Source organism: Saccostrea echinata, unplaced genomic scaffold (genome assembly GCF_033153115.1).
Source record: "Saccostrea echinata isolate AGI-Se365-2 ecotype Australia unplaced genomic scaffold, CSIRO_AGI_Sech_v1 ptg000025l, whole genome shotgun sequence".
NCBI lineage: Eukaryota > Metazoa > Mollusca > Bivalvia > Ostreida > Ostreidae > Saccostrea > Saccostrea echinata.
In genome coordinates, this window is record NW_026889774.1 from 20,969,452 (window position 1) to 21,041,540 (window position 72,089).

Below are 72,089 nucleotides of genomic sequence, written 5' to 3' on the forward strand. Positions count from 1 at the left end.
TACAATCAGAATGTTTTTTAACAAAATAATTTTGCAAATGACCAATGACAAGGTAAGTATATTTACGAGTTCCATTTTTATTGAAAAAGCAGCTGTCAATGATATCAAAAAGCCTGGACTTTAATTTATCGTGGGGAATGGTTGTGTATAAAGTTGAAAAGTCGTAAGTTTTAAAGCTGTTGATTTTGGTAAAATCTTGTGATTTCAAATTTTCCAAAAGTTCCTTGGAATTTTTAAGTATCCACATCTGATTTACACCACTTCTCGAATATATTGTTGCACAGTACTCTTGAAGTTTCTCCTTCACCACTGTTAATATCTTAGTGAGGAGTAAAGATAGAGGCTTGGTTGAACATATACTTGAACCCGCTATGTATCTTTCTTTGTAAGAATTTTTATGAAGTTTCGGAATCCAATATAAATATGGTAATTCGAATTCATTTTGGTTGTTTGGAATATTAAAAATATTCAAAACTGACATATGATTTTGAAGAAGTTCTTCCTTAAGAAAGGGAACTATGAGTATAAGTTGGATTACCACTTGTAGAATTAAATCCAAGTTCCTCTAAAATACATTTAATATAATGAGTCTTACAAACAAAGACAATATTGTTACCTGCTTTGTCAGCAGGGACCAGTACGTACTGATCATGTAATCTATCTTTGTATTACATATCTTTGCAACAAATGCATCAATCAAAATGATAAAAACATACTTAGAACTCTTAGAAGACTCTCGATTAACCCTGTAAATCCAAGAGAAAAATATTGAAAAACAAAAAAGTTACAAATTTAACATTTTTTAATTCACTTCCGTTTGCGACCAGAAGTACGAACGATGGAAAATAATGGTCGATCAACATATCTACATTTGATGCTCTATCACCTCAGCAAGTTTCATATTCATATCTTATCATATATATCGAAAGACCTTAATAATAACAAGTAAACTAATTGTTCAGAGAACAATTGGAGGCCTTTCCACCTTTTTAAGTGTTTTCGTGTCGCTTAGGCCGAAAAAAAGAAAAATGCCAAAAAAAAAAGCAAAAAAATCCAAAAAAAAAAAAAAAAAAAAAAATATCCTCCTCTAGATGGGATCGAACTCAAAACCCTTGGTTTGATAGGCAGGTGCTCTAACCACTGCGCTACACATTCCGATAAAATTGAGCAAGTTAATTGTTTAAGACTATAGAATAAATACAAGCGTATTTTTAGAATCGGTAGGGGAAAGAAGTTCCGTAAAAGGAAATAGTTCCTGAACTTGCAAGCAGTATATAAAATAACAAGGGACGGGTGTGCGTGAGAAAACGCTAACACTGTTCCCTAATGAAAATGTATTAATGGACTGTAGCCCGATTCATCGATATTGTGAGCATGCTGAATTTTTTGAAAATAGCTTTGTTGTAAGCTTAAAAGATCGGGTTCGGATTTTAACATTTCTGACTGAATATCCTGAAATAAATATGAAACATTTAAATAAGCATTTCTTTGGGTTAAATTAAATATGTGTAGCACAAATTAAACTCCCAACATGCATTTTTAGAAGGGAAACACGACAACGAAAGCGAGAATTGTTTTTAATATACCGAAAATCGCTATTTCTGGAAACTGATTAATTCTAAATTAAAATCAAATAAATTCCAAATGTAAAAGAAAGAGAGAATGCTTGGTATTAAAATGTCGTATCATATCAGGAAAATCGAATGCTACTAACGACATCTGAAGAAATAGCCGATAAAAGGTTTAGATCATTTCTTCGTTCACCTGCACTTTAATTTCAAACACAACAGAACTTGTAGTTTTTGCCGTGAAACTTCATGACTTCTATAAACTTATAAGACTCATCGTAAAACTCTCAAGAAAGTTTCTCTGAGGTCTATACTACAAATGTACCAAATATGTTGTCGATCCGAGGTCTGGTTTGAATTTTACAGAAATATTCTACGTTGTTGTTGATGTGATTTTTTCTAAGAAGGGGGGGGGGGAATGAATTATTTATTTTATGCCTCTTTTAAACTAAGAATTGTAACTACTTTCACATCTTTAAGCCTGATTGTGACCTTTGGGTCAAGATCAAAGGTCAAGGTCAAAGGTCAAGGCCATTTCAAAAAAAAAAAAAAAACAAAAAAAAAAAAAAAAAAACAAAACAAAACAAGGAAATCTTTACTTTCTATGTTTTTTACCTGATACTGGAGCTGGATGCATGTCCTTACTTTTGATTTGACCCAATGTCAAGGCCAAAGGTCAAGGTCAAAGTTCAAGGTCATTTGGTGAATTGCTATATTTCACACATATATAAGGAATTTCTTATGTTTTTAAATGACTTTGACCTTGACCTATATTTCAAGGTCAAAGTCAAACATGCCGATGCAGTTGGTCCCATGTCTCTAGGATACACCGTTTTAAAAAAGGTTCATTAAATGTAAGCAGCATAAACTTTCAGGGGCAGTAACTCATACAAGGGACCAAAGAATGCTTTTGCAATGATAGAATGAAGAGAGTATTAAATGAGTCGAAGACACTGCTGAAGGCTTGGAATCTCTACGTTTTACGGTTTCGGAGGAGTAGCGATAACAAGGTTTTATTGCAAAAGGGGTGACAACTTTTGAATGGGTCAAGCTTTGGGGACAAGAATGAAATCTTAAAATAGTTTTAGAAGGACATATCATAGATGCAAAGATATTCAGTATATGTCGAAAGGTTTTCTACAGAATCTCTGACAAAAAAGCTTTTAAAAATCAGCAAAAACTACCATACATGTTTTTAAAGAGAGAGAAGTCATTAGCAACTGAAAAAAAGAGAAAAACAAAGAAAAAAAAATTAACTACCTCCAGCAGGATTCGAACCCCAGACAGTGGGACAAAGTTTGGATCAGTCATATCTTTGCAATAAATGCACGCATCAAAATATTGAATACATATTTAGAATTCTTGTAAAACACTCTATAAACCCTGTAAATCCTAAAGAAAAATATTGAAAAACAAAAAAATTGAAAAATTGGATTTTTTGAATTCACTTCCGTTTGCGACCGGAAGTGCCGACGACGAAAAATAAAGGTCGTTCCCCATATTGGAATTTGATGTTCTATTTATTCATTGAGTTTCAATTTCATATCTTTAGCCGTTGTCGAGAAAAATTCTGGACAAAATGCTATTTAAAAAATACAAAGAAGAAGGTATGGTTTTAGCTTTATTGTGCCCTAAAAATTTAATGTTTTCAAAAAGTTTTGAAACTGGCTTAAATATTAGTTGAGTATATGACTGTAATAAATCAGGAAAGAATATAGCATGATAGAGTACCATTCTGGATATATGATGTCATTAATTTGATGCATTTCTCTATTTTAAACAGAAAAAGCCTCAAAATGACCCATTTCAAGGGTTATTTTCCTTAAGAAAATAGTGTCCACAGCCGTCGCCCACGTTAATTTTTAGATATGTTGTGTAAAATTCTTTGAAAAATCACATATCTCAAAATTTTTGTGGGCGATGCCTGTGGACAATATTATCTGAAAGAAAATTCCATTGAAAATTGATGTCTTCTGCAACTTTTTAAGAGAATACGGGAAAATGCACAAGTTTATGACGTCACAATTAGCATTTGGAAGGTCATGTGAGAAAAAAGATTTGTATGATCTTTCTGCATGGAATTTCAATAATTCAAAAAGCATGAGTTTAAATTTTTAACATCACTTTTATTTTTAAAGAAAAACACAGGGCAAGATTTGTATTGAAACCGTACCTTGTTCTTTCCCCAAAAATCGCGAACGGAAGTGATTTTTGAAAAAATGAAAAACACGTCTGGAGATATTTACATGATGCATCTTCCGCGAAAAAATCTCTGAAATCTGCTCACTCACAGCTGAGATATCGCCATAACTATGAAAAAAAGAATAATAATAATAACTAGAAACTCATTACTAGTAATGAGAAGGTCTTCCGTTATACTACTTCCTGTTTGCATCAACATGTCTTTTCCAACGTCGGTATTAGCCTAAAATTTATGTAGAAACAAAATAACTTAAAAAAATACTTTTTTGCTTCGTTTTCTGTCACGAACGGAAGTAATGACGACACACGATCTTTACACGATGCAAATGAACTGATGACTGACTATAAGTCCTGAAAGTTTTAGACTTCAGTCTATTATTGTTGCCGAACAAATGTGAAAACAAATTCTAATTTTGAGGACAGGAAAACACACGACCGGAAGTGAACTGAATAAAAATCTCTGAATTTTCTCTTGACTTTTGCAGTATCTACAACATATGTAAAAAACATTTCAAATACTTATATATAAGTGATATTTATGAGAAAGTTAAACCACGAAATAACGTAGTTTATCTCTAAAAACCGGAAGTTTAAAGTTTTTGTTTCCGATAGAATCTAACATATTTTAAAACAGCGAAAGAGAAGCAATAAAGTGATGCAAGTTTTAATTTTAAAAAGAAAAGTTGAAAATTTTGATTTCTTTGATCACTTCCTGTGACGACCGGAAGTGACGGCTTACGCGTTTAACCCTATATGTTTTGCCTACTCACCAAGGTTTATTACTCCTTTAAGTTTAGTGTCTTAATTTTATGTCGTTTCCGAGATCTTTCTGAAATAAGTTTTCATTTTGAGGACAAGAAAACACGCGACCGGAAGTGAATTTTACTAAAATATTTCACGTCACTCTAGACATCTGCAGTCTCAATAACATATATAAAAATCATTTAAAGAACTCTATCTATAGGCGATATGTATGGGAAAATTAAATACCCTTTTATGTAGTTTTTCTCTAATAACCGGAAGTTGTCGTTTTTTGTTTCCGGTGGGACCAACACATATCGTAACTGTGAAAAAGATACAATTATATGATGCAAGTCTTATTCCAAAAGAGAAAAGTTGAATTTTTTTATTTCTTTGATCACTTCCAGTGACGACCGGAAGTGACGACTGACGCTCTTAACCCAAATTCTTTTGTCTACTCCTCAAGGTCTAATACTCCTATAAGATTGGTGTCTTAATCTATTAGCGTTTCTGAGATCTCACTCGGACAAGTTCTCATTTTGCGGACATTCAAACGCGCGACCGGAAGTAAAATTTTACAAAGATATTTGACGTTACTCTAGACATTTGCAGTCTTGATAACATATTCAAAAATCACTTCAAATACATTATCTATAAAAAATATTTATGGGAAAGTAAAATACTCAAATTATGCAGTTTTTTGCTTATAGCCGGAAGTTGACGTTTTTGTTTCCGGTGGGACCAACATATTTCGAATCTACAAATAAGATGCAACAATGTGATGAAAGAAAAAAATCAAAAAAGAAAAGTTGAAAATTTCGATTTCTTTGATCACTTCCTGTGACGACCAGAAGTGACGGCTGACGCTCTTAACCCAAATGGTTTTGCCTACTCCTCAAGACCTATTAACCCTATAAGTTTGGTGTCTTAATTTCTTACCGTTTCTGAGATATGACTGGGACAAAATATTTTTGAAAAAAACGGAAATCGGACATATCTGACGACCGGAAGTGAATTTTGAGAAAATGAAAAAAACGCCTGGGGATATTTTCATTCTCTGTCATCCCTGAAAATTTCAAGAAAATCCGTCCAGTCATCTCTGAGAAATCGCCCAGAAAAGAAAAGGGGAAAAAAAAATAATAATAAAAAGAAGAAACAGTAGAATCACTATAAGGTCTTCCGTCTAAAACGGAAGGCCTTAATAATAATAGAAAACAGACGGAAAACAATAAGGTCTTCCGAAGGAAGTCGGAAGACCTTAATAATAATAATAATAAGAAACCGAGTAAAAACAATATGTTCCCAAACTTCGTTTGGGGAACATAATAAGAAGAAGAAGAAACAGAGTAAAAACAATATGTTCCCAAACTTCGTTTGGGGAACATAATTAGGATATTGGCAAGCTCGTGCATTGTACTGCTAACTCGTGCCAATACTCAACATATAAGTTCAATAACCCTATATTATCATATACTTAGTAGCTCTATTAGATTTTTTTTAAAAATGTCATAAACATGCACGAAACATTCTTAAATGCCCTCAGGCTGATATGGGGCCACTCGGGCTGATATGACATATGATATGGATTTTACTCTGTAATATTCTCTATTTAAGATATTGAACGCTATTAAAATTCTCTAGACTTTTAGTAGTTTTTTTTTATTATAGACTATGTATTAGCTAGAAAATAAAGATAGTTATTGAGTTCTAACGCAACAACAAGATATTGCTATCCATCTACTTACACTCGAAGGTTTTTTGGGGTTTATAAAGTTTTTAGGTGGCAAGGGAAAGTTTTTTTTAATGCCAAACATATGCCAAGGGGTAGGCATATAGATGAGGGCAATAAAAACATATATGTTGAGACAGTTTTGGGGGTATTATATGCACTTCATATCCCCATAGCTCAAAATATATGTCAACTTATAGCATGTAATCTACATATTACCTGTGTACCGAAAATGCACTTTGGGGCATCCCCAAATTTTGGCTTGTTTTTCCAAGATTTGAGCCTCATTCGCACCCATACAGCCCATACCAGTCCCTAGCGAGGTGGATGAAACTCCCAGCATCTTGTACCTCAATGCATGTCCTGATGAAAATTCAACAATTGATCTGGGCCCATTCACCTTCCCTCTGAGATACAGACCTTCTTCTTAGACCTACTGCTTTCCAGCTTAATTTCTTTGGCAACTGGCAGCAAATGTCTTAGTTTTGGATTTACAGCTCTGTATATGCCAAGATCATAGTGACACCTACATGTTGCACATCATTTTCTCGATAAGCACTCTGCTACACTGCACCTGTATCCTATAATTGTGTCATAGTGCGGAACTTTTTCTATTGATGTTAGTCATACTTTAAATCAAGTAGAACTCCAACGTACTATAACTTCTAGGGGGCGGAATTTAGCCGTACAGTAACTTTCAATGTACAGTACAATAACTTCCAAACTCTGTGAACATATACAACATATACAGAGGAAACATGAAAAACCTCATAAAATTCACACACACACACACACACACACACACACACACACCCTACACCCTGAAAATCTATACATGAAAACCCTTTTCTAGAGCAATACATGTAAACTCATTAGTAAACTTAAAATTTTAAACAGAATTTCATGAAATATTCGAAGTAAAACAGATAATCTTAATTGAGATCTGACAATATTGCAAACACGCCCACTTTCGATGATTCTTTAATAGCACCTGCTTTCTAGGTTCCTTGAGTTGCATGCAAAAGGATGCATGTTCGTATATACTATTTCCATTCCATAATTTGGACACCTGCGGTAGTACTTGACTCGGATTTCCGACAATGATGCAAGCGTATCCCCTGTAACAGTATTTTTACAACAACGTAGCGAGTCAAAGTACGGGTGGATCCAGGACTAAATCACCTTTTTCCAGCATTGTGCCTGTTTATGTTATGGTTTTTGAAATACTCATACTTAATCCATCAAATACAATCGCACACTCGTTTAAGGACATATGCAACGTAGTTTGAACTTTATTGTCTTTTTCACTGGAGTTGAAGAGTTCCAATACTTAAAGTAACTGTGTGCTACATTTTATTGTCTATATATGCTGTTGTACACTTCTTCTAAAACAAGTTTGGATAAACAAAACATCTAAAATATATGTTTGGTAATTTTTGTATATTTTTCTTTGAATTATACAAGATTTTTCATCAATTCATATCTTTTTAAAACCCCTGGTATTGCATGCTGATTTTTTGTCTACAAACATCTGATGGCACTTTAATCTTAAATTAAGAATATCTTGAAAAATTATCAGAAGGTAAAGTACGTTGCGTATGTCCTTAACACCACTTGATTTTTCAATGCAACCACCTCCTTCTTACTATCTGCTGTGTTTGAACACCATGTGGAATTACGATGGACCTAGGCCTGTGACGTAGTAATATCGCTTGCAGTTTGGCGCTGAAGGAGTGACTATGCAATCGACCATGAAACAAGACATTTACAGACACTCTGTTTCGTTTGTAAGGGATTTATCGCACAGGGAGACGTGACAGTCTCGTCGCTTCGCGACTCGACTGCCACGCCTCTCTGTACAATAAATCCCTTACAAACGAAAAAAGTACTGTAAATATAACTTATTCTATTCATTTTTCCACATAAAATATCAACAGAGGATATCTCAGTTTTTAAAGAAATTTGACCGGTACTTTAGTACGAGCTATCCCCAGCCACCTTATCTTTAGTACTGTAAATGAATGTAGGCATGTTTCTATGAATACAGCATTTCTAGGATCCCAGTTAGTATTAGTGTCAATGTATCAATGAAGATCGCCACAATACGATCAAAGTCGTGTTAATTCTTCAAAAAATACTGAGTAAAAATCGAAGTTGGATGCAGCCTTCTCTTTATCTTACGATATCGTACAAATCTACAATTCTATTTCAAATATTTTTAAAGATTTTAATTCATTTGAAGTACATGTAATCGATATTAGTAAAAAAAAAAATTTAATTAAAAATTTAAGAGAACATATGATTTTGTGTCATAATCTTATGTATTTCAATACACACCCGAACATACCCATACACCGACATTTAAAGGCAAGATATGATTATGTATTACTTATTTTATTACACACGCAACCAAAATTTTCAATATAAAGAATTGAAGAAAATTTGTATTTCTTCGCATAATAAGACATGTCTATTCCACTTTACATAAAAATAAGTAATAGATAAATTATTGAACACACTTTGAACTACAGTAAAATGACAAACATGTGATAAACGTTCCTAGTTCATGGGAAGTATGATTAGTTTTTAAAGTGCCTTAGCAATAATGTACCAAGTTTCAATATGAGGTGTTTTAAAAGAGAGAGAAAGAGGGAACTTCAAGTCAAGCCATGCTTGCTTAAATAGTACTCAATCAATTCTTTCTTTTCCAGTCAGCAAATGAGAAAAAAACCGATCCATTACACATTCATAGGAATATTTACCAATTTGTTTGTTTTCTTTCTACGCTTCAGCACAGGAAATCTCATTTTTAATATACAGAAGTCTATTCTAACAATTGTACCAAATTAGATATTCAGGATAGGACTGATTCCTATCATAAACAACAAACTCTCGATCCGAAAAGGCTCCACCATTCGCCACTACACTGTCATGAATTTCCTGATGAGTCACACATACAGGGTTTGTACATATTTTGCATGGTGGCCTCTTATAATTTCCACCAGAATTGGTCAGATAAATGTCACCAAGACTCATTCTAACCAAAAACATTGGATAACGGTTTTGGTTGTCACATCCTAAAAAAAGAAAAATAATTCATATATCAAACTTCAAATATCAACAAATGGTAAAAGAATTCTTTAAACTATTATAATAAGAATTTTTACTGTTTTATGGACAACTGTTTCGGAATAGATATGTATTAAACATCCCTTAAAACAAAAGTAAATTATTTTTTTCTTTGCTTCTTTGTGTTTCTTTTTTCATAATGCTTAATAAGAAAAGACAAGACATCCTCACAACGTCAGGGATCCTGAGTCAACTCGTTACTGTTGGACCAAGGACAAATTTCATTCGATACTCTACGAGGCCTGCTTCTCGTTGAGAAGCATAATTCAGATCGGGGCTTTCATCAGTTGATAGAAAACGTAAACTAAACGTAAGCAGTTGACAACTCAATGCACGTGTTACACGTTTTTTTTTTCACTGAAAGGGTTAATGTGATTGGTCGAGAGATAAGAAAAACAATCAAGATTTGTATTTTACCCGAAAGACACGCCGCACTCAGCCCGTTGAATATTGAATAAAATTTGTCAGGGGTCCAATGGCAACTTGTTGACTCAGGATCTCTGGCGTTGTGAGGGTTGTGAGGGAGAACTACCTGCATATTGATGTGACTTAGAGGCTACCTCAGCACCATACACTCCCGCTCCGAGTCTTCCACTCGCTGCAAGCCGACTGTCCAACCCTTGACTGCAAATGACGTCAACATATTGAGACTTCGTAGCATGAAAAAAATAATACTCGTTAATTTCGGAGTGAGTATGTTTCGTCATGGAGGGATCCAATGAACCCATTACTTTTACAGGCCCACGTGACTGTGGAATTTTATCCAATGTCGTAAAATTTCCCTCTACGCTTGCTTTTCGGAATAGCCTCTGGCATTCTTCTCCATACTTAAGAAACAACTCGACATTTTCTAGTCTCTGAATACTAACAATTTGTGCATTTCCTAAAGTCCTTTTTAGCGCATTTCCAATGGATCTGTGAGTTACCTGGTCAATATTTTCCAAATGGAACTTCCCCGATTTTACCTGCAAATTCCACCCCTTAAGTTTTTTGTCGGAGGTATATTTGGTCCAGTAGGGTGGTGTTCTGAGCGCTTCTCGATATTTATAATCAAGGTAAGCTTTTGTGCCTCGTTGTGGAATAGATTGTACGTTCCTTGGTCTGTTTGGGGCTGAAGGGACAGGGGAACTTTTACCTTTAATAGCATAGAGATAAATGGATTATATGAGGAATTTTACCATAATTATAAATATACGGAAAGGAAAAAGAAACGCAGGGTAACATAATACGCGAAAATTTTTTATCTGTATAACCGAAAATTATGAAATTTGGTCAGAGGGATATCTTGGTTACTGTGCATTAAAATCAGTGTTCAGAACTAATCAACCGTGAAATGTATGACGTCACATAAGGAAAGTGGTAAAAAGCCGAAAACACGTGCATATTGATGACAACATGTTTTCAACACATCTCGTTGTACCATTTGCTGCACTTAAATTATACACATTATTTTCGATATTTACAGTCGATTTGCATTTCTTGAAATCAAAGTACGGTTGACGGAAGTACCATGGGGTCTGGCTATTGCATTGCCTAAGTAAAAGATAATGGCAATGACAGGTTTTTGTGCAGTTTGTTGTGAATTTTTAAACAATACAACGTCTTACCCGCTCTCAGAGAGGGCGTAGAAAGGTTTCCAACCAACCGTGATGATGACGTTGACGCGTAACAGCGCCACGTCAAGGTCGGGCAAATCATCCTGCCACCTGTATAATCACCATCACATTACCCTAAAATTGCTATTAATACAGCAGTCTATCATAATCGTTACATTCACCCCAAAACTTAAGAAAATCGATAGCGCGATTTTGGTTTGTGAGCTCGTCAACTTAACGTTAGTGTTCCTCTAACTCGCGCATGCGCGCGTCGTTTGCCTATTTTTTGGGGCATGTTAACCCCCCTCCCAATGCTGGCAGGGCTTGTCAAGATTTTCTCACAATCACATTTATCCACTTGATTGGTCTCCATCAAGTCCATCTTTTTCGCATCAAACGTCTGTGGGACTACGTGGACGATAGGGTTTAAATGTCTTAGCTGGTCTCAATCAACTAAGGGCTGCCTTCTCGGAAGGGTTGAATAATATCCCTATTAGAAGGAAAAACACACCGAAGAACTTCATGCATAGGAAAATCAAGGCTGTGACAGATGCGCGAGGGAGACATGTGAGATAATGAGAATTTTCATTTTTCACTTTTGGGGGGTACTGTCATTTTCAATAACTCACAAATTATTGGGGAAAATCAAATGAGATTTTGGTTACAATTTTATTAAAGATGATTTTAAATATTAGATAGGAAAACTGGAAAATACGTCAGAAATATATAATCTTGTTTCACCTAAAAAGTTTACCCTGCGTTTCTTTTTCCTTTCAGTATATAAATGGAATAAATGGAGTAATACTGATCGGTAAAGCCTTTACTATGCATTTCTTATTTGTTCAATATATCATGATATACCTGAGGAATTAGCCTGATTTATTTCGTCTTTGAACGCCTGTCAATATATAAGTAAAGATATATAGAATTTAACAAAAATTAATAGATTATTTCATTATAATCATTAATTATTAAAGTAACGGATGGGGTCAAAAATGTGACCTAAATACAGATTAACTATTATGATGCTAAATATAAGGTACCGGTATTATTATTTTACAAAAATGAAAACTTACCATTTCTAGTTTAGGTAAATCACTACTCCCCCCATACAGTACAACTCGTATATCTGAGATACTCTGTTGCTGGCGTTGCTTAGAAAACTTTTCTATTGACGATACTATGTTAGCGGCCGCCACATCTGCAGGAAATTTATGAAATCCAGTCCCAAGGGCAGGAAGGGCTATAGACGTGTAACCACTTTTATTTGCTTTCTCCAGACAACCCAAGACAAAGTCCTCCAACAACTACATGTGTACAATATAGAATCATGATAATTAGAGATTCTACTAGTTTATGCTTTTTTGACATCTGCGGTCGAAGTTACAAGCAATAAAAATTCAATAATTAATTATATCATTTTGTTTTTGTTTGTAATGCTTTTTCAAATTTATTTCAGTTTTTTTTATTTATCTATATATATTTTTGCTTGCCTTATGGGGAAGTTTGGTACTTCCGGAACGTTTTGAATACCATGGTAACAAAGTTCCATGATAAACTTCATTGCAACTCAGATTGTATCCCTTGGATACAGCAATGTCGCCATGATTAATTCCTTGGGGATAATTTTGAGCCAGTTCTTGAGATAGACCGGGCCCAGCTGCTGTGCCTATTGCCCCAGATGTTCCTGACGTCATTCCAAGATCATTAGCAACGCTGTTAACAATCACGTTCACCTATTTTAAAAAAAAATCATAGAAATTTTGACTCAAATTATTTAAAATTTCAACAAATTTCCACCGAAATATATATAAATTAAAACATGTTAAAAATTTATGGTTATCTGTTAAAATATCTCATCAAGCTCTTTAGTAAATAAATCATTATTTGAATGAAATCGATCAAATGAAAACATTATGAGGTTCACCTTTTGTTCAACAAGACTCCCAACCAAAACAATGACAGGAATACCCCCAACCTGACCAGAATATGACTGTCGGGACACAGTACTTGTGGCTTAAATAATGCAAAATTACAACTTGAAACAAATATCAGCAGGTTTTAAAACCTAAGATTCATTTAGCACATTTAGTAAGTATAACAACAACACCAATGCACGAAACTTACATTCAAAACTAAGTGGAGGAATTTTATATGAAACTCTTGTTCAAACCAGGAAAAAACCTTGTCCTGTCCTGTGTTTTTTAGTACCGATTTATTTAAAAAGTTACTCATGTTACACAAACCTGAAGTCCCTGGAACAAAAGTGGCTCCCGATGAACCTCCTTTTAATTCTTTCATAAACTCCTAAAGGAAGAAAAAATATAAAAATCAAACAAACAAATTCTAATATGTCTCCATTCATTTAATTTCTAGCAATGTGCAATCTAAAGTAAGTGTAGAAAATTAGACAATTTATTCAGATGTATCAAATTAAAAAGACTTTTGTTTTGTTAATTGCTACTCTAGATTTTTGTGGTGACCTATAATGTAAGAAAACATAATTTATTTTCAAATAATGATTGCTTTGTGTGATTTTGATATAACAAAAAAAGCTCATTAAACTCTTAGGATTGTTGACTGATTGTTGATTTACGTCCCTTGCGAGAATTTTTCACTTATATGAGACTTTAACAAAAACCGATGAAGGGCTTCAAATTTAGACCTATACTCGAAACTTAGGGTCATTGAGCAGTGAGGGTTCTTTATCGTACCAACGCCTAACGTGACATGGGACCTACATTTTTAAAGTCATATTTGAAAGACTTCTAATGTCGGGTGCTCGGCGAAGGTACTTAACTCTTAGAAGAATATTGCAAAATACAGAAAATATAGTCAATTGAATTTCAAAAATAAATTTTATATGAAAATCATATTTTATGACTTCATATTTTGTACCACCGAGCTTCCCGCGAAAAGCACTGCTATTCATTCAAAATCTTGACCCACATACCCGTTTATAAAGCGAACTTAATTTTAAGCGTCGACGTCTTGACTACCCAAAGAAACATAGATTTTTCTTTGTTGCAAGAAGAAATACTTTGAATTAAAAAAGAAAACAAACAACAGAAATAAATGTCTCAACTCTTACATTCTGAACAGTGGACCAGTCATTGCTTCCACTATACACTACAATGATAATTTTCCTGATATTCATACGAGAATGTTTTGTACTAAAGTCTCGTATTGTTTTAACCATCAATTTTGCTGTTTGATCACTAGGATAATGTAAAGACCCAACTCCGAGCGTGGGAAAAGCAATGGATCTTGTAGAATGATTATTTGCTGTTTCCAGACACTTCTCCATGAATTTCTCCAACGTCTATAAATGCCAAAATAATATCATGAATATAAATTGAACGAAAGCAATATACCACAGAAAAAGTGTCCGTAAAATATAACCAAAAGTTCAACTGCGTTTGTCATTATGTTTAAATTATAAATTAAAAAAAATTATGATATTAGACTCACTGATGATGGATCAGGTTGACTGGTCCCCCATTTTGGCAGAGCCCCGTGGTACACAAATTTGCATTGAAGTCGATGACCTCCACTGACTGCAATGTCTCCATATTCAACGCCATTTGAATAATTCTGGTTTAATTCATCTTGCATTTCTCGTCCAGCAACTCTCAACAAAGCTTCAGACAATCCTCCATTACTGAGTTGCAAGTCTTTTGGTCCACTACACACTAACACGTCTGCCTAGATCATTAAACAAAGCATTTTATCACATCAAAGGAAGTTCTTTCATTTTGATTAAAATTTGTATATAAAGGGTTGAAAGCCCCAAGAGCGTTTTAATTCAAGATAGGAGCTCATTTATGTAAGTTCTTTTGAACCATTAAGATTCTGAACTTCTATGCATACTTACGTGAACATTATGCAGAGCGCCCACAATGACCTCAACGTCTGCTTTCCCAATTTTTGCACTATTTTGTGTCACTTCTTCGAAACAGGTGGCTGAACGTTAGGTGTATGAACCTCTGAATTACAAAAAAAAAATCAAATTAAAATTGTGAAATATCACACGTAAATCTAAACTCAGAAACTAACAGATTCTATCGTATAACTCTACATGTGCATAAATATGATATTTCGATTTTATTTTACTTCCACAACTGAATATCAGCTTACCTGACTGTGAAGATGTATATTTTTTAGCTTCTGTCAAAAATGTCTGCATGATAAATAAATAAAATAAGTACCCGGAAAAAATGTTCAAATAAATAAATTGGAAATAAACGGGTTCTAAAAACTGTCCTCTCACTCCAAAAAAAAACATCAAATGAATCAGTCTCGAAGTACTAAATAATTTAAGCGTTTAGCAATGTTTCATTCAGACTCATTTAATCCCTTTCTAAAGGTTTAAAAAAAAATTTTGAATTTGTTTTAGTTATCAAAGCTTAAGTATTAAAAAGCTTACATAATCTCTTATGCCCATCTAACTATATTATGAAAGGTATCAATAATATCTGTAACTAACATTTGATAACACTATACTCAAAAGATGTTTCTAGGAAAGCAATGTCGTCAGGAAATTAATGGAGAAACGATAAATGTTACATTGTCCCGAAAAAGCTCGTTATCTTCATAACAAAAAATCTTAGTAGAATTATTTGATGTTCAATTCAAAACCAAAACATCCAAAATTTTTAATATTTTCAAAGAAGATGCTTTTTGTATTAACTAAAGGAATTTATATTGTTGAGAATTTCCAAATTTACCTTGAAAAGATCGTTATCCTTCTTGAAGATCACAATGAGGACTTCTTGGAGTGATTGTGGTGTAATATTATTTATACAAGTTAACAGGATTTCTGCAACACTAGTGGCAGGATATCCAAGCCTCCCGGCACCAAGCGCGGGAAAAGCGATCGTCTGATGACCATCTGATTCTGCTTGTTTCAGTGAGGCATCGATAAGATTTTGAAGTGTCTAAAAGGAAGTAGGTGTAGATTTAATATTCAATGAAGGAAGCCATGAAATATCTTTAAACAAAATTTATGCTAATAAATGTAAATTGTTAAGAAAATTTCTATTTGTCGTATTAAGATCAGAATGGATTTGAATACTGAAAATTATAAACCTGTTCATCTTGTGTTGAAGAATACTTTGACAGCGCCCCATGGTAAATCGCCTGGCAGGAAAGCTGTCCCCCAGAGGTAATTGCAATTTCTCCGTCCTGTATCCCATTAGGATAATTCTGTTGACATTCCACCTGAATTCCGAAACCAGCAGCACTTAACAAAGCCTTGGAGGCACGACCTTTACTCAAGTCAAGGTCAGAGCCATTGCTATTCACGATAACATCAACCTTGATTTAAAGAAAAAAAAAAGACAAGGCTTCAAAACAAACAATGATTTTACACTTAATCTTATGAAATAAAAGAAAATTATATTGAAGTATTTTCAAGATATGCCTATCTCATCCCTATTTCTAGACAGTAAACATTTTAATACCCCCTCCCTTTTATTTTAGAATAGAAGAGAACAATCAATCAAATATGAAATTTTAGTTTATTTTGTTACATTTTATCTCTGTTTGGTAAACCTTAATTCATTTTCAATTTCCCTTTAGATTAATGCTGTGACTGGTTTAAGTTATTATTCAGAAAAAAGCCCGTGTTGAAATAATTGTACAAATTGTAATCCCAAGATAATATGGTCAACAACTAGTGATGGAGATGAGTTAAAATATCTTCTGCACGATTAAATAGAGGTTTCAATGGATTGAGCATAATTACTGCCTGTCATCTTCATATTTAATGATAGTAATGGTGTTTACCTGTTGGTCAGAAAGGTTTCCTTTAATAACACGCACTCTAAGATTCCCCACTGTAACGAACCTGTTACCGCCATCTGTAGCCATTATTTTATAGTTTCAGGAAATTTTTCTTTCACAGAGATACTGCAGTTAACTGATACTGGCCTGGAATTTTGAAAAAGGAAGGAAATTTCATGTATGTGAATCGTTGATATAGCGTTTAAATATTATTTTGATAAATATTAAATAAGAGGCCCATTGTTCTTAAGACACATTTGAGTATCACGCTTCAATTTTTTTTCCTCGAAGATATAAATCTTTAAATAAAACAACTTGTCATAAAGTTAACATATTTTAATATTGACTTTTAAAGCTTCCATAACTTGTCTTTTTCTGTTATAAACATATGACATTTTAAAACAAATCTTCCTAATCTCTCTCAGCTAAACCTTATCAAAAGATCCATGAATTATATGTAAGTCCCCAGATCGTTGTTGATGATATGATTTTGCGAATTAAAAACTTGAAATTTGTCCCTACAAAGATAAATTGCACGGTCCAGTTGATGTTCTATCTACCAAGGATCTGTCTTTACTCTTCACAAAAATATAAACTGCTATATGAAGGAGAGACTTCAGACATACCGTGCTATAACGTATTCTAGAAATCGTGTAATCAAATGTGGATTCTCAAAAAACTATAAAGAACTTTTGAAAACAAAAATATATTTTAAAAATCAATGATATCACAATGATGCCTTTCATTTTATATAACCATTTCTCATGATAAATTTAAGACCATTCCTTTTACATCAAAGATAATTGCTTCTTCAATAAAAATAGAATTCGGAAATTCCAAAACTCAGAATTATTCTGATACACACAAGTACTCTTAAGCTGAATTTAAAAAATAATATTCTGGAATTCCTCATTATCAATATCTACGTAGTCTTTTGAAACCAGGTCTTCCAACAATATGTTGCAATTCCGATGGGTACTAATTGAGTTCTTTCATTAGGTGACCTATTGATATTCTTTTGATGCAAAATTTATTTTAAAAACTTCTACATGAGAAGGAGATGACTCTTGTTGTGGCTTTCAATTCGACATTTAGATATATTGACGACGTTTCAAAAAAACGATACAACTGTATTTTCATTCATATGTAGACAAGACATAACCTAGTGAACTCAAGATAAATAAAAACACCACAGGGTCTGCCGCATTTGCTTCTTATTTGTATGTTTTACTACTTATAGACATTAGTGGCCAACTAACAACTAAGCTTTACAACAAACAGGATTGCATCATCTTTTTCATCGTAATTTTTCCCTGTGAACAGAGTATCATTCCACTATTACCTGCATATTATGTTTACGCCACCAAACTGATTCAGTACTTAACACCATATTTTGAGTATCAGGTTTTAGTACGGGCAAAATTACCACGCCAGCACCTGACATCATACATGCAAGATGCAACATACATGAATTCATGTTTACATGCTACTGATTCATGTCAACATACAACATTATTAAGTGTATGTTGTCTTTAGCTTGCGATTTATTTTTGTCGACTTGAAACATTTTAATGTCAACATTTAACATAATTATTTTGACATGTGAATTATCAATGTCAACATGCAAGAAAATTATGCTGACATGCGGCTTATTAGTGTCAATATGTAGATAATTAATTTAACTTGCACATACTTAATTATTCACACACTTATTTCAAAATGCAAATTAATTAGGTAGACTTATTAATGTCATCATGCAAGATAATTAAATTGATGTGCATCTTATCCATGTCAACATGCAAGTTTTTGCAAGTTGAGATAAATATGTCGCATGCCAATATGATTTCCTAGCATGCCGACGTTAAATAAGTTGTATTTAAAACTTTTATCCCTATTGCAGCATCCCAATCCCGGATTTAATTTAACTTTTTATCTACACAACCTGTTGAAACTTACATTTTAATATGATTAATCATGGCATTGTTGTTTTAGAGAAGATGTTTTTAAAGATTTTTCTTAAAATGTTACAATGAAATAGATGGAGATAACGGACAGTATTCAAGCTCAAAAGTCCATTCAAAAATACAAATCAGGAGCAGAGCAAACACGGACCTCTTAAACATTAGAGGTGGAATCAGGTGCCATGGAGGAGTGAGCATCCCCTGCCGACCGGTCACACCCGCCGTGTGCTCCTTATCATGATCGGAAAATAACGGAAAATCCGTTGACAATTCAGTGTGTAAATAATGGCTTTAACAATTAGTATGAAAAACGTCAGTCAGCATTGACTTAGTGATATATTGTAATGTAAAGCAATTAATTCAGATTGTGACCCCACTCTACATAACGGGGATTATTTAAATAAATCCGAGTTGGCCCTACCTGAAAATGCTTGCATATTGATATGATAATCATAGCTCTACTGCTCCTGAGAAGATTTTTTTAAATTCCCATATTAAAACTATCATACCCTATTTTGATCCTATGGTTTTAAATTGAAATATATTTTTAAGATTGAAATTTGAAATGAATCTTGTTAAGAATTAAAGGACCATGATTACTTAGTCATATAAATATGTATATAACATCAGTTATGTTCAAATCATGGTTCTTGGGGAACAATAGGGGATTGTGAAGTTCACATTCTTTGTCTTTCAAACAGTCCTCGGAAGTTAGGTCACAACAGATGATCGAATTTTTAACATGGGAATGTAAAGGAAAATTATTTCAAAATCTTTCCCTTAAAACAGCGGGTCTATGATAAGTCATATTAATATACAAGCATGCTCAGGTACTACAGATTTAATTTGTTCAAATCATGGCCCCGAAGTAGTCGTAGGTAAATAAGAAAATATAGGTACATGTAGGTAATATAAAATAAAATGTTTACAAGGGAATATATAAAGAAGAATCAAAATCAATCAGAATTCAAATCAAGGCCCCCGTTGATACGGGTAGGGTGAGGTCACAATAGAAGATCAAATTTTTACGAAATTTTTAAAATTTTATGATGGAAAAAATCATAAATTTTTTTCTCAAAACGGCGTGTCTATGATTTATTATAATGATATACAAGCATCCTCTGGTGGTGCAGAATCTAGTTTGTTCAAATCATGGCCCCAGAAGTAGTTAAATAAGGGATCAAACTTTTACAATATATAAAGAAGGATCATTAAAATCTTCTCATCAAGAACAGAGAGCCACGACCAATCATGTTAATATACAAGCATCCCCCAGGTAACACAGAATCCAGTTTGTTCCAACCATGTTCCCATGGGTCTTTCGGACCACAATAAGGAATCTGGGTTTTACAGGGGAATGTGTACGAAATAAAAAATCTTTTTCAGACATACCAACTTTACATTTGCAAACATTCGTGTACAAGTGATAATTTCTATTTCAAATTATGCAAGCCCGGTCGTAGGAAGTAATTTAGTGGGCACTACAAGCAAAAAAATCCTTGACAAACAAAAAAATGGGGGGGATCATCAGACGTAATTATTGATGAGGCACATTCATAAAGTACAATGTAGCTTTGTTTTCTATAGTATACCATATATCTGCAAAATTTAAGGGTAACCCACCCCCATGTCCCTTCCCCAGTTGCTTTGATCATGTTATGGACCCTCTTATATATATGGCAAGTCTTCTTTTCCAGAAAACACGATCATGTTCGTCATTCTCCTTGGTGCCACAAAATTTAGACAAATATTTTTTAAATAAAAACGGGGGAAATTTTAAAGAACAACAGGGTCTCAAAATATAGGATTATATATTGATTTTTTTTTTAAATTCTGGTTTCTGTTTAAACAGAGTCTCTGTATGCACGCCAACCATGTGTTTACAAGCAATGCAAATACCTTAAAGGGACTTTCGGTTTATAAACCCAAGAAAACGTTGGTAACAATTCCCCTTAATTTCTTTTTAACATTTGAATTCAGGGTTAAAGTCATATCATAGTAGCTTAAATTTTATTTTTAATTTTCAAAGCATATGAAATCTTACCCGTTTGTCATTTAAGTTCTGCTGTCAAACCGAACAAGCCAAACCGAAAGTAATATTCCTAAATCGGATATAATATCTAAATTTCCAGAATGAATTTTAGTGATAGGTGAAGGAAGTTTTTCTTTCCAAATCCAGATTAATCAAAGCAACACAAAAAATAATATAGAATATGATATTTAAAAATAACTTTTGTTTTACAAATTGGTCCGTAAATTACACGAGCTAAAAAAAAAGAAAAAGAGAATCGTGCTATTTTTTCCTTATATCGGAAGTTAATCAAAAGAGTTAGAAAAAAAACCCAGAACTTGTATTTGCTATCTTCAAATTCAACAAGTTATAATGCTATTAATATTTAATGAAAAAATAAAAATTATCATATTTTTAAGTTTGATATTGAGAGGCATAAAAGCATAATAAAAAAACAAATTTTAAACAAGATGCTTAAGGGCCTTAACGGTCACCTGAGTACGAGTATAATACAGCATTGTAAAGGATCGACAGAGGTATGAAATAAAACAAAAAATAAGCTGAGATATGATCAAAGCTATGTTGTCTAAAAGCAAGATAAATCAGATGATCAAGGGTCAACAAAATAGTTAGTCTATTACTCAGTAACAAATGATAAAGCAGATCTATTTACTTGTCTGTATCTGTCCCCATTTGTCCTTATTTTCTTAATATAGAGGGGAAGAGAAAACAATTGTAAAAGAATTTATGCATTTTCACTACATGATCATTAAAGCCCCGCCCTAACACCAGAAAACCCCTGACCATCGGGCCACAAATTTCAAAATTTGAAAGAGGCACCCTTGCTCATGATAAACATGCACCTAGTTAATTTTCTTAACATACAGGGGTAGAGAAGAAGATTTTTAAAGAATTTATGCATTTTCACTATATGATCATTAGAGCCCCGCCCTAACTCTAGAACCCTGGGGCCATGAATTTCACAATTTTGGTAAAGGGCTCAACGCTTATTACAATCATGCCAACAGTTTGATTGCTTGCTGTCCAGGAGTAAAAAAGATTTTTAAAGATAGCACCAATTTTGACGGTTTTAGCCCCACCCTTCAGGCCCCAAGGGAACGGAAAATTAACAATGAAATTACCAATTATAGTACCCCATCACCCATAGATACTATATGCCAAAATCGGTTGAAATTGGTTCAGCGGTTCAGGAGAAGAAACTGAAAATGTTTCAAAATTTATGACCGACGCACACGGACAAAATCAGATAGCAATAGGTCATCCGAGTGACTCGGGTGACCTAAAAATCCAAAACTTCAAATGCTATATTTTATTCAGCAGGATGCAAACATTAAACTCTCTTGAAATGTTGTACAGAAAATATTTAGATTTTTACGTTTGTTTTTTTTTTTTACCATTAGAAATAATCCGTATCATATGTATAAAAAGAAACACAAGTATAAAACATATTTCAATCCACAAAAAAGACAAAAATAATTTTAAAAAACTAAATTGAATTTCCGTGATGTGATCCGACTGTAAGGAAATTCCGCTCTCTATATCCATCACATGCAGAGCAGGAACATCCCCAAGTCCTACTTAAGGGATAATTTACAGAGGAAAATCAATTATGTAAACTTAGGAGTGTTTCTTTATTTGAAGTGTACTAAAGTTGATTTCGGCTAAATATACGAGGGCTTGTAATTGTGTAAAGTAAATTCAACATACGTAAAATGACTCACTTTTTATAATATACTTGTCAATATTTTCGTTAAAATAGAAATGGAAATCAAAAGTTTTCATTATTTTTAAATTGTTATTTTAATTTTAATCATAACACAAAGCTAATTATAGCTTACAAAAACATTGTTCACGCAGACACGTTCAGCCATTATCACAGACAAATATATCATGCTTAATATCAATACAATGATATTTATCCCAATTGTTTGCTGAATATCACAGTCAGAATATAGTTTATTTATACCATATGAGATATTCTGGGTATGATTGGCATCTGTCATATACAACAAACTCGCGATAAGAGAAGCTTGCCACCACACTGTCGTATATTTCCTGGTGACTGGTACATACCATACGACCGCATTTTTTACAAGGGGGTCTCTTGAAACCCCCCTTTTGAGTTGTCATGTAAATATCACCAAGACACATTCTCATCAGAAACATTGGACGACATCCATTTATATCAGCTCCTGAAAAAGATAATATTCATATTAAAGCTTTAGTTCTTGTACTTTCATTTCAAAATCTTCTTCAGAATAAGATTTAAATAGAACAAGAACATAACTTGGAACAATTTATAGCAATCAATTACGAACACAGTCTAATTTGAATCAGATAAAAATATGTTTTTCTTTTTTGAGAAAAAAAATAAATTTCTTAAGGGGCTTAGACACAGATTTGAAGTTAATATTTTCTAAACTTTCTGGTATATTATCATGACTTATATGTTCTTAGAGCATTTCACACCATAATATTAAAGTTTTTAGAAGCATCCTTTTTCTGAAAATAATTAAAACTACGATTTTGCGCGTTTGATTGACACATATCCTTGCACTTCACGAAGTAAACTTTATCCATAGTACTTAAGAAAAGTAGAAATTCTGTTATGTATTAATGAAAAATATTAAAACTATAATCCAGGAAATTCAGAGTGAAAATTGAGAAAGCAAAACCAATTCACCAGTATTGTCTGTCCGTGCTCAGTGATGTGTGCAAAGTGAACAAATTCAACACACCCAGTAAAACGTAAACATAAACAATAACAGAGCTCGTACATTGTTTGCAAACACAGATGTTTGACGTGATGTTATGAAAAATGTCGTTTTCATTGAATTCCTAAGAATATTCATGTAAGTTCAATTCATTAAACTGAAGTTATTTTTTCTAAAAATAGAAATTTAAAATTGTAAACAATGCAACCGTGTCCAGTCCTCTTTAAAATCTTTTAATTAATTACCTGTGTATCCGTCGGATTTTGCTGAATCTTCTGCACCATAAACACCCGTTCCAAGTAATCCTCCTGTATAAGCTAATCGGTTGTCCAGTCCTTGACCAGTGATTACTGCAACATAGTCCGGCTTTGTTCCATGAAAGAAGTAATACTCGTTGATTTCGTGATGTGTGTGTTTGGTCATTGCTGTGTCCAGATGACCCATTGTCTTAACCGGGCCCCTGGAACCACTGACCTTGTCCAATGGAACAAATTCTCCTTCAGCTATTGCTTTTCGAAATAGTCTTTGACATTCATCTGAGTATTTCAAGAAAAGTTCCACATTTTCGATTCGTTGAATACTGACTATTTGTGCATTACTTAATGTACTTTTGAAAGCTTTTTCTATGCTTTGAAACGTATTTTGATCTACATTTTCCAAATGTGATGCTCCAGACTTCACAGCTAAATTCCATTCTTTGAGTTTCTTCTTGTTTGTGAATTTTGTCCAGTACGATGGAGTGCATCCTTCCTCTTGGTATTTCCAGATCAGATAATTCTTTGTTCCACGTTGTGGAATCACTTTCGGGCCTCGTCTTTGGATGTGTCTGTGGTGAGTTTTGTGTGCTGAAAAATGAACGAACACGAAAGTATGTTAATCAAGGTCATTTAAAAAATGACCTGATTTTAGTCAAAAGACAATTAATGTAACGCCGTTTCTTATTTGAAATTTTTACTCTCGTCTTCTATATTATCTATATTTATCTAAGCATAAAATGAATGAAAGAATTTTGTTTGAATTTTTCAAATTATTTAAATGTCATATACGATTTATTTGTAAGCGAGTGCATAATTACCCTTTCCTCCATTTGCTCCAGAATCTTTAGACAATTCATTTGTCATATGACTCAATTCACTCTGGAAAGCCTGTAGTGTTTCATGAAAATCACATAAGCCATTAATTAAAATAATTTGCTTTGAACTTCGCTCTTTATTGTAATATTTACTAGGTATTTTATGATCTTTTAAATTGTAATGATCCATTGCTATTGCAATGTCCGTATGCGTAATTTATAAAGTATACCGCATGGATTTGACTCTTGATCAACAAGTATAAAGATTTTTAAAAAAAAAATGTAAAAAAGGACTAAACCTTTTCCAAATATTGAAGATCACTAGAACCTCCAAATAATACTACTTGAATTTCGGAAATAGTTTTATTCGGTGTTGTTTTACAAAATTTCTCAAACGCTAAAACCATACTGGAAGCTGCAATATCTGCTGGAAATTTATGATATCCGGTTCCGAGGGCAGGAAAAGATATCGATTTGTGGCCAGAAGAGTTTGCTTTCTTTAGACAATTCAAGACAAATTCCTCCAAAATCTAATAAAAAATACAATAAATGAGTATATTATTGAAATCAATGTGTCTGTCCTCAACCCAGTATAGGATAAAATTAGACAAATTACATGAATTTACACCTGATACATGTACAGTTAAAATATTTTTAAAAATCACAGAAAATGTGTAGATAATAACGAATAAAAATCTTGTCAGTATTAGAAAATCGCACATAAATTTTTTTTAATTCATAAAATAATTTTGATTAAATATAGGAAATTCTCTGTTGCTAAGATAAAAATACGACAGCTACGGAAGCCCATTTTGGACCCATCAAAAATATTTTTGAATTTGATATAACAAATTCTCGAATTTGTTAAACGAATTTCATTCGTTATAACATTTTTTTTTGAATTCTTATAATGAATTTTATTTGTTATAACAGATTTGATGAATTTAATTTGTTATAACAAGTTTCAGAATTTGTTATTACGAATTTAATTCGTTATAACAAATTTTTAAATTCGTTATAACAAATTCTACAATTCGTTATATCGAATTCGAAAATATTTTTTGATAGGTCCTAAATGGGCTTCCGTAAACTTCCATTGAGAATAATATCCAATGAAACCTATTTAATAACATAATGTACCCAAAGCATTTTTTAAAATGATGTTTCAAAACAGTTCACGGGATCACCGAATGTCTTTTCACGGGAAGGCACTAAAGACAAATCTCCAGGAAAACAGTAATAATTTACACAACTTGACATAATTTAGTTTCTTTGTTCTTATTTTAACATTTTTAAATATTTCTTCACATATTTAAAAGCAATATTTGAACACAACGAAGTCCAATGTATTTGTTATTTATCATTTTTTCGTAAACGATTGTAACTATGCAGGAAAAATAAGCATTTTTGTGCTATAGTTGTAAATGTTAATACCCGTATTAACAAATAAAGAAAAATATATTGTTAAATATTAATTATTTTTATTAAGTGGGTGAATTTATAAAACCGGTTCAAATTAGTTTAAGGTTAATCAAGTGATTAATTAGCGGAATCGGTTTTTTATAGGAATAAAAGGAGAAAATTATCAGTGTATGTAAATATATGAGAATGGATAGACATTAAAAAGAAAGAATGAACAGATAATTTTTTTTTCCAATTGTAGCTTCGGTACCTCAGCAGGGGGTTTTGTCGATCCTGACCGTTTTGAATACCACGGCAGAAGAGCACCATGATATATTTCTTTGACGGACGTCATCTCATGGCCGGTAGTAACAGCAATGTCGCCATGCTGAATTCCCTTTGGGTAATTCTGGGTAAGTTCGTTAGTCATTCCGACACCGGCTGCTGTGGCTAGGGCCGCAGCAGTTCCCGCTGTCATTCCTAAATCTGGAGTGACACTATTTACAAGAACGTCCACCTAAAACATCAAAAACCATAATAAATCACATATCGTGTTTATGTCAAAGATATGAGGTGGTCGCAAAAAGATGTGGCCTTTTTCATATTAATTAACTTAAAGCGCCACAAAAGTAGTAAATTACTTGAACCGCAATTCAAATGCTTCATAATCTTCAACTTTTTTTGATAATGAAAACTTGCCTTTTCTTCCGTAAGATTTCCAACTTTGACATTCACTGAAATTCTGTCAATTTTACCAGTGTATACCGTCTTCGAAACAGTTGCAGCTAGTGAAGAAATTCATTAAAACACAAAAAAAAATCAATAAAAGTTCAAATTACATTTACATTTACACTGCAATGAGGGAAATGAAAGGATTATTTACCAAACATCTGGCCTTTCAGTTCCTTTAGCATTTTCTGCAAAAGACATGCAATAACTTATGTGCTTTTAAATAAAGCATCGTGTACAAGTGTTACATGAATATTTTGTTCACCGATCACCCGCCGGTTAAAATTAAAACGAGTTATTAGTAACACAGGCACGCGGACTAATTTTCCAATATGGACAAAATAACTTACAGATTGTAGTAGTGACCAGTCTTTGTCTTTATTATACACAACAATAATGACTTTGTCAATAGTTATGCTTATTTGACGATGCTTCATATTAAAGTCACGGAGACACTGCACCATGAGCTTAGCTGTCTGGTCCACAGGAAAATGTAGTGCTCCAAGACCAAGGGTCGGAAACGCTATTGACTTCGTTGAATGTTTGTTTGCTTCCTCTAAACACTCAGACATGAATTTCTTTAGAATCTAAGTGAAAACAAATAAAAACAAGAATACAAATACTAGTAAATGATAAAAATAAATACAACACAGAAAAAAAAATTCTTACATAAGAAGGATCTGGTGTGTTGGTTCCCCATTTTGGTAAGGCACCATGATAAACATACTTGCAATTCAGATTATAACCTTCGCTCACAGCACATTCGCCAAAGTCGATGCCATTTGGAAAACTGCTGTCGAGTTCTTCTTGCATTTCTTCTCCAGCCACTTCTAGAAGCGATTGTGATAAGCCACCATTACTTAGCTGTAAGTCTTTTGGTCCACTGCATACTAAAACATCTGCCTATGATTGAAAAGTCTACTAGGGTTGAGCATTCCCGAGAGTTTTAAAACACTAGCTTTTGGCTTTAGTTAGTTATCTATAAGGGAGTTTCGGCGTATTAAAACAGATGTTATAAAACATAGTATCTTTAATTTCGACAATATGGTTTGGATAAAAAACAACAACAACGAAACATTTCAAAATATTCATTCGCTGAAGCTACAAAAATCGTGTTGTGGAGAATTCTGCAGCACGGTAGGCAATTGTAAAAGTAAAACAAATCAATGTTTCACCATTTCAGACATTACCAAAACATTGCTAATATTTATTGCATTTATCACCATATTGTGATAAATGCTTTTAATACCAGTGCAAGAGCGATAACTCGTGCGTTCTTGGTAGTGGTTAAACATTATTGAGACCATGAGTTTTAAATAGAGGACGCAATATAATCAAGCACCTTATGACCCCGATTTTCATAGTCTACCGAAAAAGCTAGAAGGGCAGACATGTTGCAAAATTTCACCCACCCACCCTTCCCTAAAATATGTGTACAGATTTTTGCTGCTTTCTCTTCTGTAATTTCAGTGACAGAAGCCTATTCTTACATGGAAAGAGATGTGTATGTGGAACACCCTAGCGGTTGGAATCATTAGCAAAGAAAGGATGTGGTCATTATGTATATGGTTGGACCATTTGGTGTCAATTGGGCATTTTCTGTTGAAATCAATATAAATGATTCAATCCTGAGTTTTATTTGGACATTTCTATGGTGTGATACATAATCAGTATTTCAGTGAAATTGGTGATCATTGATGATTCTGTGTTTACGTACAGTATTACTGTACAGTGTTACTTTTAATAAGTATTGCAAGCAAGTATAGCTTGTAAATATATATATTGAGAATTTTCTAGCTTTGGGATTATGGTAAAGTTTCTTAAGTCACAATCTGGGATGGGGGCGGCGGAATTCGGGGATTACCACGAATGAGGAATTCTCTCATGTCTGGCTCAAAACTCTGGGTAATCTATCCTCAGTACTGGGGAGGATTAATTTGGGGTTACCTCAGCGGTACCTGAGGGACCAGCTTGATCTTTGTGGGTACCAAAGGCAAGTTTTGGGGCCTACCCCTGGGGGTATTATCCCCATGTTGTTGTTGTATTCCAGGGAAGGCAGGTATAGAGTTAGGGCCCGAGTCAGAACTTGAATTCATTCATTTGATGTGGCACTCACTCTTGTTGGTACCAAGAGGTCTGTTCCCACCACAGTCACCTGTGGGGGCGCTATCGCGCCAAGGATCTAGGGAGGTCATCCCGGTAGGCAGGTAGTGATTCCCTGGGTTCCGCCGGGGTATTTAAATCTATGTATAAATAGATTGTGACAAATAGTCGCCACAAAATGTAATCATTGTTTCACAATAAATGTGTAAAATTAATATTTGTTACTATTCATTGCATCTGGGATTAAAAGAAAGTTTATTGATGTCAACGCCCCAGTACTTTGGCTCAGCACAGCCAATAAAACCCAGTGCTTACATGAATAGAACTTAGTGTGTCCACCACTACTTCAACAGTCATTTTCCCTATTTTATGACTGTGGGACTTTGCCTTTGTTTGATTTCCTTGACCTTAATAAGTAAAATACAAATCATTTATTATTGATATCTAAGAACAAGATCAAAAACATACGGAGGTGCTCTTTAATTTGAGTTTGGAACCTAATTGTTTAATCGTTCAAAAAAATTCTACTTTACAATTTTTGTGTTCACAGTACAAAATCAAAGGAATAAAAAGCACAGAAATAAAAAAAAATGTTTATAATTTTAGAACATATCAGATTGTAAACTGATATTCTTAATAATATGTATCTGGAATATTCAATGTATTTACCTTTGTGAAGAAACTTCTTCGCTTCCGTCAAAAATACCTATTTGCATTAAAAACATGTGACGTTAACATTAGTATGATATATAAGATGTACAGTTGCTAATAGTTTAATATATACTTGCGTGCATTTTGTTTCCAGGCATTTTTTTTAAAATTCTAACATGCAGTAACAAGAACTTAAAGAAATAATTTTTTAATTTATGCAATAAAGTCTTTCTTCAAGTAACATATAGAGTTACAAATACTTTAACATAAAGCAGTCATCTAAAAAAGAATACAATGGAAAATTGGTTACCTTGAAAATGTCTTTTTCTGTTGGAAATATAACGATCCGAACCTCACTTAAGGACTGGGGTGTAAAGTTTTGTATGCAGTCGAACATGATCCGAGCCACAGCGGGCACTGGAAAAGAAAGAAAACCAGTCCCAAGGGCAGGAATCGCCATCGTCTCGTATCCATCTGTATTCGCCTGATCCAAACAGGTTTGGATAAGTTTTTCAAGAATCTGAAATTGGTACAAATAATACAGCTGAAAATGTCTGGTTTCATTTTTAAAAAATTGGTTGCTTTTCTTCTGTTTTCCGCTTACAAAAATTTGGTTTTAAATACTATATATATTTCATCCATTCATCATACCTTTTCATCTTGTGTTGAGGAATATTTTGACAGGGCCCCATGGTAAATGGCCTCACATGACAACTGTCCCCCGGATGTGATTGCTATTTCCCCGTCTTGTATGCCGTGGGTGTAATTTTGCTGAATCTCCGTCTGAATTTCTTCACCAGCAGCCGATAACAAAGCATTAGATGCTCGGCCTTTACTCAGGTCAAGGTCAGGTCTACTGCTGTTTACAATGACGTCAACCTTAAAACACAATATCTCCAGTTTATGGTAAAAATGTTAAAATTAGATTCATATAATAATAATATCGGTCATTTGTTGTTATTGTTCTTGATGATGAAGATGATGATTAGATTTTGCTGATAAGGATGAGGAAAAAGTAGATGTACCTTTTGGTCTTTTATGTCCCCCTTGATGACTCGGACTTTCAAATTCCCAACGGTAACAAATTTGCTATCAGTAGACATGTCAGTATAGACATATCCTGATTTTAATTCTTTGTTACTCATCTAAGAAATAATACAGAAAAGGTATCAATATGGGGTGATTTCTTTAAAAGGTAAATAGTTTGTAACCAACCAATTATGTCTGAGAGATCAATCAATCAATGCTCATAAAGTTTGTAATCAACCAATTATGTCTGAGAGATCAATCAATCAATGCTCAATTGGCTAATGGTGAAAACAAAAGAGAGAGAGAAATGTAATACATGTAGCAATTATATAATTCATATTTAGAAAATTAAAATACAAATGAATACAAACATGAATACAAACACACACTATATAAAGATAAATTCAAGAAAAGAGAGAGAAGCGAATTAGATTTATGTTAAGTATTACGTGAATGTCATATTGCCCAATGGTTTCCTAAAAGGAAATAATACTATAAATTTTCTTGTTGTTGTTATGGGTATACATGCACAATGTATATTATTACAAATTCTGTTTAGGCGCAACATACCAGTATGGCATTTCCAATTTTCTGTAATATTAAACTCCCTTGAGTAATGTTGTTTATTTTTCGATTCTTAATCGTAAAACGTGAAACTAATGTTAAATGTTAAAACAAATTATAGCGTTGCATTTTCAATAGTTAGTTTTAGGTATGTTTTTCTTGTCATTTGTACTTTCTTTTTGAGTCGTTAAAGTTAACATTTAAATATAATCGTGTGGAATTGAATTTTTTAGTTTAAGATTTATTTATCTAAATAGCTTTTGATTTGATATATATACTTTTTTATCATAAATTATAAATAAATTACCAGTTTCTTTGTAAACAGTAGAAAGAACCTCAAACACCAAACTGAAAGTTGTACCGCAATTCTGGCTTTCCTTTCTCAGAACTGCGCATGTTCTCTTCCTTGTCCGTGTTTAAAGGCCAGGCCTATACGTAGGTATAAAAATGCAAAATGGATAGATCGATACCCAGTGTTGAGTTTTAAATTGTACCCGTTCAGCCATACCCGTGTAGACAGTTCAATTTTTATAACGATTTCATTCATCTGGAAATTCCAGTGGCAACTTTTTATTCTAGGGCAGCTATGAAAAAGAGTATTTTGTCTTTAATCATTAAAATATACATATATTATATTAATTATTAGTTTTATTTTAGACTGTTGACAGATACATTGCCGGGTCCAGCAAATGCTCTATCAAGCCCCTATCTTTACTTTTCAATAAAAATATTAACTGATGTAAAGGAGAAATTTCAGACGCAGTTTTAGTTTGTTTGTTGTTTTACGCCCTTCTCGAGAATTTTTCACTCATGGAGACGCCACTGCACTTGCCGGTGGAGGACTGCAAATTTAGACAGGACTATTGAGCAGTAAGGGATAATTTTCGTGCCAGCACCTACTGCGACACGGGACCTCGGTTTATATGGTCTTATCCAAAGGACCATGCAGTCTCCATGTCCCGCAGTGGGATTCGAACCCGCGACGTAAGGATCATCTCCTTTCTCCGCGACTCTAGAGCAGACACTCTAACCGCTGCGCAACGAGGGCTCAGACGTTATGTGCTTCAGCATATTCTAGAAGCTGTGTAAATCAGATGTGGATTCTCAAAAACTCAAAAGAACATTTGGAAAATTTAAAATCACCAAATTCTTTAAAGTCAGTAACATCAAAACGTACGACCTTTTCTATACTTTATACAACCATTCCTCACGATAAATTAAAATTAGGTTTTTTTTATATCATAGGCAACTTTTTTTTTAATAAAAAAAAAATAATATCCTGTGATTGGTCATCAACAAAATTACTTTGTTAAAAATCACTTTGTAAAAATCACAATTTCCATGGGTACCAATTGCGCCCGTTATTAGCAGACCTATTTTTGTATTCATATGAAGCAGAATTTGTTCAAAACCTTATACGTGAAAAGAAGAAAACACTTGCTGTGGCCTTCAACTTGACATTTAGATATATCGACGACGTATTGTTAATTAACAATGGTTATTTCCATTCTTATGTCGATACGATATATCCCAGTGAACTTGAAATAAAAGATACTACAGAGTCTGACAAACTTTTTCATATTTGGATATTTTACTAGAAAAAGACGTTAATGGTAATCTAACAACCAAGCTTTATGATAATCGTGATGACTTTGACTTTTCAATCCTCAACTTCTCTTACTTATGCAGCAATAAACCTTCATCACCTGCATACGGGGTTTATATCTCTCAGTTGATTCGATATGCAAGAGCATGCTCTATGTATGAACAATTTCTAAAACGAGGTAAGTTATTGACAAACAAGTTGATGAAACAAGAATATCACCAGTCTCGTTTAAAGTCGTCATTTCGTAAGTTCTATGGTCGATACAATGACCTTGTCAGCAAATACAATTTATCATTAAGTCAAATGCTCACTGACGTTTTTCATACTAATTGTTAGGCCATTATTTGCACATTGAATTGTGGATGGATTTTTCCGTTATTTTCCGATCATGACAATTAAGGAGCACACGGCGGGTGTGACCGGTCTGTAGGGGGATGCTCACTCCTCCATGGCTGACCTATTTTCATATTCCTATGAAGACTTATTTATTCAAAAACTTTTTATGAGAAGAAGAAAACACTTGTTGTGCCCTTCAACTCGACATTCAGATGTATTGACGACGTCTTATCATTTTTCAATGGTTACTCATATGTCGACTCGGTATATCCCAGTGAACTCGAAATAAAAAATACCAAGATAGCACAGTCTGTCTCATCTGTTTCATATTTGGATGTTTAACTGACTAAAAACGATAAGGGCCAACTAACACCTAAATTGTATGACAAACGAGATGACTTCAGCTTTTCCATCATCAATTTTCCTAACATATGTAGTAATATTCAGCTATCACCTGCATACGGCATTAACGTTTTACAACATATTAGATCCCCAAGAGCTTGATCTGAGTACGATCTAATTTTAAACCGAGGCAGACTAATGACAGATAAGTCGATGTTTTAGGGATTTCAATAACCTCGTATAAAGTCGGCATTTCGTAAATTCTATGACCATGTCCTCGTTAGCAAGTATCACCTTTCAGTAGTCGTATTTTGACTGACGAGTTTCATACCAATTGCTTTTTCCCTAAATTTGACTACGGAATATTCCGTCTACTTGATAAATACATAGAGCTTACGGCAATCGTGACCAGTCGACAAGGTACGCTTACTCCTATAATTTCCGGGGGTCCGTGTTTTATGCCTTGTTCATAGATTTGTACTGTTTATAGATTTTTTTTAGATTGAACACTGTTTGAAATCTTCACCTTTTTCATCGTTTATTAATATGACTATTTACGGCCCTGCTATTCTTGATAAGAAGATTTTAAAGGATTTTTTCCCTATACTTTAACATGTCCCACCAGGTCCCCGGGGGCCTTTATTTGAATTAACTTTAAACTACACTAAATCAGAAAGCTTTCGCATCAGTTTCGTTATTTCTGGCTAAGACCTTTGAATACCCCGCCAATTTTAACTATCTCTAAATTATCTCTCCATTAAAAAGCGTGGCCCTTTTTTGAACAAATTGAATCCCCTTAACACAAGGATGCTTTGTGACAAGAGAATTGTTGAATTTAGCCCAGTGGTTCTGGAAGAGAAGTCGAAAATGTGAAAATTTTACAAATGTTAGAAGCAAGACAGGCGCCGGACATTGTTTGAATAGAAAAGCTTTGTTGAATCTTCAGCTCAGGTGAAATAAAAAAAAAAAAGAAATTCGTATGGTTCATGTTTCATTGAAACTACTTCATATACTCAATTTTCTTAATTTTCCCACTTGTAAATTGAGCTACATATAGACTGTCATCTTTGTCAACACATATACCATATGGATGACATAAATCACAGTTATCTATAGAACGAAGGAACTGGCCATACTGGTCTAATATATGGATACAATGGTTATCACTGTCTGCTGTCAGGATCTGACCCTGGCTGTCTGTGGTGATCCCATGAGGTTTGAAAGGATTCTTTTTGGCAACAGATGTCTGACTTGTGTATCTGTATCTCAATTTCCCTGACTGACTGACCACCACTACTGCCCCAGCACCGCAATCAGCGACGCAGATATCCAGATTTCTGTTCTCACTAACGTGTTTAACTATATTGTTCACGGAATAGAGAGGTTTCCCCTCGTCATCAAATTGAATCGTTTGTTTCATTGTGGAACCAGAGTAACGGACAAGTTTGCATTGTGTTATATCAACATTGTACATGGTAACCAAGATGTCGCCATGGAAAGTAACACAGAGATTTTGAGGAACCCAATCCTGCAATTGGATTAACTCCTCTGTTTGGCCATTCCTCACAATATTAACAGTTCCTGTATTTGTGTCAGTATAGAGAAGATCATTTGTATTCGTTAATGCAAGATCCATGGCACTTTTTCCTGATTTTGTGGAAATGCTGTTCAGCAATGAGCCACTAACATTAAAGCATTTTATTTCACTGGTCAAGTTACCTATCCAGATTTCTTCATCATTCAAACAGGTAACATTATTCAGCGATATGTATCCAGTATAAATGCTGGTTATAAGAGCTGGTTCATCAAGCAGCTGTTTCAGTGGCGAAGAGGGTGCAGAATCCGGTATCATCTTACTGTAACCTTGTGTTGTTATGGAGATTGGTGTTAGAGAACCAAACAATTTGGAGAGCTGTCTTGGAGAACTGTGTGGAACAAACGCCGGTAGCTTAACATCAGCCCAGGGTGGATCTTTTTGGAAGTCCTCAGTGCATATTTCAAAAGACAAACATTTCAATACATCGTTTGATTTCAGAATTTCCTTGATTTGAGATAGAGTAATTTCAATGCCTGATGTCAATTTTTTGATAAAGTTTAAATTCCTTAGCATAATATCTGAGTGTCTTTGTTTCACCTGATTAATTTCATCTTTCAATGCTTTAACGACCACATCAATTTCTCTGTGCCATTCTTCTCCTTGTTTGTTTACAGCGCATGTAAGTTTTCCATATTCCTCATTTAGGCCATTTAAATGGGTTTTTATATCAACTGAAGCATCTGCATACTTTGGATAAATACTATTCCTAATTCTGCTCTCTTCTTTTTCCAGAAATTCTTTCTTTGAGTTGAGCATATCTTGTATACATCTGAAACAATGTCTCTCGTGTGTAATTGATGTGACACAGTGTGGACAAACAGGAGTGTTGCAGTCTACACAGTACATCTCACACTGCTCCTTCCGGTGAATGTCACACCGCGGGAAATTGAATTTTGATTTTCTCAAATAAAAGTCCACTATATCATGTTTTTGTAAGTTGTTAGATAAATGTTCCCCGACACACTTTTTACAGAGGTTTGTGAGACATGGAGAACAGTACATCTGTACTGTGTGTTCCCTACAGAGATCACATCTTATAGCATCCTGGGGGTGTATTCCAGGTTCCATATTATTCTTGGCTATGTATAATTGTAAAAGATAAAGTTATTTTGAAATGCAGTTACTGTTCTTGGTAACTCTCCATTGATTTTTGCAATCGCTAATAAAGTATCAAGATTATACTGATGTTTCGATCATGCACGTTCAAAGACGCGTTATCATTATGCATTATACCAGCGGTGGGGTGTTATAACTGTTTCTCTTTCCTGAGTGACCTTTCTTTTGTAGAAATCCTACAACGCAGTTCTTGTTTGTGACACAGCACGTGCATAATATTAGGAATCTGGTCAAAAAAGAACAAATGACTTAATCTGATTTTATATTATGTTTGCTGTCCAGCTAACAGAATATGTACATGAAGATTACGAAAAGTTCTCCGTTTATCTTTAAAAAGTTATATTCATCTGATATTGTTTACTGAATTCTGCATTACCTTGTATCATGGCGTCTATCTACTCACAAACTTCCTGCTCTAACTGGGTTTACTAATACTAATGTATTTTAACTAGTATTTAAAGTATTTATAGTTAGGAACAGTTCGCATGGGTCTCTTTTGTCTATAGTTTGTTATGGCTTCAATAAATTTAACAATTTCTAGCTTTAAGGCAAAGTCTTTTTTTACAATGCACATTTGCAAATAAATAGGTAAGAAGAAAGGGGGAGTTTCGATAAGGCCGCTTATCGGCCCACTTATTTTCATAAAAATAAAATTCGTTTATTTTTTCAAAATTGGTTTAGAATTCAAGATATATATGTTAATTTTTGTTATTTATATTTCAAAAGTTTATATGAGATAAATTCACGCCATAGTTGGCACATTCTTAGATGTACCCTCAAATGCTTTAACATTAGGCTAATGGGAAAATATAAGAGGGTGGTATTTATAAATCGATGGTTAGAATATGAAGTGCATGAGGGACACTCACCTAGTTTTGTTCAGTAATTAGATATACTCTGCACACTAATATCTTAAAATATGATAAGTGTCGCGTGTGCACTTCATATCCAAAAATTGAAAATTGTCTAAAATTTGCATATCTAAAATTAAAAGCTCCTGGTTACTTGATCTGACGCCGTGTAAAAATACAAAGCCAAAAGTAGCATATTTTTTCTAAACCAAAGAGAACTCTCGAAAATATTGACATAAGAAAACAAAATCGTATCCTATCGTTATTTCCATACTTATTTCGTCGCCCGCGTATAACGTTAACGTCATATATTTAGCTCACCTACACGAAGTTGGGGGAGCTTCTGTAATACTATCGTTATAGGCGTATAGGCTATTAAAAGTTTTTAATCAATTTTTTCATATCATCAGAGTCGCCTGATCTAGTGTGTTTTCATGCCATCTGTCGGGTTTCAGATGCTGCATTTTCAGTTATAGAATGTCCAGGTTAATGTTTTTAAAGCAGGTTAATGTTTATGGAGCAGTGCAGCTATAAGCACTTGTTGAGAGGACGTGCTTCATGATGCATCTTCGGATGCACACTGTCACACTTGCTTCAGATGCTAGATCTGACTTACATTTTCTTGATGAATGCTCAGGGTATATATTTTGGAGCATGTCTCATTTTCATGTAACTATAATCCCTATCTTGAAGAAATATACACCGATGATGCATTTAGGGTTACACATTACCAGAACTGTAACAGATGCCGGATCTTACATTTTTCAATGACTGACTGAACTAAAGAGAAGTTTAAGAATCAGTCCATTCATTAACGTTCTTTATCATGGATATGGTTATAGCCATTCCTTTGAATAGAATCGCTTCAATCTGTTAGAGAAGGTTCACATATAATTCCGTGTGGTCTACATGTAGGGAACGTAGATTACTTCTAAGACTGGATGTTGATTTGTACGTTTCTGCAGGATATGTTTGAACACATACATTTAGTATGTACAAATGTATTTTAAATTGCGGCTATAGTCTAGCAAATCAAATAGTGACTAGAGTTGGTGAAACAACATAAGGAAGTTGGGAAGCGCGAGGAATTACATGTAGGTCCTCGCTTGCCTGGATTGTCTCATTTTTGCTGAAAACATAATGCACCTCTTTATATGCGTATGAATAGTTTAAGTTCAAGAATGAATAGAAGACATGCACTCAATGTATTTTAGTTTGTTTTTTTTTATCATTTGGCTATCTATTCACGCATTCTGTAAGCACTGCATTAACAATAATAGTCCACTATCGGCACTGAAATGGTTATTTGATGTCTTTATTCCATTTGTAATATTTCATTTATGATTTTGACGTTAAATAAACTCCATTACTCCCTTTAAATATGATCCCTCCAAAAATATAGGGAAGAGGGTATACGTAAATTTTTAATTATCACGTGACCAGATAATGTGCAGTATATTTTTTTTTATATTTTTAGGAAAATAACACTTTAATCTACAACATATCACAATTTCTTTATATTTCTTGAGGGGCCGAAAAACAGCCTTATCGAAACTCCCCCTTTGATGCTCTTGCTTACCAACAAGGCTACAATTATAACTTTCTGTTCCTTGTGATTATTTATAGGTACTCTTCGGATTTGTAAAGCACTAATATAAGTAAACAGATAGGTACAATGAGGAACATACGTAGTACATATAAGACAAGATAGAATAATTGAATGTTCTCAACTTTGTGGTTGAAAGAACACCGTCAAAAGTAGAGATCTGCTTTCAGCAGTAACTTTTCCTACTAAGATCTACAATGCAAACTACAATATAGATGTTGTCCACAGAAAGGGGGTAATATTAGATTAAAGAGATATTTCTATTGTCATTAGATATCTGTTTATTTCACTCATCTCTATGAAGTCGAAGAAATAACTCTAAGTCGTCATCATGAGTTGTCTCTATGCTACTACAATATAAATTTCTTTTGTGAAATAGATATATCTCCATGATAATCAATTTCTATGTTTAACAGATAAATTATCTCTCTAAAAAAGTTATATCGAATGCTCTATAACTTAAGATAGCCTTTTTTCTCTGAGAAATATACCTTCCACAATAGAGATATCTATTGTGCAAGAGAGGACATTTCAACAAAGGACTTTGAACATCTGACTTTTTTTATACCAACTTGGTGTCTATTTCATTCTTCAAGTATTTATTCATTTTTAACACAATGTACAGTTTTGTCAAGTATTCTCCTTAACACTTCTTCATTCGTATTCACAACCCTCGTTATGTAAGTTTACAAGAGTTTTTTTTTTTAATGAGTTTCTAAATTAGCTGATCTACTGCGAATTTTGGGAAAATAACTTCATTTTTTTCTAGTATATTCCAAAAAATGAGTTGGCTACTGCGTAAAATGTAGGAATTATGAAGACTTCTGAGAAGACTCTTTCGACCCCCTAGGTAATCTAATTAAAATTTGATCTTCTCGGTGGCGGATTAGGAACATCTAATTTTAATAAGATTGGCCTTTGGGGTTGAAATGAAAATTCTGAAACCTACAAGACACCGCCAATCATATTCCAAAAGGTGATTAGGCTACGGCTTAAAATATAAGAAGAGTTTAAGAAAGAGGATAGTGTGACAGACGGATGAACAAAAAGGGCCTCAAAAGAAAACATAATATTAGGTATATTTCTTTAGAAAGTGGGAGTATAATAGTTATTTAACTTGCCGTAAAAACTAGTTTGATAAATATATCATTCAAATAAAAAATACAAGAATAAATTTAGACATGCATGGCTGTGATCATGCCTGTCCGTCTGTCACACAATATGTTCTTTCTCATACCCCTGTTATATTTTAAGTACTAGTATCAGCTGATCATCTTTTGGATAATGATTGATGGTGTCTTATAGATGTACAATAAGATTTTATTTTCACCCTTGGGGCCAACTGGGGGTCTAAAAACGCTTTTCGACAACATCGTCTTTCTAAAACTCCTCTTACATTATGGACACATGATACAAACTTTTTTTCTTTCAAAAAACCATCAAAATAACAACTTTAGTCATGTTTACATAGGTAAAATGAGTAAGTTTAACCGCACATATTTTAATTCTTCATCCAAAATTTCACAATATTATCCTCTAAAGTGTTTAAAAAAAATTGCATAGATTTAAAAAGGTAGAATTTTGAACTTCATAGTTTCAATATCTTATTATATTAAAAATCTAATATTTGCACCATTTACAACCAGAATAGGTCCAAAAATGTATACCAATCCAGGCATCCTTTTTTGTATCATGTGTCCTTAAGATTCGAAATTTTCATTTCACTGAGTGCCAAATGGGGGAGGAGGGTGCAAAACGACGCTTTCCTAGAAAAAACTAGGTTCCCAGAAGTCTTCTTACATTTAACACAGAAGTCAAATCATCTTTTTGGAATAGATAGGTCCTGTATATCATGATCTTGGATTACAATATATCAAATAATATTATGTTTAAAAAGCCAAGTGTCTTTAAATTAATACAATTGTTAAGTATTCAAAATGTCAAAGAAATATCTACATTGGGAAGATTTTTGTTTAGCGCTTCACAACGAAGATTAGAACTACTAAATTGTTTGTAGCATATACTGTGGAATCATTTTTATTCGTGGGGGTCAATGTTCGTGGGTAGCCAAAAATTTCCTGGTTCGTTGGGACGTAATTTCGTTGATCAATAACAAGTTCTATTTCGTTTTTTTTTAAAGTTAAACAAAGAAGGATAACTCCGTCAATGTTGTTCATTTAAAATGATAAGGAGTTATCTCTCTTGTGAACCCAAAACGTATCATTATATGATTCTCCAAGCAATAGTGATTACTTCTCAGCGGTATGTATATATTCTGTTGAATTTTACCTCACTCATCTCATTTCAATGTATCGGAGGCTTACACCGACAAATTACAGTCGTTAGATGTCGCGGTAAATTACTATTATAAAGAACAACTTAAATCGACATCCAACTGCTTACTGCCAACTGCTCACTGCTTACTGCCAACTGCTCACTGCCAACTGCCACTGCTCATAGATGATATTGCCTGTTTTATTATCTTTAATATCTTTAATACGCATGCTTACTTGAATAAACCCTATGATAGATTACAATAATAACAAAAATTGGCGGATTCAGGAATTTTTAAACAGTGAAGGCAAGGAAGGAATAAATATAGGAGGAAAGAGTATTCTCTCTTAAATACAATACATCTAATTCCCACATTTCCTTGCAATTCAATAGATTTTTTTTTTTTTTTTTGAAAAGGGGGGGGGAGGCTTTTGGTAGGATCTTGGGTCATATTTGTTGGTATATGCATTTATATCAGAAATACTAATAAAAAAAACATAAAGGCCTTTTACTCTGTGTAAAAACAGTTGATTTCAGGCAAGGAAAAGCAATTTCAGTGCGGGGAGGTGGGGGGGGGGGGCACAACCCAACATAATTCCCTTGACAATTAATAAAAACTTTATTGAGGGAGTACGGAAGCGTATTAGTGCCACGTAATATTTTTTTAAAGTTGGTAATTCAAACTTTAACCTTGGCTTTTCCAACTTTAAAGTTGGTAATTCCAATTTTAAAGTTGGAATTTCCAACTTTAAAGTTTTAAAATTTAAAAATCGTTTTTTCCTGCAAAATCTAATTACAATATGTTTAAATTATTTTTGAAGAAAGTAGCCTTATATTTCATTGTGAAATTCATGTCCCGAGGGTAAGATTTCAGCCCCCGGATTGGGGCTAAGTTAGTCATGTTTTGAAAATAAAAGGCGTAATATTGCCTTTTGGAAAGGCGTAATAACGCCTTTTGGAAAGGCGTGATAACGCTTTTTAGAAAGGCGTAATAACGCGTTTTGGAAAGACGTAATAACGCCTTTTGAAAAGGCGTAATAACGCCTTTTTTCGCGTTATTACGCCTTTTTTCGCGTTAATAAGTCTTTTCGAAAGGCGTTATTACGCTTTTTTTCGCGTTATTACGCCTTTTTGAAAGGTGTTATATAATGCCTTTTAATTTTTTTTCTCCATAGATTGATACTAATAAGCTTTCGTTGGAAAGGACATTGCAGATGGATGAGAAAAAATAATTAAAAAATTCTAATCACTTCATAATGCATTTATAAAAAAAAAATACTAAAACATGCATGTCATGGTACAAGTAAAAAGCCAAAAAATGCAGGTATGATAAAATATACTTATATGTCAGTGTCAAACGCTACAAATGTGAGCACTGGAAGTTATTGTTTATACAATTCTGGTTAAAAAGAGATCTGACATTGAGAATTGTAAGAATTGTTTTGGGGAAAATCTGGGAAACGGGTAGGAAATGATATATTGAACTATCAAATTAAATTATTTTTCAAACAGTTAAAAAAAACTATAAAGCATAGTCTAAGCACATGTTAAATTAACGATCTGTATAAATACCTATTATTTTGGACGAAAGTTAGCCAAATTACGTACACGGGTATCTCTCTCTCTCTCTCTCTCTAAATCAAACATCCAATGAAGAAAAAAAATTTGGTCAGTATAGTTAGTTTGATTATTTTTAACTTTCAATTATCTGTCTAGGTTAAAATATCCAGTGCAGATCTGATTCTAAGTAGTGAACAGTGTTGAATTCTGAGCAGTGTTAACGTTATGAGTAAAGTGGTTGACGATACTCTTAATTCCAGACATTTCACTGATTCTGAATATTTCAAGACATGAATTACTTATAAAAAGAAGAAAAATAGTTTCTTTGTGAGTATTTATATTGTATTAATGTTTTTGTTTTTGTTTTTGTTTTCTTTTTGCCTGTGAAATGTATTGTAACAGTGAGAGAGGCGTACTAGTGAGTTTAACCGTAAAGTTTAAAAACGAACAATCATCGGATCATACTAGCGGTCAGTGGATTTACAAAGAATGCAAGTAGTAGGAACTAATTTTTTTCCTATTAGTCACCCCTTACTTTTGGGGGGGGGGGGGGGCGGATTGTTACATGTGGATTTGGCGAAGTGAGCTTTTGTACTTTCGGCAAGATTGTGTGCTAATACTACATGTACATGCATTTGGTTTTATAAATTCGTTTATGTTACCCTGAGCAATACAGATAGGAAATAAGGTTTAAGGCCTAATATCTGTAGGAGTTCAACAGCTGCCTATTTATATGGGATACGTGTATGTAAAGCACAATCCACTGAAAATTGTCAAAAAAAAAAAGGAATGCAAAAATACCGGGTATATTATCGTAATATGCCGCATATTTATTAGCATTGCGGGGTTTAGTAGAGTAGTTTATTATCGAAGTACGTATTCTTTTCTTATGAACATATAAGCAATGAGTATTTGAAGACGAAAGATAAGTTTTCAGCCAGATTATTTCATTCACGACTTACCCCCGCCTCCGAAACATCACGATATCGGAAAAAAGTTTTTAAAAATTGGATTAACATGTAATTTTAGTTACAATTTAATAATCAGTTTAAAAATATTCTTTACAGACCTAATCTTATTTGTTGACCCGAGAGTTAAAAAAAAACAAACAAACAAACAAAAAAAACCCGCGCATTTGTCTATAAATACATTTACTTCCGGTAGCACATGAGCAGCGTGCCATGAACAGTCAGTATAATGGCGGGCAATTCTTTTCTAGATATTTCTATAATTTCAGTTTTCCTTAAGAGTTCCTGAAACGGATGACATATAAAGAGGAGAAACATTGTTTCTTTGTGAGTAATTATGATATAAAACGTTGCTTTTGCATATAATATGTATTGTAACAAGGAGAGGATTTTTTTTCAGTTTGTGGGTTCAATGGCAAAGTTAAACGAACAATCGTACAGTTGCCCAGTGTATGTCTTTGCAATTGTGTGAATGGTTTAACAAACAAAGAGTTAGAACTGCCTTTTCCCAATTTTTCTTTTCTCTCGTCTTCCGTAGATTTTTGGGTGTATATTAAAATTTGGTCTTGGTGAGCTAAGTTCATGAAGTTCGATGAGAGTGATTCATTTAATAAGACTGAAAATAATGTGAGATACATGAGTTTAAGCCTGTCTATATATGAGGAATATAAAATCTATTGAGTAGGACAGTTTCTACAGGGTGTATGTTAATGTGTATTGGTTAACAATCAACAGCTGATCAAGTTTTTAAAAATACATATATTCAAGTGTTAAGCTTAACTAAGTTATGTACAGATGTAGCCCCCCCCTCCCCCCCCCCCCCCCCCCCCCCCCAAAAAAAGATCGCTATATCCAAAGAAAAAAAAATCAATAAAAAATGCAGGACCATCACTGGGTTTCTGAAAAGGAAGTTTTAGGGGATTGGGGGTACAAGTATCATTGAGGGGGGAAAGATTTTTTTTGGTTAAACAGGTAAAATTTTTAATTGTTCTATTGGATTCTAGAATTCATTATTTTTTATGCCCCACCATGAATATGGCTGGGGCATATATTGTTTTTATGTCTATCTTCCATCCTTCTGTTCTAACATCCTTCTGTCCTTCCATCACACTTGGCATTTAGCTCAGTTTCAAAGGAACTATTCAAAATATTTCAATCAAACTTGATGAGAGTTATTCAACTGCATCAACATTTTTATCTTAACTTCCCTTTGACCTTGACCTCATTAAATAATTGTTTAGCTCACTATCTAAGAAACTTTTCAAGATATTTTTATCAAACAATATATGCTGATAATACTGTTAAGAACTATTCAACTTCATTTAATATGTTTGACCTTTCCCTTGACCTTGACTTCACATTTCTTAAATATGTGTTTAGCTATGTTTCAATGAAAAATATTCAAGATATTTTTATCAAACTTCATATGCTGATACATATTGATATAAAGCTATTCAACTGTATCAACATTTTTTTACCTTGACCTTTCCTTTGACATTGATGTCTTTTCTTAAATAAGTGATTATCTCAATTAAGAAACTTAAGATATTTTATCAAATGTTATATGCTTATACATACTGATGAGAGATGTTCAACTTCATCAACATTTTTTTTTCTTTGACCTTGACCTCATTTTTCTTAAAATAGTGTAAAGCTCATTTTCAAAGAAACTATTCAAGATATTTTAATTCAAACGTTATATGCTGATACATATTGGTGAGAGCTTTACAACTGCATCAACTCTTTTTACCTTGGCTTTTCTTTTGACCTTGACATCAAATCTATGTTTATAGCTAAATTTCAAAGAAACTATTCAATATATTTTTATCAAACTTTATATAATTTACATCAACATTCTTGACCTTTTCTTTGACCTTGACTTCAAATTTGTGTGTAGCTAAATTTTAAAGAAAGTATTCAAGACATTTTTATCAAACTTCATAAGCTTATACATAATGAGAGCTATTCAATGGCATCAACATTGGCCTTGACCTTTCCTTTTACCTTGATCTCGCTTTTCTCAAAGTTTTGTTAGCTAAGTTTCAAAGAAACAAATCAAGATTTTTTATTAATCAGCATATGCTAAAACATATTGAGGAGATATATCCAACTTCATCAACTTTTTTGTCCTTGGCCTTTCCTTTGACTTTACTTTTTTTCAAATTTGTGTTAAGCTTGGTTTCAGAGAAACTTTTCTAGATATTTTTTATGTAAGCTTATGCACTGATACATTATTTGATGAGAATTTGTCGACTGTGTCCAATTTTTTTTTTTACCTTGATCTTTCCAATGACCTTTGACATGACTATTTATTGTGTATAAAACTCAGTTTTAAAGAAACTATTCCAAATATTTTCATCAAACTTCATGCACTAATACAAATCCATGTTTCATTACTGATGAATCCTTGGAGGGGCTTTCATGTCCTATGGACATATTTCTAGTTTTTTTTCTTTCAAAAAATTGAGTAAACAAAATCTTTTTTCACTTTGAAATAGTTGATAAATCAAGTCAAAGCTATATTTATATGAACAAGTTAAATTGATTCAAAACATCAAATCGGCCGCAAAAATATATTTCATTGTGAAGAATTTCCACAAGAAAGAGTCCAAAGAAAAAATCAAACAAAAAGTATATGATAGATTTTTAAACTTGCTTTACTTTTCTGTGCATTTTTACACTAGTTTTCAGTGATATTTATTCAAATAAAAATAAATTAATTAATAGGAAAATCAGACTGCAATAATGGATAGGAACAATTATCATCAAATTATTTGATTCAAGGACAAATGCAACAAATATCTAAAATAATTTATTATGAATGTCTGAATGCTGAGAAAAAAGACACAAGCTTCACGTGCTGATGCCCTGGATTTTTGTCACGTGATAAGTTGTAGATATGTGTGTGAAGTGCAGAAAAAATTTCATTGTGTCACTTGCAACTGCTGTGTAAATTCAAAACCAAATTCAGTTCTTATTCCAATTTATTAATTATTTTAGGCACTCTAATTCATATCCGGAAACTCAATACGTTTTCTTTTTATATTTTACGCATGCCCATGTTAGGAAGCAGTTCATGATATAACTTCTTGTAAAATCATTAAATTAATATATGTCTGAGGAGAAATAAAAAAACAAATTGAAACATAATTACTATTTAGACTTAGTTTTAAGCAAATTTTTAGGGCTTTTATTTAAAACTTTTATGTTTGTTATCAATAAGGAATTATTCCAACGAAGCAATAAAAAATAACGTCTCTTTTCCCCATGTGCACATTCTAACACAACCACAAAGAGATCAGCCGTGGCTGCGGCCAATAATGATTGACTCATGAAATGCATATAACTATTTCAGGGTATAGAAAAATAGAAGAACCCTGAGGTTGCAGTGTAATGAATCAAGAAACTCGTTACATCTAAGCTTTTCATACTGTAGATTCCCAAAATATACGCGAGGAATTAATTATCGCATAAATTTTGCAAGAAGCACCACCCGCAAAATAAAATTACTTTTATTTTTTATTGTGCTGAAATGCATGTAAAATCATCTACTCATGAATTATTGTTCTCGCTATTTGACAACTAAGGACCATTTCACCATATTTAAAAGTACTTGTGTAAAACAAGGAATCTACAGTAAGTGTAGGTGGAAAAAAAAGAACATTTTGCATCTTTTAGTGATTTTAAATTTTTTTCTTACCTTTACCAAAGAATTTACTCGGACATGGAAATCAAATTCATAATACCTCTTATATTTTGTTTGAGCAGATTGACTTGTATAATTGCTGGGGGATTAAAGTGTTTGTCACATCTGTCTTTCATCCTTCTGTCCTTGTTCTTTCATCCTTCCATCTGTCACACTGCATTTGACCTTGACCGTTACACTTTCCACATTATTCTTTCATTTTTATCTCACCTGAGCTGAAAGCTCAAGTGAGCTTTTCTGATCTCATTTTGTCTGTAGTACGTCTGTTCGTCCATCTGTCTGTAAACTTTTCACATTTTCAACTTCTTCTCCAGAACCACTGCGCCAATTTTAACCAAACTTGCCAAAAAGCATCCTTGAGTTAAGGGGTTCAAGTTTGGTCAAATGAAGGGTCACATCCTCTTCCAAGGGGAGATAATTAAGAATTAGTGAAAAATTAATAGCATCTTTTAAAAATCTTCTTCTCAAGAACCACAGGGCCTGGAAAGATGAAACTCATGTGGAAACATCCTCAGGTAGTGAAGATTCAAATTTGTTCAAATCATGACCCCCAGGGGTAGGGCCAGGCCACAATGGACAATCAAAATTTTACATAGAAACATAGGGGAAAATCTTTTAAAATCTTTTCAAGAAAAGCAAAGCCATGATTGGTCATATTTATATTGAAACATCCTCAGTAAGTGTAGATTCAAGTTTGTTCAAATCATGACCTTATGGGGTAGGGAGGGGTCACAATGGGCGATCAAAGTTTTACATGGGAATACATAGGAAAAATCTTTAAAAATCTTTTCAGGAACAGCAAAGCCGTGATTGGTCATATTTATTTGGAAGTATCCTCAGGTAGTGAAGATTCAAGTTTGTTAAAATCATGACCCCCAGGGGTAGGATGGGGCCACAATGGAGGATCAAAATTTTACATAGAAATATATAGGAAAGATCTTAAAAAATCTTCATCTCAGGAACAGCAAAGCCCTGATTGGTCATATATATATATGGAAGCATCATCAGGTAGTGAAGATTCAAGTTTCTTCAAATCAAGACCCCCGGGGTTAGGGTGGTTCCACAATGGACAATCGAAGTTTTACATAGAAATATATAGGAAAAATTTTTAAAAATCTTCTTCTCAGGAACAGCAAAGCCCTGATTGGTCATATTAATGTGGAAGCATCGTCAGGTAGTGAAGATTCAAGTTTGTTCAGATCATGACCCCCTGGGGGTAGGGTGGGGCCATAATGGAGGATCAAAGTTTTAGATAGAAATATATAGGAAAAATCTTTCAAAATCTTCTTCTCAGGAACAGCAAAGCCCTGATTGGTCATATATATATGGAAGCATCCTCAGGTAGTGTAGATTCAAGTTTGCTCAAATGATGACCCCTGGGAGAGGGAGGAGCCATAATGGGAGATCAAAGTTTTACAAAGGAATATATAGGAAATTTTTTTTAAAAAAATCTTGTCAAGCACTTGATGAGTGACCAGGTTAAAGTTTTTGGAGCAGGTTCATTCTAAAGTAACTATAAGTCCTATGTTGACCAAACTTGCATGGATGATACATCTAAGCATGCACACTACTGGACTTTCTTCGGATGCTGGATCTAACCTACAATTTTGGATAAGTGACCAGGTTAAAGTTTTTGGAGTAGTCCATTACCAAGAAACTATATAAGGCTGACCTGAACTAAACATACATGGATGATGCATCAAGGGAATAGGATGCACACTCCCAAAGTTGCTTCAGATGCTGGATTTGACCTACATTTTCCAGATGATTGACCAGGTTAAAGTTTTTGGATCAGGTCCATTACCAAGAAACTATAAGGTCTATCTGAACCAAACTTGCACAGATATTGCATCAAGGGATTCACACTACCAGAGTTGCTTCAGATGCTGGATTTGACCTACATTTTTCAGGTTTGTTACCAGGTTAGAGTTTTTGGAGCAGATTCATTCCAGTGTAAATTCAAGCTCTACCTATACCAAACTTGCATGGATAAATGCATCAAGAGATGAACACTCTCAAACTTGCTTCTGATGCTGGATTTTACTTGACATTTTCTGGAAGAGTGACTAGTTCAAAGTTTTAAGATAAATTAATTCCCATGTAACTGCAATTCCTATTAGATCAAATTTGCATAAATGTTGCATCAAGCAATGCACGCTACTAGATTATTAGATTAGTGGCAGACTTTGCCTACTCAAAGATAACATTCATTGAGGTGAGCTCTGTAGTCTTTGATTACCTATGTTTAATTATTCTTTCTCATTTGATATATAATCTTAGTAATCCGTTGATGTCTTGGTTATCTTTATAGGCAAAATGAGGTTTAGACTGACCTGTATCCCATAGAAAGGAGTGTCTTTACCATTCAACTGCAGCCACCATTGGAAGTTTGGTAAGATTCAGGCTCTACTTGCTATACAGTTTCCTGCTTTTTACATTTTGTCAGTTGATGTTGACCCAGTTGGGTTTTGATTTCTTGATTTCCCCCTGACAGGATTCAAAGGTGCAGGACCTATCATGAGAGCAACAGAAGGAGCCCATTAGAAGTCAGGGAGCCTGACAGAGAAGTTTCAAGGAAGAGGTTTGGGTTTTCTTCTTTGAGAAACAAGAAAAAAAGGTGAGATGTATTTTTTCCATTGTATTTATTTCTGTTTCCATTCCCTTCCCTTCTATTAATATTACTAACCATATCCCTTCTCCGCTTTATGCCCCTACCCCAACTAACTGTCCCTATTTTGTTAACTTATTTTTCAACTAATTTTGTTGTACAATGATTTCGTTTGTTTGAATTTCTGGGATTTGTTGAATTGTTTTGAATCATTTCTAGCCTTCTATCAGTTGTGTATTTTCAGGGACTTTGATGATGGACACAGACAAACATTGGCCAAAAGGTTAAGTAACAAGCTCTATTTGTTGCACATTTGATTTCTCTCTGAAGCCATAGCAATGAAAACTAATTATCTTTTTTTGTCAACAGGAAGAGGGTTAATCTGATATCAATCTTGAGATGAGACTGACGTGTGGAGGAAGAGTCTTCAATGGAGGGATCCACTGTGGCGTACTCCTGAAATGATGGTAAGGTTCCATCTTCATTTACTCTTTGCAGAAATTATTCAGTATTTCTCATTTGATATTTATTTGTAATATTTATTTGACATCTTTATTTTCTGCTTGCAGAAGGAAGATCAGTTGAGTCCTGTAGTATCAAGGAGTGTCTTGCCCATTCAACTGCAGCCATCATTGGAAGATGTGGTAAGTTTTGGGCTCTACGTGCTGCTCAAATTCCCTATGTCTTACACATCAATTACTGAGTGAGTTGGATTTTGACCTCTTGAATTACCCTTGGCAGGATTCAAAGCTGCAGGACCTATCATAAGGAGCAACAGAAGGAGCCCATTAGCAATCAGAGGGCCTGATGTTTCAAGGAAGAGGTTTGGGTTTTCTTCTAAAAGAAATCAGAAAGAGGTGAGATGTATTTATTCCATTGTATTTATTTCTGTTTCCATTCCCTTCCCTTCTATTAACGTGACTAACCATATCCCCACCCCTCTTCATGCCTCTACCTTAGCTTTCTGTCCCCATTTTCTAATTTCTCTTCAAACTCATGTTGATGTACAATGATTTTATATGTGGATTTCTGTAAAAAGTTAAATTGTATTCAATTATTTCTAATCTTCTGTCAGTTTTATATTTTTTAGTGACTTTGAAGAAGGACACAGACAAACTGAGGCAAGGCACAAGAAGAAGAGAAGTTCACTGCCCAGATATGTGGCAAACGTTGGCCAAAAATGGTAAGTAACAAACTAGTATTTTAGAACCTTTGGATCCCTGTTCTTGCACTCTGTAGCCCTTTGTTACTCTCTGAAGACTCGGCAATTAATTGAACTTGTCTTTTTTTCTTCAACAGGAAGAGGGCTTATCTGATGTCAATCCTGAGGTGGAAGGGACTGACATGTGGAGGAAGAGTTATATCAGTGGAGCAATCAACTACAGCCAACTCCTGAAATGAGGGTTAGATTCAATCTTGTTTGCACTTTGTGGAATTTTTTAGCATTTTGCATTTGATATGAAGTTCTTAGTATTCAATTGACATCTTTGTTTTCTGTTTGCAGACGAAGGATTAGACTGCACTGGATCCTTTTGTGGCAAGGATTGTCTCTTCCATTCAACTGCAGTCATCACTGGAAGATGTGCCAAGACTCAGGCTCTACATGCTGCTTGACAGGATTCAAAGCAGCAGAAATGATTTGAAGGAGCAATACAAGGAACCACATGTGCAACCAAGGAGCCTGACAGAGAAGTTTCAAAGAAGAGGTTTGGGTTTTTGTCTTAAAGAAACAAGAAATAAAGGTGAGATGTATTTACTCCTTTGTATTTAATTCCGTTTTGATTCCCTTTCCCTTCTATTAACATTACTAACCATATACCCTCCTGCTTTTATGCCTCTACCCTAACTAACTGTCCCCATTTTGTTTACTTATTTTCCAACTGATTTTGATATGCAATGAATTTGCTTTATGTGAATGTTTTTTGATTTGTTGAATTGATTTCAATCATTTCTAATCTTCTGTCAGTTTATTTCAGTGACTTTGACAAAGGACACAGACAAACTCAGGCAAGCCAAAAGAACAAGAGAAGTCCAATGCCCAAATATGTGATGAACATTGGCCAGAAATGGTAAGTAACAAGCTGCATTTTTGCACATAGCATCCTTGTTCTTCCACTCTATTGCCTTTTTTACTCTCTAAAGTTTTAGCAATTGATCGTTTGTCTTTTTTTGTCAACTGGAAGAGGATTAAGCTGATTTCAATATTGAGGTGAAGATGGGACTGAAATATGAAGGAAGAGTTGTCACTGGAGCTGGGATCAACTGCAGCCTACTCCTGAAATGGTGGTTAGATTCCATATTCATTTTCCTCTTTGCAGAAATTTTCAGTATTTCTCCTTTGGTATGAAGTGTCACTATTCAATTGACATCTTTATTTTCTGCTTGCAGAAGGAGAATTAGGCTGATCTGGATCCAATAGTGGCAAGGAGTGTCTCTCCCATTCAACTATAGTCATCATTGGAAGATGTGCAGAGATTCAGGCTTTACATGCTGCTTGACAGAATGCAAAGCAGCAGAACTGATTTGAAGGAGCAACACAAGGAACCATATCTGTAACCAGGGAGCCTGACAGAGAAGTTTAAAGGAAGAGGTTTGGTTTTTCTTCTTAAAGAAATCAGAAATAAAGGTGAGATGTATTTACTCCTTTGTATTCAATTCTGTTTTGATTCCCTTTCCCTTCTATTAACATTACTAACCATATACCCTCCTCCTTTTATGCCTCTACCCTAACTAACTGTCTCAATTTTCTTAACTTTTTTTAAAACAAATTTTGATGTACAATATATTTGCTTACTGAATTTCTGTGATTTGTAGAATTGTATTGAATCATTTCTAATCTTTTGTCAGTTGTTTATTCACAGGGACTTTGACAAAGGACTCAGAAAAACCGCAGCAAGCCAAAAGAAAAAGAGAAGTTCATTGCCCGGGTGAAGATGGAACTGACATGTGGAGGAAGAGTCAATGTAGGGATCAACTGTAGCCTTCATAATAAATGAGGGTAAGATTCAATCTTGTTTGCTCTTCGTGAAAATTTTTAGCATTTTGCACTTGTCATGAAGTTCTTAGTATTTAATTGACATCTTTGTTTTCTGTTTGCAGAAAAAGATATAGGCAGCACTGGATCCTGTAGTGGCAAGGAGTGTCTCTTCCATTCAACTGCAACCATCATTGGAAGATGTGCCGAGACTCAGGCTCTACATGCTGCTTGACAGAATGCAAAGCAGCAGAACTGATTTGAAGGAGCAATACAAGGAACCACATCTGCAACCAGGGAGCCTGACAGAGAAGTTTAAAGGAAGAGGTTTGGTTTTCTTCTTAAAGAAATCAGAAAAAAGGTGAGATGTATTTATTCCTTTGTATTTATTTCTGTTTCCTTTCCCTTCCCCTCCATTAACATTATTAATCATATCCCCTCTCCTCTTTATGCCTCTACCCTAACTAACTGTCCCAATTTTCTTAACTTTTTTAAAACAAATTTTGATGTACAATATATTTGCTTACTGAATTTCTGTGATTTGTTGAATTGTTTTGAATCATTTCTAATCTTTTGTCAGTTGTTTATTCACAGGGACTTTGACGAAGGACTCAGTAAAACCGCAGCAAGCCAAAAGAAAAAGAGAAGTTCATTGCCCCGGGTGAAGATGGGACTGACATGTGGAGGAAGAGTCAATGTAGGGATCAACTGTAGCCTTCACAATAAATGAGGGTAAGATTCAATCTTGTTTGCTCTTTGTGAAAATTTTTAGCATTTTGCACTTGACATGAAGTTCTTAGTATTTAATTGACATCTTTGTTTTCTGTTTGCAGAAAAAGATTTAGGCAGCACTGGATCCTGTAGTGGCAAGGAGTGTCTCTTCCATTCAACTGCAACCATCATTGGGCCACAATTAAAATATTGTTGGTTTGGCGTTGCCGACTTGGCCTTTATACGTTCGGGTCGGTAGGTAGGGAAAATATTTTTTTTAATTTAAATTTCAGAAATGGTACATGTTGTTAGAATCCAAACGTCACGGGTTTCCGATAGTTTAACAACAACCACAGTCCGAATTGATTCTCTCAGTTTTGTCATTGATTTTCAAACCCTATCAGTTTTAAACCTTTAATATACATAGTATTAAAAATCACTGACATTAAATTAGTGTAAATTCGAATCATGTGCACGAATCCAAGCATGGCACTAGACTAGCAAATCGGAGAGGACATTGTACCGTGAAATTTCTATTTCGAACTGGTATATCTTATTCATCAGTTTACTTTTAAAACCACATTACCACAGAGAGTCATGCCATCAACTTATACTGTTATACCGAGTTTACATTTTACCGCTTTCGACAGCCATGCTTGGATTCGTGATACGCATTTATTCAACATCACATAGACGCTTATAAATGAAAACTGTTTGATCAATCAAGCGTTTTCCCATTCTGTATATATTATGCAAGCGTACAAACACCTAAATCCGGATGGATATAACGAAATAAAAATTATGATCAGTATCTGTTGAAAAAATTCTTCGGACCGCACCGATTTAGGTGAGTCGGCCGGCAACGCCAAACAAAGCTAATTTTATTTTTGGCCTTGGAAGATGTGCCGAGACTCAGGCTCTACATGCTGCTTGACAGAATGCAAAGCAGCAGAAATGATTTGAAGGAGCAACACAAGGAACCACATCTGCAACCAGGGAGCCTGACAGAGAAGTTTAAAGGAAGAGGTTTGGGTTTTTGTCTTAAAGAAACCAGAAAAAAAGGTGAGATGTATTTATTCCTTTGTATTTATTTCTGTTCCATTCCCTTCCCCTCCATTAACATCACTAACCATATCCCCTCTCCTCTTTATTCCTCTACCCTAACTAACTGTCCCAATTTTCTTAACTTATTTTTTTTCAACTAATTTTGATGTGCAATTAATTTGCTTACTGAATTTCTATGATTTTTTGAAATTTTTTGAATCATTTCTAATCTTCTGTCAGTTGTTTATTTGCAGGGACTTTGATGAAGGACACAAACTCCAGCAAGCCAAAAGAAAGGAGAAGTCCATTGCCCGGATACTTGGTCCACATTGGCCAGAAATGGTAAGTAACAAGCTGTATTTGTTGCATCTTTGGATTCCTGTTCTTGAAATCTTTTGACTTTTATTATTCTCTGAAGACTTAGCAATGAATTGATCATTTGTCTTATTTATCAACAGGAAGAGGGCTAAGCTGATGTCAATCTTGAGGTGAAGATGAGACTGATATGTGGAGGAAGAGTCGATATAGGGATCAATTGTGGCCTACACCATAAACGAGGGTAAGATCCTTGTTTGCTCTTGGCAAAAATTTTTAGCATTTTGCACTTGACATGAAGGTCTTAGTATTCAATTGACATCTTTGTTTTCTATTTGCAGATGAAGCATTAGGCTGCACCGGATCCTCTTGTGGCAAGAAGTGTCTCTCCCATTCAACTGCAGCCATCTTGCTTGACAGGATTCAAAGCAGCAGGACCGATTTGAAGGAGCAACGAATGGAACCACATCTGCAACCAGGGACCCTGACAGAGAAGTTTCAAGGAAGAGGTATAGGTATTCTTCTGAAAGAAACCAGGAAAAAGGTGAGATGTATTTATTCCTTTGTATTTATTTCTGTTTCCATTCCCTTCCCCTCCATTAATATTACTAACCATATCCCCTCTACCCTAACTAACTGTCCCAATTTTCTTAACTTATTTTTCAACTAATTTTGATGCAATGATTTTCCTTATATGAATTTCTGTAGTTTGTTGAATTGTTTTGAATCATTTCTAATCTTCCGTCAGTTGTATATTTTCAGGGACTTTGATGAAGGACACAGACAAACTGAGGCAAGCCATTAAAAGAGAAGTCCATTGCCCAGATATCTGCCCACATTAGTCAAAAATGGTAAGTAACAAGCTGTATTTGTTGCATCTTTGGATTCCTGTTCTTGAAATCTTTTGACTTTTATTATTCTCTGAAGACTTAGCAATAAATTGATCATTTGTCTTATTTATCAACAGGAAGAGGGCTAAGCTGATGTCAATCTTGAGGTGAAGATGGGACTGACATGTGGAGGAAGAGTTGACATAGGGATCAACTGTGGCCTACACCATAAATGAGGGTAAGATTCTAGTTTGCCCTTGGCAAAATTTTTTTGCATTTTGCACTTGACATTAAGTTCTTAGTATTCAATGCATTGACATCTTTGTTTTCTGTTTGCAGATGAAGCATTAGGCTGCACCAGATCCTGTTGTGGCAAGGAGTGTCTCTCCCATTCAACTGCAGCCATCTTGCTTGACAGGATTCAAAACAGCAGGACTGATTTTAAGGAGCAACACATGGGGCCACATATGCAACCAGAGAGCCTGACAGAGAAGTTTAATGGAAGAGGTTTGGGTCTTCTGTTTAAAGAAACCAGTAAAAAGGTGAGATGTATTTATTCCTTTGTATTTGTTTCTGTTTCCATTATTTTCCCTTCTATTCACATTACTACCATGTCTCCTCCCTACTTTATGCCTCTACCCTTACTAAGTGTACCCGTTATGTGAACAAATTTTCCAGCTTGTTGATTTACAGTGATTTTGCTTGAATGGATTTCTGTGATTTGTTGAATCATTTTGAATCATTTCTAATCTTCTCTCAGTTGTATATTTTCAGGAACTTTAACAAAGGACACAGACAAACTGGGGCAAGCTAAAGAAGAAGACAAGTCCATTGCTGAGAGATGAGCAGTGACCAACACTGGCCAAAATGGTCAGTAACAAACTGCATTAGTTACACTTTTGCATTCTTGTTCTTGTACTATTTGGCCTTTTATCGCTCTTTGAAGCCTTATCAATTAGTTGATCATTTTTCTTTTATGTCAACAGGAAAAGGGCTTAACTGATGTCAGTCTCGAGGTGAAGATTTGACTGATGTATGGAGGAGGAGGAGTCAACAAAGGGATCAACTGCAGCCAACTCCTGAAATTAGGGTAAGATTCCTTTTTGTATGCTCTGCAGAAATTGATATGATATTTTTGAATATTGATATGAAGTCGGTATTCATTTGACATCTTTGTTTTCTGTTTGCAGAAGGAAGATTAGGCTATGCTGGTTCTTGTAGTATTAAGGTGTATCTCTCCCATTCAACTGCAGCCATCACTGGAAGAAATGGTAACACTTGCTGCCCAATTTTTTTTACATGTCAATTGATGCGGTCTGGGTTTGGTTTTGACCTCTTGACTTCCCCTCGACAGGATTCAAAGGTGAGTGACCTAATCATAAGGAGCGATAGAAGGAGCCCATTAGAGGTCAGGGAGTTTCAAGGTAGAGGTTTAAGTTTTCTTCTTAAAGAAACCAGTAAAAAGGTGAGATGTATATATTCCTTGGTATTTATTTCTTTCTATTCCTTTCCCTTCTATTAATATGACTAACCATATTCCCTTCCCCCTTTATGTCTCTACCCTTACTGATTGTTCCAGTTTTGTTAACTTAATTTACAACTCATTTTGATGTACAATGATTCTGGATCATTTCTAATCTTCTGTCAGTTGTATATTTTCAGGGACTTTGATGATGGATACAGACAAACTGAGGTAAGCCACAAGGAGAAAAGTCCATTGTCCAGATATGACCAGTGGCCAACATTGTTTAAAATGGTAAATAACAAGCTGCTTTTGTTGTACCTTTGGATTCCTGATCTTGAGCTTTTTTTGCCTTTTCTTACTTTTGAAGCCTTAGCAATTAATTGATCATTTGTCTTTTTTGTTCAAAGGAAGAGGGCTAAGCTGATTTCAATCTTGAGGAGAAGATGAAACAGACATATGGAGGAAGAGTCTTCAGTGGAGGGATCAACTGCAGCCTTACCCCAAAATGACAGTAAGATTCAATCTTTGCTCTTAGCAGATATTTTTAGCATTTCTCATTGCATCTGAAGTCTTAGTATTCATTTGACATCATTGTTTTCTGTTCACAGAAAGAAGATTAGGCTGAGCTGAGTCCTGTAGTATCAAGGAGTGTCTCTCCCATTCAACTGCAACCATCATTTGAAGACATGGTAATATTTAGGTTCTACTTGCTGCCCAAATTTCCCTTTTTTTTTTACATGCGAGTTAATGCTGACTGAGTTGGGATTTGACCTCTTGACTTTCCCTTGACAGGATTTAAAGCAAGAGATCACCTTTCATGAAGAGCAACAGAAGAAACCCAATAGCAATCAGGGAGCCTGAAAGAGAAGTTTCTAGGAAGAGGTTTGGGTTTTCTTTTTAAAGAAACCAAGAAAAGGTGAAATACATTTATTCCATTGTAATTTTGCTTTTGCCCTACCTAACTGTCCCCATATTGTTTACTTATTTTTCAACTTCATTTTATCTACAATGATTTAACTTATATGACTTTCTGTGACTAGTTAAATTGTTTGAGTCATTTCTAATCTTGTGTCAGTTGTATATTTTCAGATTCTTTTACAAAGAACACAGACAAACTGAGGCAAGCTAAAGAAGAAGAGAAGTCCATTGTCCAGATATGACCAGTGGCCAACATTGTCCAAAATGGTACATAACGGCCTTTGTTGTACCTTTGGATTCCTGATCTTGAGCTTTTTTTGCCTTTTCTTACTTTTGAAGCCTTAGCAATTAATTGATCATTTGTCTTTTTTGTTCAAAGGAAGAGGGCTAAGCTGATTTCAATCTTGAGGGTAAGATGGGACTGACATATGGAGGAAGAGTCTTCAGGGGAGGGATCAACTGCAGTCTTACCCTGATATGATGGTAAGATTCAGTCTTTGTTTGCTCTTAACAGATATTTTTAGCATTTCTCATTGCATCTGAAGTCTTAGTATTCATTTGACATCATTGTTTTCTGTTTGCAGAAAGAAGATTAAGCTGAGCTGGTTCCTGTAGTATCAAGGAGTGTCTCTCCCATTCAACTGCAGCCATCATTGGAATACATGGTAACATTTAGGTTCTACTCGCTGCCCAAATTTCCCAATTTTTTACACCCCAATTGATGCTGACTGAGTTGGGATTTGACCTCTTGAATTTCCCTTGACAGGATTTAAAGCAAGAGATCACCTTTCATGAAGAGCAACAGAAGAAGCCCATTAGCAATCAGGGAGCCTGATAGAGAAGTTTCAAGAAAGAGGTTTGGGTGTTCATTTTAAAGAAATCAAAAAAAGGGGAGATACATTTATTCCTCTGTAGTTATGTTTTTGCACTACCTAACTGTCCCCGTATTGTTGACTTCTTTTTCAACTTTATTTTTACTACAATGATTTAACTTGAAAGCTAAAGAAGAAGAGAAGTTCATTGTCCAGATATGACCAGTGACCAACATTTTCCAAAAAAAGGTAAGTAACAAGCAGTATTTGTTGCATATTTTAGATTCCAGTCTTGCATTAATTCATTTGCATTTTGTTACTCTCTTAAGGACAGATGATACAAACAAACTATTGTCAAAAAAAATCGAAAATAACAACTTAAGTCATGATTTAATTAGTAAAATGAATGAACGAGTTTCACCGCGTAGTTTTTAATTTTTCATTCAAAGTTTCACAAAAATTGGATTTGAAGTGAAAAATATTTGTGTAGATTAATAAGAATGGTTGCAGACAGGTAGAATTTTGAACATCATAGAAGGTTTACAATTTCTTAATATTTTGGAATTTTATTATTTGCATCATTTGCAACAAAAATAGGCTCAGAAATATATACCAATCCAGGCATCGATTTTTTTGTTTGTATCATCTGTCCTTAAGTCTAAGCAATAAATTGATCATTTGTCTTTTTTGTTCAAAGGAAGAGAGCTAAGCTGATGTCAATGTTGAGGTGAAGATGGGACTGACATGTGGAGGAAGAGTCTTCAGTGGAGGGACCGACTGCAGTCTTACCCTGATATGACAGTAAGATTCAATCTTTGTTTGCTCTTGGCAGATATTTTTAGCATTTCTCATTGCATCTGAAGTCTTAGTATTCATTTGACATCTTTGGTTTTGTTTGCAGAAAGAAGATTAAGCTGAGCTGTTCCCAGTAGTATCAAGGAGTGTCTCTCCCATTCAACTGCAACCATCATTGGTAGACATGGTAACATTCAGGCTCTCCTTGCTGCTCAATTTTCCCATTTTTTACACATCAATTGATGCTGACTGAGTTGAGTTTTGACCTCTTGACTTCCCCTTGACAGGATTTAAAGCAAGAGATCACCTTTCATCAGGTGCAACAGAAGAAGCCCATTAGCAATCAGGGAGCCAGACAGCGAAGTTTCAAGGAAGAGGTCTGGGTGTTCATTTTAAAGAAACCAGAAAAAAGGTGAGATGCATTTATTCATTTGTAGTTATGCCTCTACCTTAACTAAACTGTCCCCATATTGTTGACTTATTTTTCAACTTTTTATCTGCAATGATTTTATTTCCACAATTAGTTGGATTGGTTTAAATCATTATTAATCTTCTGTCAATTGTATATTTTTAGGGACTTTGATGATGGACACAGACAAATTGAATTAAAGCAATATGAGCTGCATTTTTGAGAATTTTCTTTTGCTATTAAAATTGTGTTATTATGATAAATTTGTATGTTATTTAAACTTTTTTGATCAATTAGACAGAAATAAAGTATCAAATTGTTTCAGATAAAGGATTCTGTACAATCAAATATATAGTGTTATATAAGAAATCAATATTGTACAGGATGACAGAAATGTAATTTTGCTTCAATCAAAGCTTATAGATAGTTTTTCCATCGTAAATATGAACAACAGAAGTTTAAAAATGTTCTTTTTTCTGTCATTGAAATAGTTAATTACAATTTTGCAACAAAAATTTCTGACTTCAAAGTTGCAGCTCATATTGCTTTAAGATACGACCATATGTGAACATTGTTCAAAATGGTAAGTAACAAGGTACATTTGTTGCACTCTTATCCCTACTAACTTGATCAAGGCAGGATTATTCTCTGTCCTTCTGACTCTCTTTGGTAACAGAACAATATTTTGGGTATTAACCTTTCACTTTAGGATGTAACTTTCCTTTTTCAGCAGGAGTCCTGAGAGCAGAGATTGATCATGGCCAACCAAGGAAGAAACTAAGATTCAAGTTCTCACATCTTCATCAGCTGGAAATGAGGATTTCTACATTTTATCTTTTATCATCTGTATCTGGAAGAAGCAGTTTAAAGCAGCCTTTATCCCAAGAGGGGGACAAAAAAGGACTCCTGAAAGCGAGAGTGCTGAGAGTTCATTGATATCAACTGGATTGACGGTAATATATATATTAGGGATGGCAATTTGTAACCAGTTAACCGATTATTTGGTCGGAACGATGGTAATCGATTTGAAAGTCTGTAATCGGTTAATCGGAAAAAGTAAAATATTTGTTAAATTGAACACATTTTTTAAAAATTTATTTTAAAAAAAAGAAATCTCTGCACAAAGTATGATCATTTAGGATTTAAGGGATCTAATTTGGATGTATATGTAATTATGAATCTCTAGACTGAGACCATTGCGTAATTGGTCAGTTTATGAAGTGTTAATTACTGTGAAAACACCATGTCGTTACCCCGACTGTCCTGTTATTCTTTAATGATAATAATTGAATCATTGAGCACTGTGAATTGGTGTGTTTGTCGTTTTCAGTTTTCAATCCAATTTACATGTTATTATTTAACAAACATTGTGAATTAAGGGCTATAGAGTTCACATGTAGTTTTGATTATCATAGTGAAAATGCAGAAAGAACCTCGATGACATCTGCTCTGGAAAATTATCAAAGATTTCTCGGGCTTTTTTCATGGTTTTCTCAATTTTTTTCTTGTCTACTGAAATTTAAATGAAAAATATGTACCCGTATTTTTCTGATCCAGAATCAAGACTAATGAAATTATTTAACTTCTATCGTCTTACTTAGGTCTATTTGTGTATATGGACAGAGCTACTTGAAAAACAATTGTCAAGAAAACGTGCATTTTGATACGATTAACCGGTTAATTGGTCGGAACGTCTTGCGGTTAACCGATTAGCAATTCTGTAATCGATTGCCATCCTAATATATATATATGTAATGTGCAGGTCTCACCCTATTTTGACTCCATCATTTTTTTGGTCTTCATCCAAGCAGCTCTTTTGACATCTTTAATAGGTCAGAGCTGCCTGGGCTCTCAATCCAGAGTTAAAGTTTGGACTGTCTTCAGCCAGAGAAAGTCCAAAATGTTCAGATATCCAATGCAGTCAACCAAGGAATTGACAGTAAGATATACAATTTACACATTTAATCTGTGGAACTTTATCACACTTTGTTTTGAGGAAGCCTTACTTTTCTTTTGATCTCGTGATATTCTTTGTAACATGTTTGTCTGTGATTCTGTCTTGACTGTAACACTTTCATTTCTGTATGTATCACCAAAGTCTTTTAGCTTTGCAAAGAAAATTTAATATCATTATTTCTTATGACATAAAAAGACCCATTGATTTTGAGGTCAAAAGCAAAGGTCAGTAATTTATATATGGCATAAAATGGTTTCCAGATGACAACTTAAGTTCCTATTATGCTTTCGTGATGAATTGATTAACTTAACATTGAAAAACCCCTTACTGATTTGAGGCCTGAAGTTGATATATGGTATAATTCACTTCAACAATGTCTAATAAAACATAATCTCTGTTAATTTTGAAGTTTTTAAGAGTCAAAGGTCAAACTAACAAACTTGTACTGTAAATCACTTTTTGTTCGCGAGAACTTTATTTTTGCATAATTACGTGAGATTGTCTGCTCATGAAAATTTCTATTTCGCATATATTAGTATTATAAAAGATTATATAGAGCAGTGACTGAAATTCGTGAAAATTTTGTCTTGCGTACAAATACCAAATAACAATCTTGCGAAAATAAGGTGTCGCAAAAATTAAGTGATCTACAGTATATTGTAATAAATTCTTTCTGAAGGGTATCTCAAACTTCCTTCCTTAATGCTGACTTACATGACTCATAAAGGGAAGAAATTTATCTTTGTCTGCCATAGTTCACTTCATTTGCCTTATATTTAAGGCCCATGTATAAGCCTTTGGCTTTGTCCAGGTTCGGTGTAATGGACTTTTCAGATATCATCCTTGTGGACATATCCTACATTGCCTTTGTGAAAATTTCTATTCAGAAGCCATAAAAATTACTACTGTATGCCCCTGTCACATCATGAAAAAAAAGTTACCAAAGAAATCTTGCAATAATTGCATAGGTCAGTGCAATACAATCAAACACAAATATGCATAAAATAAAGTAAACGAAGGCAATGTAAGATGAACACATGTCCGTTCTTGAGGTAGCTTGCAGCAGCCAGAGAGAAGCGGCATAAATAAATTCAGTGCTTATATTGGACATTCCAAAACTAATATGGAGTATAGCTAATGATGAGTCTTGTACACCTTTAAGTGGGGACAATATTCCCTGATTTAGCTAATTAGCTCACCTGAACAAAGTTGTTATAAGAATATGCTATACCCTCCGGCATGGTGTTGGCATTTGCATACCAGATAAATATTTAGGAAAGAGTCCATTCCCAAATACAGTTAAACAGGCTAATAGCGAACATGCTTGTCTGTCCCTTGACACTTCATCATGAGCATGTTTAACTGTAACTTTAAGCCCTATCTGAACCAGTCTTGCATGGATGATGTATCTAGGGACAGACTTGTTCAGATGCTGGAACTGACTAGCACTTTCTGCATAAGTGACCAGGTTAAGGGTTTTGGAGCAGGTCCATTCTCAAGGCACAATAAACCCTACCTGGACCAAACTTGCATGGATGACGTGTCAAGGGATGAATATTACCCTTCCTGCTTCGGATGCTGAATCTGGCCTTTATTTTCCAGGTGAGTGAATATTAGCCCTACCAGAACCAAACTAGCATGATGTTGTATCTAGGAATAGAGACTACCAGACTTGCTTTAAATGTTTGATCTGACCTGAATTTTTCAGAAGAGTAACCGGGGTAGTATTTTTGGAGTATCTATATAACTAAATGGCCTGTTCTGATTAAACTTGAAAGAATGATGCAAGTAGGGATGGACACTACCAGACTTGCTGCGGATGCTAGAACTCATCTACATTTTCTGCATGAGTAAACAGGTTATGTTTTTGGAGCAGGTCCATTCCTAAGTAACTATATGTCCTACTCAAATCAAACTTGCATTGATATTGATTTCGGGTTTTAGTGTGAGATTTGCCTTACTTATAGATAACATTTATCAAAGTGAGCTTTGTAATCTTTCATTACCTATGTTTTCTCTATCCTTCTGTGTAGAGGAAATCTTAGCAATTTATTTCTTTGTCAACAGGAAGGGGATTGTGCTCTCACTTATCAAGAGATGAAGAGGAAACTGCCATGCAGAAGATGCACAATTGTGTGGCCTACTCTGGAAATGATAGTAAGGTTCAGCACTCTTTTGTGTTTTTAGCTCGCCTGAGCTGAAAACCTTTCTTGTCACCCCATGTCCATTCGTCTATCTGTGTCCATCTGTCATTCTGTCTGGTAATTCTTTTCGCATTTTCAACTTCTCAAGAACCAATGGGCCAATTCTGACCAAAGTTGGTGCAAAGTATTTTTGGGTATAAAAGAAATTCTAAATTGTTCAAATAAAGGGCTAAGTTCCCTTCCAAGGGGAGATAATCAAGAAAAGGTAAAAATTGGAGTCATTAAAAATCTCTTTAAGAACCACGGGGCCAGAAAAGATGAAACTTATATGGAAGCTTCCTGAGTTAGTGTAGATTGAAAATTCAAAGTTTAACATTGAAATATGAAGGGATAAATCTTTAAAAGTCCTCTTCTCAAGAACTGATGGGATAGAAAAGATTAAATTTATATGAAAGCTTTCTGAGCTAGTATAAATTGTAAATTGTTTAAATCATGGCCCCAGGGATAGGGTGGGACCACAATAGACAAAAGTTTTACAAAGATACATATATGAAGAAAAATTCTTTAAAACTCCTCAATAACATCAATGCCATGATAAATCATTTTAATGTGGAAGCATCCTCAGGTGGTATAGATTCAAGGTTGCTGAAATCTTTAACCACAATGATAGGTTGTAGGAGTGAAACGGTTCACCGCGGTATCGATGCACCGCGGTATTTTTTCTCGGTTTGATACACGGTGCAAAATCTCTAATTTTCGGTTCGGTTCATTTTTCGGTTGGGATCGTTATTCAGTCGGGTTTGGCATAAGGTATAACACGTTACTCAGTATAAATAAGTATAGAAAACGTAAATTTTTGATGACTGATAGCTTGTAAAATAATTTTTGACAGTCAAATAATTTTAATCAATTTCTTCTAGTCAATTTGCAAATAAAATTCGTAAAATATGTGACTAGATTTAGAAAAAGAAAGCATAAAACAACGTAGAATTTGTTTCCTTCTATCAAAATGTATCGTATCGAAAATAACCGAACCGAGACAAAATTATACAATACGTATCGAACCGTGAAGGAGGTGTATCGTTTCACCCCTAATAGGTTGGGGCCACAATAGATGATCATGTTTTTATAGAGGAATTTATAGGAAAAGATTTTAAAAACCTTCTCATGAACAGCAAAGCTATGATTAGTCATATTTATATGGAGGCATCCTCTAGTAGCTTAGATTCAATTTTATTCTAATCGTGGCCTCTGGGTGTAGGGTGGGGCCACAAAATGCAATCATAAGAATACATGTAATAAATATAGGGGGGTGGGGATCTGCTGATGGAGAACAGATGGGTCAAGTGACTCAGTTGTGCATTTTGACTCATGGGCCTCTTCTTTTTATTATTCTTTCTCTCACCAGATATGAAGTCTTTGTATTCCTTTGATGTCTTCTTATTATACCCCTCGCAACAATATGCAGAGGTATAATGTTTTTGACCCGTCCGTCAGTCTGTTTTTTGTCAGCATAACTCCTCATAAACCGCTGCACAGAATTTGGTCAAACTTTGCAGATATTTAGGACACAATGTGTAGATGTGCATATTACCAGGAAATTCCGATTCCTTTATTTTTCTGGGAATTTTGGCCCTTTTCAACTTAGATTTTTGGCCATATCTTGAATATAGAGATGAACTGTTTGTCAGTGCAATTCTTCTTAAACCACTGCACAGAATTTATTGATTCCATTATTTATCTAGAAACAATTAAATTTGCAACATGCAAAGATTTGAATGTCCTTATATGCAAGAAGTTTTGATGTGATGATTTTTTGCAAGTAATTCCCCTTTTTGAATTATACTGTGTATTTAAAATGCACTGTGCCATTCATTACGTGTTGCATTGTCGAGTTTTGGGGGAGTGTGGGGTATGTGAGCTTGCTCACTTTTTCTTTCATTCTTTGATAGTAGAGAGAGGTTTTTGCTGACCAGGAGCCAGTGACAAGGAGGAGTCTGTCTGCCATTCACCTATAGCCATCATTGGAAGATTCGTAAGATTCAGACTCTACATTCATGATATACCTGCCCGGAATCATGAAACAGACTTAAGGTGCGGTCACACAATGTGATTTTTCATTCGATTTTCCATCCTATTTTTCCATTCGATTTGCTTTCGACTAAAATCGTACTGTGTGACCACCCAAGTCGAAAGTCGAAAGCAAAATCTGAAAGTCGATTGGAAATCGGATGGCATCAGATTTTCAATCGACTTTTTGGTGAAAATCGTGACGTCACAATGACATTTCCCGCGACACGAAATGAATACTATGGATTCCTTAATTTTCGCGAGTACTTATTATCGCGAAATGACTCTTTAACGTCAAATCGCGAGAACAATAATTCGCAAGTGGATGGTTAATCAAGTGATTTTATATTGATTTCAGCACCATAAAAATAAAAACGAGTAATTTTATTTCGCGAGTGATGCTTCTCGCGTAATTACGCAATAATTAATTCCTCGCGGGTATTTAGGAATCTACAGTAGTTGTTATTTTTGTCATCTATAATGAATGTATAAATTATTAATTGACAGAATATAAGGATACCCAGTAAACGGCAATTATTGGATACAAATGGCTAATTATATAAAGTATACAAGTCATAAACTATTATTTTATTACCGTAGTTTGCGAGGACGGAGATTCATGTGTTTATAGAATGCCAAGTTACGATTAAAGATTTTTTTTTGTTGCATATTGTAGATTTAGCTTGATTCAAATCATCGCATTTATCTTAAAAAAAAGAAGTTTTAGATATTACTTTGAAAACCAGCACAGATGTTTATAAATCTAATTAAAATTAGATCTTTCAAGTGCTTATGTTGCTGTAAATTAAGATCTGCGGTTCACACCATATCATTATTTCACTATGCTAGGGGTTCACGGCAAGATACTTTTGACTTGACGCCCCGTAAACACCCCAGTCCTATCAATAATATGAACAAGTAGTTTTTTAAGTATTTGCACAGATTCTAATTATAAGCGTTTGTCAATAGATTCAACTTATTTTATGTATATATATGTAAACGTGTAGAATAATTTAAAATGGTAGATTTTAATTTTCTAGACTCACATAAAAGTACTAAATGAAGTGGTTAACTAGATTAGGTTTTTAATTTTTACTCCTACAAATAAGAGCCTCTGTAAACACCCCTACTCTCCTTATATACAGAACTACTAACGAAAAAAAAGACTGAAAAAAAATATTTATATTTATTAGGAGAAATTGCGTTGCTGTCTTTTCTCTTTGAATTTTCTTCCTTATTTCCTTTCACCTCGACATGATGTAGCATTGTACATGTACATCTAACTACTGTATATATGTTTGTATGTTATTAATTTTGTAACTCATGTAACAATACTTTGGTTTGAGTGAATAAATTGAACTTGGACCCCCCCCCCCCCCAAAAAAAAGATTCAACATTAAATTCTTTAAAAATATTAATGATTAGTTTACATATCATCAGGGAAGTTTCTAAGTCTAATTTTTATTTATTTCATTATTATTTTTTTTAGGAATGTAACATTCTTTACTTACCTAACAAAAGTTACTTTTATTAAAATTTTGATTAACTTAATTATTGGAGCATCTGGTGAATTTGATTTACAGTGTACCCAGTCACGCATTTTAAATATACACATAGTAATCAATGGGCTGTAAATATTTCACTTACAGTAATTTGTGAAAATAAAAAGGCGATATTTCAAATGTTTTCAATAATATTGTTTTGTCAACTGCTGGTCAACGGAAAAAGTTTTAACTTTTGCGACGTAGCTATTTTACCTTTCTTGTAAGCGAGTCTAGTGCAGGTTCTTTTTTAAAATCTTTTTATGCCGAAATGAAAAAAAGAATACATGTATTTTCCTTCATTAGTCAGTTTAAAAACCCTGGAAAGCATCAGATACTTCAGACAAGTTCTTTACATGCGGTATGTTTTCTTCAGACATTACGTAGAAATACGTCAACATCAACGTCATAATTTTGTTTCCATCAATTATTTAAATGTGTAAATTGTCAAGTGTTGGACATGGACTTACACTCATTAACAAATCGAAATCACTGAGGAATTTAAATAACAGTTTGTCAGCATAACTCCTGCACTGAATTTCCTGAAACTCTGTAGGTATTTTAGACATAATGTATAGATTTGTATATTACCAAGAAATTTTGATTCCATCATTTATCTAGAAACTTCAGCCCAATTAAATTTGTAACAAGCAAAGATTTGAATGACCTTATATGCAAGAAGTTTTGATGTGATGATTTTTTGCAAGTAATTCCCCTTTTTGAATTATACTGTGTATTTAAAATGCACTGTGCCATTCATTACGTGTTGCATTGTCGAGTTTTGGGGGAGTGTGGGGTATGTGAGCTTGCTCACTTTTTCTTTCATTACTTTTGAGCTGAATCTCTTTATTTGCATACAACAGTAGTCTATTGATGCAAAGTAAAAAGGCAGTTTAATTTTGGACTGCTTGATTTCTAAATCATTTCAGCACATTATACAATTTTTGACTTAAGCTTAAGATGTTTCCTGATCCCGGGCCTTGGTCAGTTGATGCTGATAACCAAGCAAATATCAGATTATGTTTAAACAAATTTCCTGATTTGTTGTATTGAATCATAAACCAATCTTCTGGCACTGTTTATTTTTTTCAAGTGCTTGGAAGTGGAATACAGGAGGTCACCAAGTCCAACCAACAGAAGAAGAAGACGAGTCCATTGACCAGATATGATCAGCAGCCAACATTGTCTATAGAGGTAAAAAGCTGCATTTCTTTTACTTTTTGATCCCATTGTTTCCAATCTAACTTGATCAAAGCAGGATACATGTACTTCATGTTGATCTATGTCACATGTGACAATAATTCAAAATAAATGAATACACAGTAAACTTACCACATGATATTGATGAAATCAGTCCTCAGAACTATAAGAAAATTGTCCAGAAAAAAGGAGTTGGATTTAATTCCTTTGTAATGTAAGCACCCCTTACTTTTGAACAATTTTCTCAAGAAAACAAGTATGTACAATGCATGTGCCTTTACTGGACTATGATCTGAGGGTTAGGGATGCGCGATTTTATTGGTATACCGATATATCGTGATTTTTTATTGCGTGATATGTATCGTGATACGGAGACTAAAATACCGGTATTTGGTACATACCGTAAAGTCGCTTGTATTGGCCGCACTTTTTTTTTTCTTCAGAAAATTGTTCAAAATTAGGGATGCGCTTAATACATCAGAACAAAATTCAACCCCCTTTTTTCCAGGTCACAAGGACCATTTTCCCGATCCGTTTGAATTGATTAGGCCAACTCTTTGTAACCAATTACGTCAAAGTTTATTACTATTACCGGTACTCTAATTTCAGAGTCATATACGTCAGCCCTACCTGTTGTAGTCTACCTGTTGAAAAAAAGATAATCGTTTCATAAATAAAATCATAAGGAAAAACGATCTTTGTTTTTGTTTATTTCCATTTGTGTATTCCACCATTTTGAACTACCTTCGCTTATATCATATACAAGAACTGCATGTCGCTTAAGACGTAGATATATTAATACCTATAAATGAGTCAATAACTATAATCTTTGTGATATATTCTGATTTATCCATAATTCAATATCTTATTTTTATTTTTTTAAAATTTCAGATATGCAATTAGAGGTGCAAATCGTTAAGGATTCTATTGTCGCGTCATTGCTATATATAACTTCAGTCTATGTTGTCACGTAGGACATGACCTTTGTTTATTTAACAATTATCACCTGGACACCTGCAATGAAAGCGACGCGTTTTTAAAAAGAACTTTATTAAAACATATTTCAGTCCGAAGCACATATAAAAACGAATTTTGTAACATTCAAGAAAATATAAGACACAAATATTAAAATGTTCATTTAGCACATCATCATGGTCACAGCACTGATTGTTCATTGCACTAGCTAACTAAAATAATTATCGATGGATACCAAGAACTGTTTAATTATGCAAAGCCAAACCTTTGACACTAATATCGCTTGGGTATGATTTTTGTTTATGTAAATATGGATACGCGCTTGTTATGCATTAAACTGGTAAGCATAACTTCATAACACGCTTGGAATTAATTTGAAAAGAAAATAATCAGACATTTCTTTTATCATCTCTGATTAAATAATTATTAAAAAGATTTAAATTTAAATGTTCACACAGCACACTCATAATACGTAGAGTAAAAAGGCTGACTTGCTACTTTCGTTTGAGATTCGTAAATTTTCCTACTTTCATCTTAAGTTACTGTACTAGGAAAATTAACGTCACATCCAAATTATGCGTTTTTTGGATGCGCATTTTACATAAGACCTGCGTTTTTTTCAGGATTTTCACCCCAACTTTGGGGTTGTGTCTTTTACACCATTGCGGCCAATACTCGTGACTTTACGGTAATTATTAATTCCGGAAATTACTTATTTATCATGCTTATTTGTTCAAACTATTAATAGAAATTACAGAAAATAAAAAAAATGTTGAATAAAGTTAAACTATGGCATCCAGACATGCTTTATATTATATAAATAAACATGGAAAAAAGTAAAGTTATATTTTTGCAATGTAATTGTAAGGAAAATTATGGGAATTCATTTGAAAATGAAGTAAAAATTCCATGTAAAAATATCCCGATTTTATCGCGATATGTTGGGAAAAAATCGTGATATATCATGATATGAAATTTTTGGTGATACCCATCCCTACTGAGGGTCAAAGTCACAAGCCCCACCCCACCTCACCCCACCCCAGTATTATCTTGAATGAAATATTTTTAAGAAAATTTTCATGTGATAGATTAACAATTTTATACATCCTTGATCACTTACTTCTGTTATTTTAGAGCAATTAACATATCATCCTCTATCAATTAAATTTGCTTTATTATGTTCCCCAAAGGGAGTTTGGGAATTTATTATTTCTACCAGTACACTGTTTCTTACAATTTTTTTCTACTTTCTTTTCTTGTACTTTTTTTGTCCTTGAGTGATCTTGGAAACTACTCATCCAACTGATATGAAACCTTATAGAATTAATAGATATGATGTTTATATGTGCAGAATGAAGGTCATTTTGTGCTCACATGCATGCACCTGTGTGCACGTGTAATAAGTGAAATGACTGATATTGTTGAAATACAATGTAGTTTTAACTTTCCTTATTTGGTGAAATGCGTTTAAACGCAAGAACCCATTTGATTGCATGTGTGTGTTGCTCTAATTGGCTGACACAAAAATCTCAGTAACTTCCTTAATTGTATTTCAATGAAAGACTGCGCAATTTAAAATATTATAGGTCTCTTCCATATGATGTAGAAGAGATTTCTTGAAATCTCATGCATGCACATGTACTGCAATTTGATTGGCTAAAAATTTAAATAGCCATATTTATGCCTATATTTATTCCACCAAGAGTTTCCCTTCATTTTCTTCGCAGAGTTCGCACATACTGAAGTGAAATTTGGTATACAGATTTATCATAAGAATATCTAGGTCAATTCCTGTTTTGGGTACAATCGAGCAATTTTTGACAGTTATGCCCCTTGGACTTAGAAAATTCCAATTATTTGCAGTTTCCATTCATTTTCTTTGCAGAGGTTGCACATACTGAAATGAAATTTGGTATACAGATTTATCATAAAAATATCTAGGTCAAGTTCTGTTTTGGGTACAATTGAGCAATTTTTGACAGAATTATGCCCTTGGACTTGGAGAAATTCCAATTATTTAGGGGGAGGGGGGGGGGCATAAGTGTTTCACAAACATCTCTTGTGTACATGATATTTGAGATTTACATGTAACACATAGGTATATATATTGTAAGTCTCTGAAGATATGTGAGAAATGTAGAAAAACATATGCATGCACATGCACTGAAATCACATTGACTAATACTAATAAGTTTTCCAATAAAATACTTTGAAAAATAAAGTGTAGATAAGTCTAGTCTAGATATATTATACGAAAGAATTGCCTAATTAGATGAAGCTTGTAAGGAATAGGGAGCCATTTGGGGAACATCTGTAATGGTTTCCATTACAATTAGTACTAGTTACATTTTCAAC

At 34.1% G+C, this 72,089-nt stretch overlaps 2 protein-coding genes across 2 annotated transcripts; both read right to left on the bottom strand.

Moving 5' to 3' along the window:
- Positions 1 to 9,035: 9,035 nt before the first annotated feature.
- LOC133192948 (uncharacterized) lies at positions 9,036 to 30,514 on the bottom strand. The gene is made up of 26 exons (XM_061328950.1): positions 30,437 to 30,514; positions 30,063 to 30,290; positions 29,722 to 29,931; positions 29,430 to 29,466; positions 29,076 to 29,167; positions 27,327 to 27,560; positions 27,008 to 27,244; positions 26,812 to 26,845; positions 26,628 to 26,713; positions 26,200 to 26,445; positions 24,827 to 25,057; positions 24,531 to 24,600; positions 23,701 to 24,300; positions 22,701 to 22,933; positions 16,752 to 16,838; positions 16,053 to 16,280; positions 15,692 to 15,901; positions 14,436 to 14,669; positions 14,056 to 14,286; positions 13,196 to 13,271; positions 12,878 to 12,980; positions 12,557 to 12,680; positions 12,041 to 12,271; positions 11,826 to 11,862; positions 9,902 to 10,504; positions 9,036 to 9,317 (listed from the first exon to the last, which is right to left on the bottom strand). Exons 1-26 carry the CDS (start codon positions 30,512 to 30,514, stop codon positions 9,070 to 9,072), a joined length of 5,028 nt encoding a protein of 1,675 aa, XP_061184934.1. The 3' UTR covers positions 9,036 to 9,069.
- Positions 30,515 to 34,261: 3,747 nt separating this feature from the next.
- On the bottom strand, positions 34,262 to 36,167 carry LOC133192706 (uncharacterized). Its single transcript, XM_061328701.1, has one exon. The coding sequence runs from the start codon at positions 35,951 to 35,953 to the stop codon at positions 34,289 to 34,291; it is 1,665 nt and encodes a 554-aa protein (XP_061184685.1). The 5' UTR covers positions 35,954 to 36,167; the 3' UTR covers positions 34,262 to 34,288.
- Positions 36,168 to 72,089: the final 35,922 nt, after the last annotated feature.

What these genes read in the sequence shown, in the direction of transcription:
- LOC133192706 (XM_061328701.1), bottom strand. Translation starts at nt 35,953, where the DNA reads ATGGAACCTGGAATACACCCCCAGGATGCTATAAGATGTGATCTCTGT.
- LOC133192948 (XM_061328950.1), bottom strand. Translation starts at nt 30,514, where the DNA reads ATGTCTACTGATAGCAAATTTGTTACCGTTGGGAATTTGAAAGTCCGA. An exon ending in ACACACCAGATCCTTCTTAT is followed by an intron (nt 27,245 to 27,326) that starts GTAAGAATTTTT and finishes GTTTTCACTTAG; the next exon opens with ATTCTAAAGAAATTCATGTC. An exon ending in ACTGGTCACTACTACAATCT is followed by an intron (nt 26,846 to 27,007) that starts GTAAGTTATTTT and finishes TGTCTTTTGCAG; the next exon opens with AAAATGCTAAAGGAACTGAA.